Here is a 72,089-nt window from a genome sequence, read left to right as displayed (position 1 = left end):
CAAGGTGTAGAAGTATAATTATTATTTCGATTTGTTCCAAATAATTTCTGAACTAACGTCAATATTTGAATGAAAATTGGTGTCTGAGAGATTTTTTGATATGAGAAATTTAATTTGGACGATTGGGTGTAGAAGTTTCATTTTTATTAAGTTTTTTTCAAATAATTTTGTAAACTAACGTCGATATTTGGGTGACAATTGGTACCAGGATATTTTTTTCATGAGAAATTGGATTTTGATGTTAGTAAGACGCCCACTTGTAGAAGCTAGATAGCCACCTACATGCTTTTTGAAATGTTTTGAAGAGTAGTAACTTTTTGTCCGTCTCTGTATTATACCTACCGAGAGAAAAATATACATTTTCGCCGATTTTTATTCAAAAGAGGTCTCTTAAAAAAGGGTAGGTAAAAGTTGGTCCGAGCAATCGTTCTCAAAATATTTGAAATCGAAATAATTAATATATTTCATCATTGATAAAAAAATAAACATGTACACTAGATAGCTATTAGACCGAAGTAAGAAATTTTGATTTTTTTGTGCCAAAGGTCCAACAGGAACGAGACAATAATTTTCATCCAAATATCGACTTTAGTTCAGAAATTATTTGAAAAAAAAAACGATATAAGAATGATATTTCTACACCCTGTAGCTCCGAAACGAAGCATTTTAGAAAAATTAAGACGTACTTTTTTACTATAATTTATCCGCAGAATATATTGCCGAAGTTTCTCGATTTAAATTTGGATCACACCACCAGCAAACTCCATAAGAGGACGCGTGGTGTCACTGATGACGTGCACCTAAAGTTGTTTTAATTTCCCTATATATTGTTTTATTATGAGTAAAAGTGACACTTTTTGTGGCGAGGCTGTACGTTTGACCTACAGGCGAGGCACAAAAATCATTTTTACTCGGAATAGAATATGCTATTTTTCTTCGAACACCACAAATAATTTTTTAAACAATTTCAAACGTTCCAAATAATATAAAAAGATTTATAAGTCATACCTTATATGTAATAATCATGGTACAAAGAAAACAAGGTATGATCGATAACGGCTCCCATTTCGTTCAGTTCGCGCATACCACCTGTGACGTCACTAGGATAAATAAGAAATAAATAAAAAATAAAGAAAGTTGAGAGGAGATCGAGATCCTTGATCGAGATCTGCATTTTTTAAGGTTATGGTGGTTATGGTTAAGAATTGTTTATTTTTTCTGACTTTTTAGATCGTTTAATTTAATAATTACTAAAACTAGCAGTTCCAAAAATATATTTAAAAATAAAAGACAAAAATCCAAAATATTAATTATCTATCAACATGGATTTGGACGATAATAGGTAAGAATACTAAATTTATTTCTATATTCGCTATAAAATTGTTTATTAGGTTTTTACTTTGCGACGTTTATGGTAAATAATTTTCATGTTCATCGTCTCAGAATTGAAATAAGGATATTTATGGAAAAGTAACCACAAGAGAAATTGTTACATCATTTAAAAAATGTTGGGAAGCTGATTGTTTCCCATCGAAAAGTAAAAAATGCCAATGCAGATGAATGTATTGTAGTTGTAATAGAAATAATTCCAAGGGTGAAGTTTATTATACTTAATTAGTGACCTGTGCTTCTTTTTATATGTAGATGTTTCAGGTTTTGAGAATAAATCGATTGAACAAAACCCAAAATTTAGAGGAAGTATTTGCATACCCAGAATATGCCCATCAAAAATTATAGCTCAAATTTCCTTTAATGGTAGGCAATTATTCAATACAAATTAACTTTTTAAGTGACTGAAATATTAAATAGTTTACAATAGGGTATATCACTGTAAAATATATTACTTTTAGGTATAATTAGGGCCCAATACATTTCAAAAAGTAGAATATTATTTTATATTAAATGAGGTATTCTACCAACAATTAATTTATATTAATACCGGAGATTAAAAAATAACAGAATAAATAGTTCTTTTTTTATACTACTAAAATAAACTATAGAATACAACAGTATTTAAAAAATTAAGTAAAAAAGTTATGCCCCGGCCGAGATGCGAACTCCGGTCTCTCGCTTCCTAGCGTGACTCTTTACGCACTGCTCTACAGTAACTTGCTTAGCGATAGTTTAATGACAGTATATAAACAAAAAAAAACAGGTTCATTACAATATCTTGACGATTTGAATTGGCGCGCGGAGCGTGCTGACCCCAATAGCGCCTGTTATCACCTGTGACGTAGCGACCAACCTGCGCAATATCATACCTTGTTTTCTTTGTACCATGTGTAATAATATATCGAGAAACTATGGTTTCGCTCGTTGGATTTGACACTTTATGTTAGTTTAATAATATATTTTTTCTACAAACGTCAGTAAAAATGTAATTTTTAGCGCATGCTGTCAGTGCCTAAAATGTGACATTATGTCACTGATGGTAAAAGTTATTTACTTTTAGCACTGGCACTGGTGCTAAAAGTAAGTCACGTGATTTACTTTTAAAGCTGAAGCAACTGAAATTACCCTAGCAACCATAAACCTCATAATTAATTTGATTTCAGAATGACATATTATGAATTATTCATTAGCGTAAAAAGGTAATAATACCTTGATATATACGAGCACAAATTTGTTTGTAGAAAAAATAGTGTATGATATGTGTATGTAGTATGTACTATAGTGTAGTATACTATACTACACTATAGCACTTATATCATAAATAACTATTTGTTGTATTTTTGTACTTTTATGCCTAGGCATAAAAGCCTAGGCGTTAAAATTACTTTTTTATAATTATCAATCACGCCGCAAATATTAATACTTTTGTGACCTTTGAAAAAGAAATTGTCGGACAAATAATTTTTCATTCTTTAACAGTGTCAGTTGAAAAATGCACTGTATATATACGTCAATTTGCCTTTACCTATGTTATATTAATAAACTGTAGGTATTTCTAGTTTGATTCTTGCTTAAAATTTGACAGGCCTAATTAAACAGCAGTGGTTCCCAATGGACTAGGGTCCAGTTTGGTTGGTTGTTTCAAAATGTCCATCACAATTGGTTTATTTATTGGGGTATTTTGAAGGAAAATCAATAAATAACGAAATATATTTTATATGTTGCTTTTTCATTGAATTTTTTACTTATTTGTGATGGAAATAAACCGAACAATGAGTTAATTAATATGTAACATACAATTTAATAACAGCCACTTAAATTTAGATAATACTTTACGAAACGGTCTTTATTGGTCGTACTAGGCTAGTGTGATTTAACTCAACTGAAGCATGATTGCTTCTTCTTCTTCTTGTTCCAATTTGAATCTTATCACTGCAAGTACGAAAGAAGTCCACCATTGAAGTTTCTACTTAAAAGTTATAGATAAAAATATTGAACAATATTATACGTTTTCTACCGGATCTTCTCTTTTCACCGATGAATTAATTGCAGTACACTTTAGCGTTCTGAGAATTTCTCATAACCTTTGGGGCTTATTATCTAATTAAGTCAAAAATTAAGTTTATATTTTATAGTATACTAATTCATTTTCATTTCCAAACTTCTCCAAAACTGCTATTTTCTTGTGTAATGAATTATTATTTTATATGAGGTATTTTTTGAAATTTAATGTGGTTTTAGTCTAAATATTCTGGAAATTTAAAGATCTCCCAACACACCCAATACACAACATGGCAAATCAGTAATGTTTTTGAAAGGCATTTTATAATAGTGTGTTATTTACAATTAATTATACTAACACTCTACTTTTCTTTGTATATACAGGGTTAGGTTAGGTTAGGTCAAGACTGTGTCTTTTTTCACTTCTTTACCAATTTTTCAAATGGAGTATTCTATATTATATAAGATTAATGACCCTGGTTTTTATTCACAATTTGATAAGCAATGTTTATATTTAAAATTGATACATTTAAAAATTTTACAGTCTCTGTTATGATGTGGCTTCCATGAGAGTCCAAGTGTTTTTAAAACTCTTGATTATAGCCTGACATATAGGGTAGATACCCTTCAGATAGGGTTACCAGATGAAAACTTGTCCACCCCGGGCAAGCCTTCCCAAAAATCCGGACAAAATCTGGACGTCATAATTTTTTAGCGATATAAGAGCAAAAATAGTATATTGTTTTATTAGGAGTAAAAATGATACTTTTTGTGGCGAGGCTGCGGAGTGGACGTTTAACGTACAGGCGAGGCACAAAAACGCCACAAATAATTTTTTAAACAATTTCAAAGGTTCCAAATAATATAAAAAGATTTAAAAGTAATATCTTGTAAGTAATTATACGTATATCGAGTAACTATGGTTACGCTAGTTGAATTTGACACTATGTCAGTTTTGATATATTTCGTACTTTTGTGCTTAGGCGTAGAAGTGCTTTACTTTTTTGCTTTCTCTGGTGCAATCCTTCGTAGAGCTGTCCGGTTACTAACGCTCCGTTGAGACCTACTCTTAACCTAGTCCCTCTCTAATAGACTAACTCGACTGGTTGAATCAGGCCGGGTAGACGAAATGGTAGCTTGTGTAATTGTGTAGCCTATGTGGTGTGTCTAGAGGTAGACTCCCGACCCTTACCTCTTACTAGAAGAGATGGTAGGTTGTGTGCCAATTGTCCTGTCTGGTCTCGCGCAAGTGTCAGCTAACATTAATTAATAAAAATTTTGATTAATTTTTTATAGAGTGTGTGGTCGTAGGTAAAATATAGTATGAAATTCGAGATGTAAAACTCTATTACGCACTCATGGAATACTGCACTCGTTGATACCACGTATGCAACTTCCCATTCGTGCCTAATATGCTTTTTACAACACTCGTTACATAATATACTATTAATAAGCAGTTTTAATAGTATTTCATAATTTTATTACAGAAAATTGGCACATAAATGTTAATAGCCGTTTACTTTCCTCCAAAATATATTTATTTTATTTTGTAATTGCTTGTTACATATCCATTAGCTCCTTACCAGTACTTTCCTCCGTCACTTAAATAGAAACATACGGATCACTAACCGTCAAGCCACATATTCGGATGAAATAAAATTGTCAACTTTATGGCAATGATTCGGAGCCCAGCTGCTTGGACACTTACTATAATCACTTTATTCGTTTTCCCCTACGTTTCTTTTGTGTCTCTCAGTCGCAGTAATTGTTTTCTGGTGGTGGTGGTTCTTCGATGCAATCCTCCTGATTAAACCTAATTAAGTTAATACGTTTTTCGTTGAATAAGGATAAGAGGCCATTAGACAAATGCGATGCACTGTGGCCGGGATGCCGGGATGCTCACTTTTTCATAACGGTCTCTCGTTTTTAGGGCAAACTTGAAAGTTTATTTGTTTGTAGTTCAATAATTTACTAAACGTATTTCCTTTGGACAGAGCCGTGCCGGCAATTTTAGCTCACTGAATAAAATAAAAAACAAAGAAATCGAGAAATCAAATACTATTTTTATATTCAGACACTAGTCGTCATCTCATTCACTATAAAGCATTTTTGGCAGATTTGTTTCATGTTTCTTTTTTATATACTTGCATTTTTGTGAATTCTTTGTCTTCTTGTTTATATTTTGTATTATTTTTTAATCTCTTATGGGTTTTGCATATATATTGTTTACTCGATGACATATAGTTTTAACTATTCTTAGGCTGGACGCACACTGAATGAGCAAAACTGTTTTAGTCAAAACCGTTTTGTCTTTTATAAAAAATATGTTTGGAAGAGAAGCAAAATGTTCTATTTACAATCAAATATACATTGCAGTAAATACAGATCTATTGTGTATCCCACTTCCTTGAGTTATAATGGAGTTATAATCTCTTCATAATTAAACTCTTAATAAGTCTATAGTCTCGGGGCTTTGACATAAGCTAGTATCTAAGACGGCTTCACAAAGGCTATTTCTTCATCTCCGGTATCAGTCGTACCGAAGTTTATGACACGAATGGTTGTCGTCTTAGCGCACTCAGTTATGAGGTGTTCTGGTGTTTCTTCATTTTCCCCACAGGATCTGCATTTGCCTTTGTTTCTTAGCTTCAATCTACTGAGGTGTTCGTTGAGGAGTCAGTGTCTTGTTAAAAACCCCGTGACAACCCGAAGATAGTTCTTGCTTAAATCAAGGAAAATCTTTCATTTTTTTCTGTCGTAAGTTCTTGATTTTTGTGAAAGTCAGATGTTAAAATGGTTAGCAAAAGATAGGTACCATAATTTTAATTGAAATCGTAATAAGTTAAATTATTTTTAAAAGTTTGATGCCATCTAACGGACAAATGAAGCACTTTTGTATAGAGGTAAATTGTGTCCAATTAACTTATTTTAATTCTAAAAATACGTAGGGTGAATATGCCAGTTTAGAAAAAGCTGAGTTTAAATTGTTGATTAAATTTTCTTTATTGGTGGCATGGAAATGAAATTGTATGAAATAGATAGTGTGATTATTGGGCTTCACGTTAAATATAACAGTTTTTTTCATAAACCTACCATTAATTTTAATTATTTTTTTCTATGATAAAAGTCAGTAGTCGGACAGAGCTTGCCAGTATCCGGCCAATAGTCGGACACTTTGTGATTGGCTGATTCTGCTTCCATATTCTCCGTCCGCCAACTACAGGAAAAAGTAAAGGAACAGCAGAGTAAACTTTATGTTGCATTCATCGACCTAACAAAAGCCTTCGACTCTGTAAATAGAGATGCACCTTGGCCAATTATGCAAAAGTTCGGAGTGCCCAACAAATTTCTTACTGTGTGTAAAAGCCTCCATAACAACAAGTCGAGAGTGTCACATCTTGGATGAGATCCCTTCCTGACAAATACAGGAGTTAGACAGGGATGTGTCCTAGCTCCTCTCCTATTCAACATATTCATGGCAGCGCTCTCTATTATAGTGGACAGAAAACTGCAGGTAATGGGTGTTCGATACAGGTATGACGGCGGTCTGTTCAACATAAAAAGACTCAGGGCAAAAACACGTATAAAATTCATCACAGAACTCCAATACGCTGATGACTGCGCTCTAGTTGCAAATACGTTACAAGAATTACAGGAAATGCTGAATACATATACCTGGGCATACGAGACTTTGGGCCTTAAACTGAACATCGATAAAACAAAAATCATGTGCATTCCCCCGGAAAATCATAACAGTGCTATAAAAATCGGAGAAGAACTATTGGAATATGTATCGGAATTTAATTACCTCGGCAGTTTGATTTCGGAAAAGGCAAATATAGACTTTGAAATTCAGCACAGAATCATTAGCGCCTCAAGAGCATTCTGGAAATTAAAAGACATGATTTTTTACAATAATAACTTGAGCACAAAATCGAAACTTGCAGTGTATCGAGCAGTAATAATCCCCACCAGGCACACGAGCGCATTAAACAAGTTGCAACAGAGATACCTTAGACAACTGTTAAGAATTAAATGGTACCACCATGTCTCAAAGGTCTTTGAAAAAGCAAGCTGCGACAGCGCTGAAATCATGATTACTAAATCTCGCTTAAGATGGGTTGGCCACGTATGCAGGATGCAAGAAAACTGCCTACCGAAATCTCTTCTTTACGGTGAACTTGTAGAGGGTAAGAGGAAACCGGATGGACAACTCAAAAGATACAAGGATGTTTTTCATGAAAACCTAAAGGGGATAAGTATGCAGCATCAGTGGGAGGAAGCAGCGCACAGGAGAACGCAATGGAGGAGAATTGTAAATTCAGTTAATAACGACAACCAAAAAGTAAAGGGGTAACAAAGTAATGAGATTTTTGAATGTCCCGAGTGCGGAGGAGAGATAACATCACGTATCGGTCACAGAAAAGCTCATGACAGGAAACGCCTTGCGTTACCATCTTTTGATGCGTGTCAAATACTGGTCAGCGAGTATTGGCAGTAAGTAAGTAAGGCTGGTTCTGCACAGTACCGTGTTGAATATATGTACAGGGTGTCCCACTAAGAATAGCTCGGCTGTATCTCGAAAAGTATTAGCCGTAGCTATACTTTTGGCTGCGAAAAAAATATTAATAACTAAAGCGACTATGGAAAATTGCTGGAAATTATTTTCAAGTTTGTAGAACGACCGCTAGGGGGCGCAACTTCAACAAAAAATAAGAAAATGGAGTTTTTACACAATTTTGCTTAGATAAGGTGTACTATAGGTAACAGCTTCATAATCTTCAGTAAATTTTGAGTATTTTTTGTTAGATCCATTTTCCCCTATCTACCAAAATAAAGTGGTGGGGGAAGGTTAGATCTGTTTATATTTGAATATTAATAACTCTGGACTGGATGATCGGACTCCAACAAGCGAGGGCTCGTTTAAAAGAGCGTTTCTTACTCTATATTGTGTCATATAAACAATAATAATAAGCTTTTGAACGTAAACGCTCGGGGGCGTTGTCTTACAATTTAACAAACATTGCGCGTTTTTTAAAAAAAAAGAATAAATGCAATAGTATATGTAATTTTAGATGATAGTAAAGAGTACCTAGTAAAAGCTTAAAAAGTCAGCGAAAACCGCACCGTGATATCTTCTTTCAAACCGAAGATATTAGCAAAATTATAATAAATACCAAAAAAATAAGCCCTTAACTACCTTATTTTTACAACACGGTATCAGTAGCCCTCTTGATTATGCCCATTCTAACCTAAAAATAAGACAGAAACAGTTAGTTTATTTTAAAATCGACGAAATACCAGAATACCATAATACCAGATGTATTAATATCTAATAATTAATAAATAGTACTGAAGCTGTGGTTGGTTCCTTGTTAAACATCGTTGGAATATTAGTATTTTAATAAAACACGCTTTTAGATGTATCAAAAAACTTTTAATAAGAGTAACTTTAACTCTACATATATGTTTCGGCTTGTTAGGCCTTTTTCAAGAGTTTTTTAAGAACTAATCGTCTAACTACATTGTAACTATATATATATTTACTATGGGGGTGAGTTCAGAGAGTTTACAATAGGGGTAATAAAAAATGTGTTTAGAAATCCTTGTTGGTCGTTAACATTATTTTCGTTTTTAACAGATTTTAGTATTTCTAACTGTTCAATATAATTTAAGCGTCTACCTTTTGTTTCTGTGTGTAGTAACTTAATTGAGTTTTCATTAATTTTGTGATTATTTACTATACAATGAGTTGCAAGACCAAAACTATGTTGGAGATTATTAATAGACTTTACATGTTCTTTAATCCTTATATCTAAATTTCTACCTGTTTGGCCTATGTACACGGCATCACAATCATTGCAATCCACCCTATATACACCCGACTTATTTTTGACATTAGTTTTGTCTTTATTATTTAATAAAATTTGACCTAAATTTCTTTTATTTACGTTAATAGTTTTACATCCTATTTTATTGAGATTATTTGATATTTTGTTAGTTAAATTAGGAATGTAGTTTAAAAGTCGATAATTGCTATTGTCTTTAGAATTAGCGGAATAAAAATGTTTCATTAATATTTTCTTTAGCATATTATCAATAAGGGAACACTTATATCCATTGTTGATGGCGATTTGTTTAATAATATTTAACTCTTTTTTTAGTTATTTTTAATTATTTCTTTTTAATTATTATTTAATTAATTCTCTGGGCTCAGTGGAAACATTACTTATCTATGAATTAAACTATGAAAGGGTGACATTTTGATTTGCCAGGATTGGTGTGATTGACTATGTATTACAGTGTCTGTGGTAGTGGGTTTTCTGTAAATATCAAATTGTAATCTATTAGACTGTTTTATAATTGTAATGTCAAGAAAATTGATGGTATTAATACCTTTTTCAATAGTAAATTGTATTCTCGGATTAATTGAATTTAATAATGTTAAAAAACTGTTTAAATTTCTCTCGGTGCCTGACCAAATACAAAAAATGTCATCTACATATCTTGCCCAATAATTTATTTTTGATATCAAACTACTCTTATTTTTAAATAGCTTCTCTTCAAAGTCTGCCATAAATATTTCTGCGAATAACGGTGAAATTGGGGAACCCATCGGTAACCCATCTTTCTGTTTAAATATTTCATTGTTATACTGAAAATAGTTTTGTTCTAAACAAGGTTCAATTATTGTTATTAAATCTGATTTTACTATTATATTTAGATTAGATTTATCAATTAGTTCATAAATAATAGAGGACAATTCATGGATTGCGACAGAAGTGAACAGGCTTTTGACATCGAAAGAAACGAGTGTTGCATTATGTGGAACTTCAATATTTTTCAAATTATCTAGCAACTCAAAAGAATTCTTTATGGCAAATTTTGATTGAAAATTGATCATGGAAGGAAGTGTTTTAGCTAGTATTTGACATAGTTTATAAGAGGGAGCATTTATGTACGAGACGACTGGTCTAATAGGATTATTGTCTTTATGTAATTTTAGTAAACCATAGAGTAATGGGGGTGAAGGATTCATTATTTTGGCATAGTATTCATTGTTATTAGGTAATAGATTTGTTATTTTTTAAAATAGAAAGAATTTGTTTTTGAAAATTATTTGTTGGATCAGAAATTTTAGTAAAATCTCCACTATTTAAAATATCAGCTATTTTCTTATCATGTAATTTCAAAAATACAATTAACATTTAAATAAAGATAGATCTAACCTTCCTCTACCACTTTATTTTAGCAGATAGGGGAAAATGATTCTAACAAAAATAATCCAAAATTTACTGAAGATTATGAAGCTATTATTTATAGTACCCACTATCTAGGCAAAATTCTGTAAAAAAATTATTTTCTTATTTTCCATAGCAGTTGCTCCACCTAGAGGCCGTTTTACAAACTTGAAAATAATTTCCAGCAATTTCTCATAGCCCTTTTAGATATAAATATTTTTTCCGTAAGCCCTAAGGCTAATACTTTCCGAGATACAGCCGAGAGCTATTCTTAGTGGGTCACCCGGTATAATACCAAAGCAAGTTTAATCTTGATCATTATATACCATTTTTTGTTGTATATTATCTATATGAAATAAAATAATCATCTTTAAACGATACCAACGCGGTTTATAAAAAAAGTTTTCAATCCAGTTAACTTGGAACCCTGTACTTACTGCATGTTTTACGCGATTTTCCCTCTTCTCGGACAGTTTGGACTGTTTTTTTTATTAAATTTTAACCAAAGCAAAACTCCCTTTTACTTTAGGCTTCATGCTTGAAACTAACCAAAATTTTTTAAATATAATAATACAGTCTATAAAAGAGAGAGACAGAGAGAAAAACAGAGTTATAAGTACTTCATAAATTAGATACAAAATTTTTAATTTATCTGACAAACTATGTCACCTCCATCTTTAATACGCAAAAATTAGGAAGCACAAATTTGTGGTCACTTTCCCGAATTTTTAACGGTTTCAGGGTGACAATTTATGCAAAGAAACTGGTGTGTTGTCCGACTACTGGCATATTCACCCTAATAGTTCTATGTCCACGAAATATTATCGAAAAATATAAGCGAAATATTAGTTCAGCATTTGATTATTTGTAATCTTAAGTCATGTCTAATACATAGACTATTTAGAGTAGGAACTGGTTAATGCATATATTTTGTAACAAATTACTTCCCTTCTTCTCTATTAGCTCTCGTGGCGTAAATTAGATAACACTAATAATATTTTTTATAAACATATACTTTAATAAGGTTATGATATTTTATTTTTTAAACTTAACAATTTTGACAATTTGTGTATTTAAATTCCAATACGACTTTTAATCCCCATTATTGTACGATTTAAACGAGACAATTGTATTGATAAGCCCAAGCAGATTCTCTGCGCACAACCCTTAATCAGCACCTAGCATCCCCTTTCGACACGCGTCGCCCCGAAGGCAAACAATGTGGTCAGAAGGGCGTAACTTCACACCCTTCCACGGTGACCCATCTGTCACTGTTTAAGTTTGAGCTTTTTGCTGCCGAACACCGAAAAAGATTACCGTACCGGGGTACGATTTGAATTGGAGGGTGGTGTTGTTTGTTCATTAGGCTCAATGCTTATATGTCGAACGTATAAATAGAGGCTTAATTTTACGTCAAGAAGAAAAATAAAGCATCTTTTGAAGTAAGTTTGGTTTTATATTATTAACTATTTTCTTAAGTTGGACTGAAACACTTGCATTCATCGTTAATCGGCGTTCACTCTCTAACGTACCATGTTTCTTAGTAGTACCATGTTCTTCTTGAGTATAATCTGGAAGTATAGCTGAAAAAAAAAGAAACGACAGAAACATAGGCTTTTTATCCAAGGATCTAATTCTAAAACCAGCTGCTAATGCTAGCAGGAATAAAGTACGGATTACAACAGGTCTCTTGACAGGACATATGGCCGTCAAGAACTATCTGAACAAGCTCAACCTGTACCAAGGAACTCTTTGCTGCAGATTCTGCGTAATATGACTGTAAGGTTCTGGATTCCAGATGACACTTTCTATTTGGAAAGGAAGGAACCGGAGGAACTAGCACTTCCTTTCCAAATAGAACTATACCATCCCACCAAGGACCTGTACAAGTTGGTGTAAGGTACAGTGATAGGAGATTGGACATAGGTGTGCAGACATAGAAAGGCGACAAATACAATAGGCTTCACAGGTTGGCGCAGTGTTTCCGGCACAGAACGGCCCTTTAATATTGAAAAAAAAAACATCCTAGGAAAAACTACAATCTAGTCATCAAACACATTTTTGCGTCCATTCATTTTCATTCGATATCACACTCGACGTTTTTATTAGATTCAACTAACGATAGATTATCAAACTTCTACGTTTCTAGTAGGCATTCCAATTTCTAAATCCTCATAATGCATTTTTATATTATTAAAACCAAAAAAGCACAAAAAATTACCCCAAATTTACCCTTTTTGAACTATTAAACCACAAATTAAGAGATCTTAATTTATTAAAAAAAATCGTGTATTAAAATTTATTGCCTTGAAATATTGCACACTAATGGCATTTTTGTAGTTGGAGCATTCCGTACTAGTCCTATTACTAGTTTACACAGCTTATTGGGTATAATGCGTCTTAATCACCATCGGCTCAATTTGCTATTTCAATACGCTATGTCACTTAAATTCAAACTATTTATCCCAACGTATAGTTCCTTTTTTCGACCACTTGTTTCTCCAAACATTATACTTGATTCTAGATCCGATAGTCCAGGGCAAACTTTATCCAATTTTTGCAAAGATCACAACATCACTATTCCTGAATGCATGCCACTTCGAAATGTCACCACTCCTCCCTGGGAATTAATTGCCCCAATAATCAATGAATACTACACTGATCAAACTAGACAAAAAAAGCACCCCTCCATCTTTAATAAAAGCATCATTTTACGGTATTATTCTAGATCTATCTCCAGATAATATAATATGCACGGACGGTTCCAAATTCTCCCAGGCAGCAGGATGCGCCGTATTACATAACAAAATGTCTTATAAATATCGCTTACTTCCTATCACCAGCATCCTTTCTGCCGAACTTTTTGCTATTAAGGAATCACTAAGAATAATCTCCAACCTACCTCCTTCCAAATGGGTGATATGTTCAGATTCACTAACTGCCTAAACGAATTATCACCAAAACATCCTCTAGCCGCTAAATCGCTCGACTTGCATCACTCTTCAATGTCTAAAGGTTCAACTGTGGATCTAGTATGGATTCCTAGCCATGTGGGTATAAGAGGTAATGAAGATGCTGATAAGATTGCTAAGACTGTGGCAAATGATGGAGATTTTATACCACTAGCATTTTCTATCTCTGAACTTAAATTTCTACATATGTCCATAATAAAAAGTGGCCAGGCAGAGTGGGAAGTAACAGGAGATTCAAATAAGCTATATGAATGTAAACTATGTGTACTAATTATGTGTACTAACCTAACCTAACCTCAATTCTTTCAAGTTTCTGTAGCTCGGTCACTGTCCAGAAGTGAGGAAGTCATTTGGAATCGGCTCAGGTTGGGCCATTGCCATTTCTCTCATTCTTTCCTTTTAAATGGCGACCCCCCGCCTAACTGCTCTCATTGTAGTAACCAATTAACAGTGTACCACCTTCTAATAGAATGTCTCTCCTTCAATAACTTAAGACAATCATTTGGTCTGAATGGCGATCTGGCTTCCGTTCTTGATGCTAATAACCTACATTCTTTGTTCCAATTTATTAGGGCATCGGGTTTGGGTTCATTAATATAGTTTAATTTAACTTTAATTTGATCAATACCGCTAAATGGCCCTGCAGCTGATGCGGCTTATATAAAATCCTTCTTCTTCTTCTTCTTCTTGTAGTTGGTGAACTAGTGAGTATTTTGCTACTGCAACAGAAATCTAAGAAATAAAAAATATACTGGTAAAACGACACTGGGTCAGAACTTAAACGGAAACCAGCAACCAGCTTCTCAGTAGTTTTTTTACTTCGAAACAAATTTGTCTAACGAGTAAGAAACACTTAATGTTTTAGAGAATATATACTACCTCGTCAAAAGAAGCAACAAACAAAAAGGTTAAAAAGAACTATTAGCACACTTAAAAAGAACTATTAGCAGTTATTACATAAATATAGTAATATTAAATCTGATCCTGTACTTGGTGGGGGGGGGCTATTATAAGGAAACTGCGGGTAGCACAACGCTCCATAAATAAATACCGCTTTATTGTACAAAACATTGTTTGAAAAACAAGCAAAAATACAAAAAATATACAAAAAATAAAAAATATCATACAATTCAAAAAAATACGTCATTAAAATTACAAATAGAACACACGGCGTTACATTGCAGAACACAAAAAACGTATCAATAAAATTTTAGATAGTAATATCCATTTACAATAGGAAAATTGTAAATGGATATAATAATCATTTAAGAGTTATAAAATATTAAATACTATATTTTTAAATACTATTTTTTTTTAAAGTGTGTGAGATAAGGTAGGTGAGAGGTAAGGTATGAGATAGGTGTGCTGGCTCTTTCCAGTAAGTATGATTTCAGAGCTTTGCGAAATGCGGGAAAGAATGAAAGCGACTTGATATCCAAAGGGAGATGACTGTACATTTTTTTGGCATTGTACAGTATTGAGCCTTTAATTAGCTCTGAGCTAGGAATTGGCAGATAAAGATCGTGTTCCGCATTCCTAAGTGGATAGTTGTGAGGTGGCTTTTCGAGAATAGCAGATATGTGCAGATATCCGCAATGGAACGAAATACGCTGGAAATATCGAAGAAAGACCGTAAACGAATAGAGAGGATACGACAAAAGATCCAGATAATAGATGTCAATCAAATCCCTCAAGTGGCAATGGAAAGGAAACCTGGCAAGAAGGACGGACAACAGATGGATCATAAAGATTACAGCATGGTACCCAAGACAAACTAAGAGACATAGAAGACCAAACCTAAGATGGGACCATGATATTAGGAAATTAGCACGGATACCTTGGGCCTGCATAGCCAACAATAGACAACAATGGGCCCAACTACAAAGGGAGTATCTAAATTTGTGAGGGAGGCTACACTATAATTAAAAATGGTTGAATAAGCTGAAGATGATGATGATGACTTGAAAAATACTGTTTATAGATTCATGGTGGTTTGGTATTGTTGTAGTAAGGTGGTGGCCATAGTTAATTAAGGATAAACAATTTAGGGTTAGTTTCCTATATTGCTTAAAATTTATATATTTCATGTTCAAATAATGAATAATTGCATTAAACTATTTAAACTAATAGGTATCCGATTTTTTGAGCCAAAAAACACATTCATATAGGCCAATAAAAAAACTGATTTATGATTTTTTTAATAAGTATTAAATTGCATATTGTGAAAAAATCTAAGATTATAAAATCTGTCAAAGTTCTTTAAGAAACACCTGTATTATTTTGGCAAGTATATTGTGTTATCTATAGCTATTTAAATTTAATAGAATTTATTTAAATAAGGATACAACTAAAAAAAATTTCTACTCTTTAAATTTTCAATAAAATATCTGTCATGTATATTTGAAAAATTGCATATTTTAGTTAATCAAATATGCAGTAGTACTTAACCAATAAAATAACTAGTGCTATTTTTTATTCAAAGCTTCCCCTCTTAAACTGCGTTTACTTCCATCCCCTCTATGACACTTGTTCCAAACATACAATTTATAACCACCCGCCTAAGCCGAACAATGGGGACCTGTTTCTCGAATACAATTCAATTAATGTTTAGCCTGTGCATTTATGCAACTCGTCCTGTCAGTCTGAGGGGTGCCAGTCGACAATATACGGCCCATATAGAAGGGTCGATACAAAATGTGAAACGTTTATTAGAATTTAATATAAAAGAAAACTATTTAAATAGTTATTGATTGTATAAAAACTAAACTAGGAGAGAATTTAGAGAATACACTAACTTAAACACTGTATACTTATATTTATGTGCTCACTGTAGTTTTCCTTCTATTGCAATATAGGTAGTTTAAAAGAATTGAGGTGATTAATTAAAATTAAAATTTTTTTAATAAATAGTGTATTGATCAAATATTATGATCAAAAGTAAAACGCTCTCGGACGGTGGTGAAAATTCGCCTAAGCATCAGGAGTCTGAAAGTGATATTTTCCCACACGCTTTCTTGAATTTTTGATGGTTAATTAATATCTTCATTCATTAGGTCATCACTTACTAACTGTATTTCCTCTCGGTATCATAGATGTGTAGCAAAAGCCTTTAAGTATTTAGTCATGTATTGACAATTAATTTTGGTAAACGTTAAAAGTGTCTAGCTTTGAAATTTGAGAACGTTTTATATTTTTTTGTTCCTACAGTGTTTAAATATGCAAAACTACTAAAAAAAATTCCGGGACACCACCTGAAATGGATGTAATAATTAAGGCAGTGTTATTTTGCTTCCTCTGTAATTTACGTAAATAAAAAACAAAAATATTTTTTTTTATTTAAATATTCCACATATTAGTAATTAATGAAGTAGCTTTGTCTCCAATATTGTCTCTCATTATCAATATTGAATTATAATTAAATCTTAATTATGATGAATAAAACTTAGTTTCTGCTGATAATACTAAAATTGTGAGCAAATCCAGAGTACAGCTTACGCATCTTTTGAAGAGTCTGCGTTTTACCTACTGCGCTAATGGTTACCTACTGCGCTAAGTCTTAATGGAGCTCAAAAAATGTCTTATTATACAGCATAAAATAAAATCAAAGCAAATATCTAAAATATAACAAATTTGTCGGCTGCTACTGAATTGGATGTGTCTTAGGTTTTTATTTTTATTTAAAATAAAGTGTTTCATTAACTTGTGATAGGTTTGTATAGGTTACTGTTCTTAACAAATAATTTTATTCAAAATTAATTCTCACATCATTGTCTCATTATTATCTCATCATTGTCATTGCCAAATTTGGTGCGAGTTGGAAAAAAAAGCACAAACAAAAGAAAAAATTGCGCTAAAATCTGTTTGATTATTTTGGGCCAAAAAACACACTTATGTAGCCTCATTGTTAAAATTACAATTAACATAAGTTCTACTTTAATCTATATCTCCTGATATCAAAATAAAACACTAATTATTCAACACACTTCACATAATTAATGAACACACTTCAACACACATCAACACACTTTACTTTTAATACTATACGCGCGTTTTGCTAACTATGTTAGTATCATCAGCAGAAGATTATAACTGGTTTTAATCGTTCGCTGATGCAGGTGACATGGTTAGCGAAACGCACATCCAGTGTTAAAAGTAAAGTGTTTTGCTGCACTTTGGTGAATTAGTGTTTTATTTAGCTGTTTCAACACCAAAAGTTCCAAAGTTCCAAAATTGTAAAGAAGTTTTCGTACCCAGTAGATTTTGACATGAAACAGATATTTTAATTTTTACATATGTGGATTTGTTTCAGTAGCAAAATAAAATTGAATTAAAGAAAAGTTCAAATTAAATTGAAAAAATATTTATTAGTGGAGTGCCCAGAGACTTTTACCTCGGAATTTAATTACTGTGAATGTATTAATGTGAAACCTTCTGCATTATGTTTTTTTATAAATTAAATACTAAAATGTTTACCCATTTTTTTTCGTTGCTTTTAATTTTTTATTTTAGTAATTTTAGTAAATTCTTAATTATTTCCTTCTTAATTTTTTGATTTTTTTAAATGCTCTTTCTAAGTAAATTTATTGAAATAAATAAATCTAATGCATAAGCTATATATATTCCGCTTATATTCCAATTGAAATTTTGATTGAAATCGAATTATACAGGGTGGCGCGTCATATACGACGCGATTTTTGCAAGGAGAACAAAAGTTTGTATTGAAGTGCAATTTTGTGAGCTTATGTAAGTCAATTTAAAGCATTCTCTAAAATTATGTAGAGTTCTACAGGGTGTCCCCAAAAAAAGTTACACATCAAAGTTATGTTTTTTGTAAGGGATACCCTATATATTATTTGATTTTTGGATTCTAGTAAAAAAAATAAAGGTTTGTTTCATTAGAAAAGTATATGACTAAAATGTATAGTTTTTGAAATACATTCACCGGCAGGAAAAATAGGCACCTTAAAACTTTGATGTATTTTAAAGGTTATTATATTTTGTTTTAACGGGCCGATTTTGATGATTTTTTAAGCAGTGTGTAACCAAATTATTTACTTTTTAGTATCTTTTTCTAAATTAAAAATGAAACTCCCCATCTGTTAATTATACGAGGGAAAATAAAATGTTGATATTTTGGTGAAAGTTTGAAACACCCTGTGGAATATGTTAAAACAGCAAGAAATTTAAAAATCATTTTATCATCTAGATACATCTTTTCTCGATGGTTTGTTTTTTGGTTAATCTCATTAGCTTTATCTTTGTTGGAAATATTCGCGTTTGAAGAAGACACTAACATTTTTTCGTAATTTTTTCATTAAGACCATGCCTTTGCTTTTGAGCCTAGTCAACACATCTAGTAAGTTCTGGTCCCGAAGCAGGCCTTCTTGACATATGATTTGCTTCATTTAATCTTTTTCTTATAGTCCGTTAGTTAATATGCACGTTCCTTAAGTGCAATTCATAATCAATTTGAAAAGGTGGCAATGCTGGCATACGGCGGTTTCTTAGCGATAAACTTACAATAAGTCGATCGTCTCGATTAGAAGTTATCATACGAAGGTTCCTGGACGTCTAGATTGACGTCCTCATGGACGTGGTCATAATTCAAAAACCACTTAGTATACTCTATGGTATTAAGGTATTTTTGGAACCGGAATTTTATAGCAAATTCACTGAACTAAACAAATGTAGATATATATTTGACTCACCCTGTATATCTATAAAAATATTTTTGAAATGTGAACTACTCTTAAACACATATTTTGTAAAACGTTTGGATTGAAAATCTTAAATAGGAATCCTGATATAGAGCTTTTCCGGAATACGGAGCCATCTTGTATGTATGCATTTGTATATGTGTGTTTATTTAAATACTAAAGTGAAAGCAACGAATTTAAATGGGTAAACTTTGTAATATATCTTATTAACAATACAATGCAAAAAGTTTTATAAAAATTCGTTCACAGTAAGTGAATTGCGATGTTTGTATCCCATAAAGGCTTAAAGCACTCCACTATATACCTACTTAAAAATAATATCCTTGTATATGTATTTATTTATAAACAAGGATAATATTTACTTTATGATACTTATATTTATTTTGATTTATAATTTTGTATACGACATTAAAGACACAATGAATAGGATACAACACATTAGCCTGCTGTTCCATAACGTAGGGTGCGCCCTGTTAAATGTTTGGCTTTATTCCTATAACATGTGTTCATGATAAGCCGAAGTAAGTAGGATTTAATTTAGTGTGTGCATTTTTTATTTACTACTCTGACAATTGCCTGTGTTCAGTAAGTGTGAACATGAAGGAAGATTAATTTCTATCCTATAGCTTGCTGGCATATGTTGTATTATCTATAAAATACTTGGTATGACTGTGTTATAATACTGATTTTTCTGGGTTACTTTTTAATGTTAGGTTTAAAATATTTGTACCTTTAGGACTTTTATTTTAGCTATTTCTCAAGTTTATGTATTTTTTTAATAATGATTATAAAGATTAACGACTCTACACTTTAAGATTTAATCATGAATTTTACGGTTAACTGTAAGGTACTAATAATACATATTTTTTTATTTACATTTTAAAACATGTAATTGGGTTTTTCGTTGTATTTAATAAAATAACATATTAAAATGTTTGGTATTTAGTGGGTAAAAATAAAAAAAATTAATAATAATACTATCGAGTTATCAAAAGAAAACATGGGACAAAACATAATTCAGCAAGCCCAAAAAAGAATCATTTTCTGAATATGTCGTGGTACAACTACAACTGAAGTCAAAATCAAAGACAACGAGAGGATACACGAAGTGACAGTTGTTGTCTGGTCAATCTAATACATTTTAAAATTGCATTTTTTGTCAATTTTTGAAATGTAGTATGGGGATAAGTTCTATTGGTCTTATCACCTATTTAAGAGTGACTCTTTAAATGAAGGAAGACTTTTTATACGTGTTATAATATATAGACTGAAATGTTGAAAGCAATTTGGCTGAATTATTTTCAAAATGGCAATACTTCCGTTTATGGTTGTATGCCTGCTACTAGATGTCAATTACGATATTTTAAATGGAACACCCTATACCGGGTGCGTCTCAAAAGTGGCTCACCCCTACAACTTTTTTATTTTTTCGGATAAAAAAACGATATTTGTGATGTTACTTTGTCACTATATGACATAAATTAGATGATTGACTGACGTATTCAATAATAATTGTTTTTGGTCACTTCCTGTTTCACCGGAAATCGCAACTTTTGATTTTTAAATAGCACCCTGGGTATTTTTTCTTACTTTATTCGATAGAAAAGGACACTTCGAATAGAATGACATATCCTATGTTAACTTTTGACATTTTCGCGTATGGTTTATGTTAAATTGAACATGCGGATCATAACGACAATTTGACTTGAAATACCAAGTGTACGGTACCAAATTATTAGTAAAAAAATGCTTTTTCCCAATATGCCTTCCTTGTTCTATTAAAAAAAAATAGATTGCCAACTGGCCAGGATAAGACACGCCAGAACAAGACACGAAAAGACAGGACAGGACAATCAAATCTATTTTCCAAGGCTCCTTGTTTAAAAATTAGTGTTTTTAACACAGCCATGGATTAGTCTAGATTAAGCCACTCTAGATTAAAATTTAAAATACGTTTTTAAGCGAAAATGTCAAATGTTGACATATGATATGTCATCCTATTTAGAGTGTCATTTTCTAATAAAATAAAAATATACCGAGAGTGCCATTTAAAGATCAAAAGTTGTCATCATTTCCAGCAAAACAGGAAGTGACCAGAAACAATAGAATACGTCAATCAATCCTAATTTATGTCATATACTAATATACCAAATTTCGTTTTATTTACCTGAAAAAAAGGGGTGGGCCCATTTTGAGGCGCACCCGGTATATCGTAAATTTTTCTTGATTTAATTAAGAATAATCGGATTGTCGTGGGATTGGAACGGTGAATGCAGATTATGTGTAAAAAATGAGAAAATACCAGAACACCTCATCACTGAGCGCGCCGAGAAAACAACCATGTAGAATGTAGAATGTTTAGGAAGGGGGTTAATCACCGCAACCTTACAGGTCTATTGTGTGTTCTCCTTTATTGAGTTATAACGGGTTATAACTCATCATACACTCTGAGGGCTTTGACAAAAGCCAGCATCTCAGACGGCTCCACAGAGGCCAGCTCTCCATATTCGACATCAGCCGTACCAAAGTTTACGGTTGAAACACGAACGGTTGTCGTCTCGGCGAGCTCAGTTGTAAGGTGTTCTGGTGTTTCCCCATTTTCCCCACAGAATCTGCATTCGCCGTTGTTTCTCGGCTTCAATCTACTGAGGTGTTCATTGAGGAGACGGTGTTCTGTTAGAAACCCCGTGACAATCCGAAGATTGTTCTTACTTAAATCAAGGAAAATCTTTGAGTTTTCTCGGTCGTAAGTTCTAAGGAACAACAACCGTTCGTGCCATGAAGCTTGATACGACTGATATCGGAGATAGAGAACTAACCTTGGTAAAACCGTCTTAAATACTAGCTTTTGTCAAAGTCCTGATTGTATGTGTATGGCAAATTATGTATGATGAATTATAATTCGTTATAACTCAAGAAAGAGGGATACAATAGATCTGTAAGGTAGCAGTGATTAACTCCCCTTCCATACATTCTAAATTCTAGATACAAATAACTACTGATTAAAAATGCTGGCTTAGAAACTACATCTTGCTATTTAATTGTGACCCTGCAATGACTTAAGACCAAAAGTAAATAAATAAAATGCATTAAAATCAGTAAATATCTCCCCATACGTTGTCGCAGTTAATAAAAATATGGTAGGTAAGAAGTATTTTTATATGAAACGAACAAAACGTTTAATCCGAAATTTCAACAAAGGAAACTAACAAAATTAAACAAGTTGGTCACGATCTTCTCCGACCAACCACTGCAAATTAACATAAGTCTCAGTCCTGATTGGTATTTGCCGAGGATCGTCTTTCCGACTTCGACCGCCGACGTTATTCAGTTCGGCTCGGCCCTCTATTGGCAGACAATTAGGCTACGGGGAGTTTTTGTTCTGCCCGTTCGAGATTGGCTCCCTACAGATTGTTGTCAAACAATCGAAACGGTATTTTTGTCATACTAAAATATTAGTTCATAAACAGGGTGTTCCCTGATTAAGCTCGCATTTTAATAATAAAAGATTAACAATAAAAGGTCAGATTAAATTATCGACTTATGGAAGATATAGAGCTTATGGGCTAAAGTAATGGGCTTAAGCGACTGATATTGTCATTAACCATCAGGTTTAATAACGTCAGCAATTTTTATAGACATATCAGTTGAAAAAAACTCAAGTGTTTTTGAGTTGGAGTAGTTAGATATTTTAAATGAAGAGGAACAACTAGGGCTCGTCATATTCTTGACAACTTCTTGATCTTATCTTGATTTCAAGACAAGATCAAGACAAGAAATGATTTTTGGTTTTCAAGACAAGACAAGAAATTACTTCTATTTCTTGACAAGAAATCAAGAAAATCTTGAAATTTCTTGAAAATATAAAATAAAAAAGAAATACTCATTTACTTAGGTATTTGTATATTCTATGAATATCCATTAATTGATGGATAAAAAAAATATTAAGCAAAAAATATTTGTACGAAGCGGCACTTTGCCGGATGTCCAATGTCCTGACATAAGTAGGTACGTCCAAAGTTGGCATACTGTAGGCCAAATTAAATTGGAACCTTTTTTAATGCCTAATATTTTTTTTAATTTTTAAATGTTTTTTTTGGATATGTTATGGCCTACGATATTAGAATAAAAAAAACTTTGCAAAGCGGGTCTACTTTAGTGGCATACAAACTTTTTGAATTAACGTAAAACTTTTAAAATAAAAAAAAAATATATTTTAATGTACGAAACTGAAGTAGAGTAGCTTTTATCATTGTTGTTTTGACTGTTTTTATCTGTAGTAGTATTATCACCATCACTCATTTTAATGTTAGATAATAATAATTAACAAAATTATGTAAATCTGATGATTTTGGCTACTGTAGTTTTACTACTACTACTCACTACTACTCTGTAATTTTTTGAAAATTAGATGCCTGACCCTCGATTTTACGCATACTTCTATCACATTCCCCTTTAATAAACGAATTTTAAATGGGGGTTCCCCTTTTGTCAAGATATCAAGAAATTTCAAGATTTCTTGAATCAAGACAAGAAATCAACTCTCAAGAAATGGTCAAGACAAGATTTTTTTTTAATTCTTGAAAATATTTCAAGACAAGACAAGAAATTGCTTGTCAAGACAAGATTTCTTGTCTTGCCGATCCCTAGGAAGAACATGATAAACGCCATTTTACTAATTTTACAAGAGACCGCTGGACGGCTCGTGGTTATCAGGTTCTTTGCCTGTATGTATATTTTTACTAGGCATATATCGTAGAAAGTAACAGCTTATTGCCCTGCAGATTTTGTACATTTTGTAAGAGGGCCAGTTAGACCTCAGAAGAGAAGAAATTGGCGATTAATATGTTTTTCCGTGGACCCCTCATATGGTTTTGTTCATTGTGTTTTTTTTGCTTTCGACAATGGGAAGCGATATACTTCCAGAAATATTAAGCAAGTTGGTTTTGTTAGTAAACCACCGCTGACAACATTTGGTCTCTGTTAGATTAACGCAGTGGTGTTTACAGAAAATAACTATATTCTTACAGTGCAAGTGGCAAAATACCCATAGGCCATTTTTGAAAAAATAAAAGATCCCTATTAAAAATGTGTTTAATTTATCGCGAAAAAAAGCTCCTGAGACCATTAGAGGCCGTTTCAGCGCAATCGGGCAGGAACGGATGCCCGATTGCTATGGGTCATATTAGAATTAGAGATTATGGGTTACAGTCATACCCTCAGTGATATTATCATTAGCAAATGGACATAGACAGTTACGTCCGTCATTGTCAGTCCCCTAACCTAATCAACTACACAACCAATTATTTTACACTCTTTTTTTGATAAATCGCATTTGTGTCACTGTTAATTTAAGTTCTTCCACAAAAAATTTCGTTCTAGATGCACTACCCCTAAAAAAACAATTGTAGAATTCTTCTTCTTCTTAGGCCGCCGTCTTTCTTCGGAGGTTGGCGATCCAACTGGCAATGATGGTGCGTGAAACCGCACCTCTGAACATTTCAATCGATGTTCTTCCGAACCAACAACTAAATGTTTAAAGTAATGTGTTAGCTAAAACTGATCCACAAGCATCTGATCCATAAGCTTTCCACTGATCTCCTGCCCTCAATTTTGCCTTCGATGACCAGTCTGAGCACCTCGTATCGATCACCCCAAGAACAGTTAACCTAACTCATAACTCAGGACTGCTCATTCAGCCAAAAGTGTCCGCCAGGTGCATGCGAAAACTACTCGCTTTGTGACGTCATTGTAGCCCTTGTCATGGTTATTAGTCCTTATCCGGCAACCAATAATACACGCACGTGCATTATTGGTTACCGAATGCAAAACGTTCATTATTTAGTTTATTTATTTAAACACCTTATATGTATGCAGTATAGAAAATTAACTGTATAATGAGGATGAGCAATCCTATTAGTTTACCGTTCTTGCGATCACCCCTCATGATGTGACCGACGTACTGTAACTTTCTTTCCTTCACTGTTGATAGGAGCTCTTTATCTATGCCCATCAGCCTGAGTATCTCCTCATTTGTCACTTTGTCCATCCAGGATATACGCAGCATACAACGATACAAGTACATCTCAAAAGCGTTAATGCGGTTTTCCCATGTTTGATTGAGTGTCCAACTTTCAGAGCCGTAGAGAAATACTGGAAAGATGTAGCAACGCAGCATACGTGTGCGCAGTTTGAGGCTTAGATCTCGGCTGGAGAAGAGGGGTTTCATGGAACAAATGTACGTCTTGCCTGTTCGATCTTCGCCAAAATTTCAGTTTTGGGGTCGCAAGCGTCGTTAACGAGGGCTCCTAGATACTTTATGGACGAAACTTGTTCTACCACCTTGCTGTTAATTCTGAGGACAGTCTTTCCCGGTGTTTTGGAAAATACAACAAGTTTAGTTTTGATAACATTGATGTGTAATCCGAACAATGCAGTCCATCATGTTCTGAAGGTGTAGAATGTTGCCAGCCAGTACGACCGTGTCATCTGCGAAACGAATATCGTTGATCAGGGCACCATTGATTTTGACCATCCTCAACGCTCTCTAGTGCCTCACGGAATACCGCCTCGGAGTAGATGTTGAAAAGGAGTGTGAAATACACACCCTTGCCTGACGCCCTTCCTAATTGCACTTCATCAGATGTTCCGCCATCCGCCCTGATCTCTGCAGTCTGGTTCCAGTATAACTGGGTGATAATGCGCGGGTTCCCCTCACTCACACCGGTGTTTCTAAAAATCTCGGCAAGTTTTTGGTGCGACACACAGTTAAAGGCCTTTCTATAACCTATAAAGCAGCCATATTTATCGACGTTCATGTCCCTGCAATTGTAGAATATATAACATAAAATAAGATCAGCAACGAACGATTATAAAATACGAGCCACAAGAAACCTTAGATCCGTGAAGAAAAACTGCAATCGTTTCTAGTTCGGCCATCCTCGCACCCTTTTTGATTATCCGCTTCTCGATTGACTACCCTCCCGAACCGGAGGGATGATTTAATATTCATTAGCCTTGTCGATGCGCCACCGTTTTCCCCGCACCGTATTAGACCACTTATGACTTAATCCACCCCCTACGGAAAAATACGCTACGCGCGTCGCCTAACATGTGTAATTCTATTCGGCGTTGCAGTCCCTTTTTATTTTTTTATGAACCTGTTCTCGCTATTCTCGTCCACTCGGCTGTAAACATCGATCGGCTTATTTGATTTATGACAATCGAATTAAACGTGTCATTTACACATTTATACATTTATTTGTATTCTTCGCTAAGGTCTAAATGAACAAAAGGAAGTTTATTATAGTTACCAAATGTGCAAAAAAGTATGCACTCATAAGCACGCCATTTCAAAAATAATAAACTCATAAAAATGAATTGTTTGTCATACGGTTTTTTTTCTTGAAAAAGGTTATATTTTGTAAACATCACTCCGTAGAATTCAAATGGAAACCAGCTTGTCAGTGGCTTTTGACTCGACAGCTTCAGAACCTCGCATTTAGTGGAATAAATTAGTGGTTTCAATTACACTTTATACTTTTTAGTTTTCGATCATTCACAATGTCTATAAAACACAATTAAAATTAATAGAATATCCGTGCAACAGCTTGCGGTAGTCAGTTGTATCCATAGAGAGAGCCTAATATTTAGCTTCTAAAACAATCAACTTTTGATTTTTAACCACAATTTTTCTTGACGGATGATAATCAAAGGCCAAAATGCAAATTTTGCAGTATAATTAGTTGAAAAGTCAAAAGATTGTTAACTTTTTCTACTAATTGAAAAAGACTACCACTAATTTTGACGTTCCGAATGCTTACATTGAAATTAAAGGAACAAACTTATACGGTAATTGAAACCACTAATTGCGAGGTTTTGAATGAAGATGTAAAGCTAATTTGCCTAACCAACAAGAATACTTTTCTAGAAGTATAATTCCTAACGTCATCAGAATCTAGTATTCAATCTGTGGGATTTTTAATGTGTGGTTGTTGGGGTAGTTTTCTTCGTCGACACAGATGTACCTTGGGCTGCCTTGGCACTGCTAACTTCGTGCTTCATATGATTACCAATCGCTACAAGTTTAAAAACAAAAAGAAAAAATTATTCCGAGCCCGACGAGACCATTTTAGTTTTTAGCAGAGACGTTTATTATGAATCGTTGGTGTTCTAAAAATTCGGATTCGTCTCTGCTAAAAATTCGGAATAGTTATATTTAGACATTTTAAAGGGCTCAATTTTTTCCTCTATTTTCTTCGACGAGGAGGCGACTGGAGGAGGTCTACTTTCTGAAACGATAAGCATTTTTTGTCTGTTAAGCAAGTTACAGCACTGACAAGCTGGTTTCTATTTGGAGTCTACGCAGTGATGTTTACAAAAAATATGTATTGGAGATTTCTCTTCCAGTCCTTGTTTTCCGACTCTTTTTAAGAAATGAACTCGCCACAAAACCACCGCTCCGTCCTATTAATAGGAAAGAAATACTCTAAATAAATCAAAATAATTATATTAGATTCTCCTCCTCCTCCTAGATACCTTCTCTGTTGAGGTTGGCGATTAATATGGCATATGACTGTCTCTCCAGAGCTTGGTGAATAAGGGTGTTGCCGTCGGTGTGGGTCCAGTCTCTTATGTTACATAGCCATTATTTCTTTTTCCTTCCTATGCTACGTTTTCCATCGATTTTTCCTTCTATTTTGAGCTGTATTTCTTCATAATTTGAGTGCCGCATTATATATGTCCAAGTAGGAAGTCTTTTTGATTTTAATTGTGCCTGTTAGGTGTGCATGAGTTTTCATTCGGTTTAAAACATCACAGTTATCATATATATCTCACCAATCGTTGTTCTGGAGATCCAACTTTTTCTCAGCATCCGACGATACATCCACATTTCAAACGCATTAAGGCGTTTGATGTCTTCTTGTTTTAGCGTCCATGTTTTGCATCCATATTGAAGTATGGGCCGTATATAACATTTTAATATTTTTAGCCTCGTTGGTATAGCTATTCTCGGATGGCATAAGAACTTCCGCATATTGAGGAAACCAGTCCTAGCTATTTCAATCCTTCTTCTGATTTCGTTAGAGTGGTCTAGCTGGCAGTTTAATTTCCTGCCCAAGTAAATATATCTCTGCCTGGTTTCGAGATGGACGCCGTTTATCATTATGTCGGTGTTTTCATTGTCTTGCGGATGTCTGTTGAAAATCATAGTTTTTGTCTTGACGGTGTTAATGTCTAGACTCATCCTGATACTTTCTTCTGTCAGTTTGTCCATTAGGGTTTGCAGCTGGTATTCGGATTCAGCTAATACCACGGTGTCGTCTGCGTATCTTATATTTTTTATAACTTTTCCATTTATTTTAGCCCCTTCTGGACAATTTTGAAGAGATTTTCTGATTATATATTCGGCATAAACGTTAAACAATAATGGTGTCAGACATCCCTGTCTGACACCTCTTTTGATGACACCTCACATTTTCTAAAATACCTAACAGCTTTTTAGTCTTTTTAAAAATGATAATTATGCGAAAACAAAATAATTCAACCGTCTACCTGACGACAAGGCTGACCGATCAACAACCTCTTTCAATAAACAATAAGCAACATACTCTTTCTATAAATATCCTCTAGAGAGTGGTATGTCACTTTTATTTTATAAAGTGGTCCATTGAATTTGCAATGTCTACGTGTCTTGAAGACAGATATTTCAATCCTGCTTTATTTTTGGAAACCTTATTTGCACTGAAAAGTTTCTTTAGCCCAATGGTCTACCTGACGACAAGGCTGACCGATGGTAAAGCAACATCCTCTTTCTATAAATATCCTCTACAGAGTGGTATGTCACTTTTATTTTATAAAGTGGTCCATTGAATTTGCAATGTCCAAGTGTCTTGAAGACAACTATTTCAATAATATGTTCTTTTTGGAAACCTTATTTGCACTGAGAAGTTTATTTATCCCATTGGAATTACTTGATCCAATTTTTCTTTTAAGAATAGAAATACCTTGCAAACTTGTATTCAAAACAGCAATATTACCTCGTTTTACAGTTTTTGCATTTAATGTATTCGTTCTCTTAAAATCCAACCCAGATGTTATAATAATAGTATAAATAATTTTAAATTAATTATGTAGTATTTGCTACATCTTTAGCTAATATGGATTTTTTTTTGAGTTCTTGATTTACGAATTTTTAGTTTTATAGTCGTTGAGAGTAAAACAATTCTCTCAACTTGCTGCTGATGGTTCCTGAACAAGGATAACGAACCGCGGGTGTATGAATTAAAATAAATTCTTTTAGTGTATTTCGGTAGAAGTTGTATTTCTACGATATACCGGGTGCGTCAATCAAGGAAGATCTTTGATTTTTCTCGGTAGTAAGTTCTGAGAAATTTCTTCGAGCGTCTTAGTTGGAGGCACGATACACATAAACACGGTATGTCCGCGCGCAGGCAGGCTGGCTCGACATCGAATTCGTGACGTCACCTGCGCTGCAAAACGAGTCGCGCTTATGAAGAATCCGCATTAATAACGCGCGCTTCTTTAGAAAATACCGTTTTACATATGCAATTTTGAAGATTTCTAAAATTTGTTATGACTTATTGAGAACATTATTTAAGTGACAAGTAAAACATGATTCAAATAACTTAGCTACTACAAGCATGTCTGTACAATAATAATACAATATAATTATTCAGGTGAATATAATTATAATAAAGGTGTAATCGATTTTCTTTCTACTGATTACAGATAAAATAACAAAATGTTTACAAGTGAATTATTATATTATCATAATACTTTTTTTGACACCGATTGCCTTTATTAGGTGTTTTTTACTAATTAAAATTTAAAATAAATAGGAAATTATAAAAAAATTATTTCAATTATTTTTTTAGAAGTGACATACTTAACACATAAATAGAGTATGAACGATACATGATTGTTTTTTTTATTATATATTGTGAAAATGATACAGTTTATTTTTTAGAGTTTAAAAATTTAGACATTTTCTTATCCAATCGTTTACGACAATTTTCAAAACTAATTCTTCGGTTCAAGTCACGTAGTCGAATGTAAGTTCGTGTCCTTGCTAAGCATAAAATTACTTCTTGTGGTATTGTTGCTTTTAAATCATTGGTTAGTTTTGCAATCGTTCTGTTGCATAAATTTGTAAACAAATGTTTGTCATCTGCCAAGGAAGTGCCATGCATTTCTTTAAACTCACACTCAAGTACAGTAGTCACACGTAACAAATTTTCGTTTGGCTACAGTAGATTCCGCGAGAAATAAAATTCAGCCAACAATGTGATGCTCTATTAACTTCTATATTTTTAGTTGCCACTCCCAAATCGTCGTATTTGCCTCTAAATTTATGAGCTACATATCCCGCAATATATATCAAAGCGTCCTTGTTAACTCTGTCTTGAATTTCATTCCGAAAATATTTAATATCGGATCCTTTTCTGTCATAGTTTTTACATCCGGTCATAGCGCAGTTTACCATTTTTAAATAAAGTCTGGGGTATACTTGTTATTAATAACAACAGCAAAATAAATCCCTAATATTTTACAAACATGCGTCTCTTGAAGATAACACAAAATAATTCGATGCTAAATGCAAATATCGTTTGAACAAGCAACCAGACGCAGCGTTTAAAAAGATTATGTGTCGTATCGGCCATCTGTATCGGCTTGCAGCGCAGATGACGTACGTGCGCGGAGTTGACTAAAATGCGTCCTACTATCGGACATACCGTGTTTACGTGTATCGTGGTTGGAGGATTCCTATTCCATGTTACGGATGGAGCCTTCCAGCTTCTTGAGTTCCGCTTTAAGTTGGTTTCCATTTATGAAGGAGAACGGGTCTGTTCCAGTTAGAGGAGTGTTCGCTTTTTTTCTGATTAAATCGTTTGCTTTTACATTACCTACTATTCCTTGGTAGGAGGACTTTAAGAATATAGTTTGCTAATATGTTTTGCTTCTCTAGGCATTGTTTGACCAACTTCGAATTGGGATAAGACAGAAATTGTTTGTTTCCAATAGTTCCTATCTGAGATAAGTTGTACGCATCTTTCGATAGCGTACATTTTTAGGGGCCACAATAGATCTTTAAGGTCGCAGTGATTAGTATCAGTATCTTGAGTTATAACGAGTTATCAGAGTAATTAACCCCACCCTCTCACTCATTCTATATTCTAGATGTATGGGAGGGGTGGTTAATTACCGTCACCTTACAGATCTGTTTTGCCCTTCTTTCTTGAGTTATAACGAGTTATCAGAGTCTTGTCAGTATCTTGAGTTATCTCATCATACAGTCATCATGGCACGAATGGTTGTTTGGGTGCAGTCATTGATGAGGTGTTCTGGTGTTTCCCAAAAATTTACCCCACAGAATGTGCATTGGTCGTTGTTTCTTAGCTTCAATCTACTGAGGTATTCGTTGAGGAGACAGTGTCCTGTTAAAAACGCTGTGACAATGTAAAGATTGGTGTAGGGTTGCCACCTCTTTGCAAAGTAAAAGAAGGACATTTGACTATGAAAAAGGGGGGGGGGGGGGGGGGGATCCCTTGATTGGGACCCGCTGATTATAAATTATTACTTTAAAATTTTGAAAAGTTCTTTTCAAGATCAAAATGGTTAAAAATAACCTGTTAATATTCGGTGTATAACCTGTTAATAACCGGTTAATAACCTGTTAATATTCGGTGTCTAAATTATCATTTTCAGATTAAACGGCGATTTCTAAATAATATTGCCGATTCTAAACAGTAGTGTTTCATTAGGATTAAAAATGATACTTTTTGTGGCGAAGCTGTTTAACAAATAATTTTTTAAACAATTTATAACGTTTCATCAAAAAGATTTAAAATTAATACCCTGAAAGTAATGATTATATCGAGAAATTATGTTTACACTCGTTATGGTACACTTTATGCCAGTTTTTTTTATATTGCAAATCACATCGCAAAAATGAATACTTTTGTGACGTTTGAAAAATAAACATTTATTTATTAAGTTTTATAACATGTCTAATTAAATTTGGATGAAAGGAATATTGCTGGTTGCTGTTTGTTGTAGATACTTGTAGAAAAAGGACTTTTTAGGTCAAAAAAAGAGTCATCATGAGATGTAAAAATCTTTTGTTCGATCATTAGATGTCAAAATCTCTTTGTTCCAAAAAAAGAGTTGCAACTCTAGATTGTAACTAACTCTGATTGTGTTACTTAAATCTAGGAAAATTTTTGATTTTTCTCGGTCGTAAGTTCCCACAATTTTGTAATGGAAGATGTAGGTTGCAAGACTTATGCGTTATTTTTTACACTTTATATTTTTGATGGAATATGTTCTACAATTTCTAATATTATTTTAATACTATATGTCAGCTCCTTGTAAAAACAATGTTTGTCGAGAATATAGCTTTGCGTGACCCGAGGTCACCAAATAATAAAAGCAAACAAACAGTTTTGGAATATGCCCGAAAACTTGACGGTATTTTCACTGCCTGTGTTGACACAGCAATAAGCATATGAAATAAGAAAACACCGCAAGGCTTGTACCACCAGCTGCCACTGTTATTCTATTTGGATAGAGTTGTTCGGAAAAGTAGAACGAGAGGGCGCCCGGGTATTTGCTCTGCGAATTAGCAGACCAAACGGCACGGCGTAAAACGTCGTGACAAGCTTCAGACAGGACCGCATTTAGGACGAAACGTTGAATATTAAATTAACGCGTTTCGCTTTTAGGACATTGTTTGAACGCATTATACTTTCTATGATAATTTATTCATTTAAATATTGGTTTGGTGTATAGTTTTTTTAGTTTTTCAAAATTTGTTTAAAATATTCTCATTTCTCTTATATTTCCGATATATTTCTTCTAATTTTTTATTTCTCAAATATTTATATGCAGAAATAACTAATAATGTTGGCCAAAAAGTTCGTTGATTTGTGCTTGTAGTTCTTCAAGACTTATATAGTATCTAGTATGTCACCAGCGAATCTTCGATGGTTAAGATATTCTCCATCTATTTTTAATCCTTTATTGGTCCAGTTTATTTGACGGAAGATTTCTTCTAGTGTTGCTGTAAACAGCTTTGGGGATATCGTGCCTTCCTGTCGTACTCCTTTGCCAGTTGGTAACTCAGGAGTTGTTTTATGTAGGTATCACTAGCTGACCCGGCAAACGTTGTTTTGCTATATAAATATTTTTTTTATGGGACAACAGTAATTTTTATTCACGGGGTCAAAAATTATTGAATTACTAATATCGCTATTAAAAAATAGGGGTTTATGGTACATATGCAATTTTGAAGATTTCTAAAATTTATGATGACTTATTGGCGACATTATTTAAGTAACATGATTGAAATAACTTACCTATTACAAGCACGTCTGTACAATAATAATTACAAATAATCAGCTGAATATAATTATGATAAATATATAAATATAAATAAATAAAAATAAATATAATTATAATAAAGGTGTAATAAATTTTCTTTCTACTGATCACAGATAAAATAACATAAAAGTACCTTACAAGGTCTCTTGACATGAACATCGATGAGATTTGCTATATAATAACCTTCTTTTCAGTCCGGTTTTCGCAGAGATTATAGTTGCGCCACAGCTCTGTTAAAGGTGACGGATGACATACTGCAAGCAGCGGATCGTGGTGAACTCACAACACTTGTCTTGCTTGACTATTCTAAGGCCTTCGACAGATTAAACCACCAATTACTTCTGGCTATATTGCAACACCTGGGATTTTAAAACGATGCTTGTAAACTTATCAAAAGTTATCTCACTGGAAGAAGTCAAAAGTCCAAGGACAACAATCTACCTCTAAATGCGTTACAAGTGGTATGCCTCAAGGTTCCATACTTGGGCCATTGCTATTTACTCTATACACGTCTCAGCTCACCTGCAATTTAAAATATGCTTCTATTCATCTATATGCTGATGACACACAATTGTACCCGTCCTTCCCTCCTTCCGAAATTTTAGAAGCAAATGAGAAATTATCCTCTGATTTGGCTCTCCTCTGTGATATTTCTAAGGCGCACTCCATGGAACTAAATCCAAAAAAATGCCAACTTCTACTTTTTGGACGGTTCCAATGCAGAGATAGACATGAAAATTTTGTCAAAATAAGCCTGTAGAGTGAAGTGTTGAAATGTACTCATGTGGCAAAAAACCTACGGTTATTCATGGATGTTCGCTTAAGGTTTACAGAGCATATTGACAATTGTATTAAGAAGGCGTTCATTAATTTAAAATTAATATATCGGAGTAAACACCTGCTGAAGAGTAACATGAAGAAAATGCTTTGTGACAGCCGTGTTCTGTCACATTTCACGTTTTGTGACGTGCTCTACAGTTCATACTTACTGTCACGTGACCAAAAGCGAATACAGTATATTCAAAATTATTGTGTGCGAATGACATCTGGGTTGAGAAAATACGCTACAGGCATTAGCGCAAAACTGAAAGGAATTAAGTGGCTAGATATGAGTGAGAGAAGACGATTACATAGTCTAGTCCTTTATAATAAAATCATCTTTAAAAAACAACCTGAAACTTGTACCAAAAAATAAAATTTAGATTTGAGGCGCACAATCTAGATCTCCGGCATAAATTCTTATTAACACCGCCTAAGCATAAAACGACCCTTTTTGAAAGGTCATTTAGCTATAACATAGCAGCTCTCTACAATGATGTCCCTATCAATTTTAAAAGCGCCCCGCCTGAAAAGTTCAGATTGGAAGCTAAAAGACTGATAATAAGCCACGTTTCTTGATAAGTACATTATATCACATATCTATATTTTATATTATTTTTTTTTGGTTGGTGCTTGTTGGACGTAAGCGGTTTAATTGTAAACTTTAAGATAGACTGTTTTCTTTTTTTTGTAATTGAATTTATTGTAGCTCGTTTTTTTGGAAAAAGTAGCAGGATTTCTTTCTCTATGAATTTATAGGATTGATTATGCAATGTATATTATATGTTTTTTTGTAAATGTATAGGTTAAGATAGGAAGCAATGCTTCAACTTCGCCTTTTGTAATACTTATGGATTACAATAAAGACTATTTATTATTATTATTTACCGATTTTTTGCACTTTCTCAGCCGTAGCTGGAAAACTTTTACCTACCCCTTATCTCTCGTGTATGGGGTTAGGCTCGGACGTATCGAAGGAGAACTTCATCTCATCTCTCTCCGCCCAAAAACTTTCTCACTATATGGCATGTTTGCAATAGTACTGCTTTCTGCATAGTTGTTATGACTGCTGGTGGTATCTGCAGTTTACTTAGGTTGTTTTGAAGGCTCTTTGGAATTATGCCTGTTGCCGAGATGATTATAGGAATAATGCTAACTTCTTTTAATTTCCATACATGTTTTATCTCAATTGCTAGATTCTCATATTTAACTTTTTCAGACTCGGTCTTCTGCAGGTTGTAGCTATTCGGGCAAGCAACATCAATTATCTTTGCTGTTTTGGTATCTTTATTTATCAGCACAATGTCGGGCCTATTATAGTCTACTGTTCTGTCGGTGAGAATTGGTCTGTCCCAGTATAGAACATATTCTGAAGATTCAAGGACTGGTTCAGGGTCATATTTGAAATATGGTGGAAGATTCTTCTTAAGTTTAAGGTTGTTGGCCATCTTTGAGTGAATAATTTTGCTACTTGGTTGTGTCTGCCTAAATATGCATTAGCAGAGAGCGCCGAGCAACCTGTTGTTATATGAGCAATTGTTTCTCCTGGTTTATGGCATTTTCTACACACATCCTCAACTCCATTCTTCAGAATATTTCTCTCGTAGTTTCTAGTTCTTATGACCTCGGCTTGTATTGCTACAATAAAACCCTCGGTCTCTGGATAAAGAAATCCTCTTCTTAGCCATTCCAGAGACCGCTCTTTGTCTACATTCTGCTGCTCTAGGGATGCAGGATATCTTCCATGGAGAACTTTTTCCCGCCACTGTCTGTTCCTTAGTTCTATTAGTTGTTAGTTTTCAAACTGGTCTCGGCAGTCCTTAAGGTTTAACGCAGAGTAATTGCTATCTGCATCCACTATCATCTGGGTAAGCGGGCTGTTGTTTTGTTGGAAATATGTTCTCATTTTGTGCTCTTGATTTTTACACAACTCATACAAATTCAGAAGCCCCTTCCACCTTCTATTCTCTTAAGATACATTCTTTCCACAGCAGACTTAGGGTGGTGCATTCTAAATTTAGTCATTAGTACCCGCGTGAGTCGATCTAGATCACGCAAATCTGTATCAGAATACTTAAGTACGCCAAACGAATATATCAGTACAGGTACAGCCCATGCATTTATTGCTTTTATTAAGTTTCCAGATGATAAATTTGTATTTAATTATTATTATTATTATTATTATTATTATATAATTATACATACAAAATGACAGCGTTCTTCATTTCATAGCCATCGCTGAAGCCGTTTTTTTTCGATTATATTTGTATTATTACAATACATATAAGGTCCGCATTAAATTTACCTAGCTTGCAGACATGTGTTTTTCCAGTAAAATTGAAATAAAAATGAGTTAACCTTTTTTTATCTTCAATATTATGTAATATCAAATTTAATATGAATATTCAGTGCGTTTCAACAGTGGCTCACCCTTATATTTTATCAGATAAAAAAAAGAGATTTGGTATGTTAGTTACGACATAAATTAGGATTGATTGACGTATTCAATTGTTTTCGGCAATTTCCTGTTTCTCCGCAAATGACTAACTTTTGATTTTTAAATGACACCTTCGGTATTTTTTTACTTTATTCGATAGAGATTGACATATCATATGTCAACTTTTGACATTTTTGCTTAAAACAACATTGATTTTTAAACTCCAATCTAGAGTGCCATGGCTGTGTTAAAAACACAATTTTTAATCAAGAAGCCTTGGAAAAATAGATTTGATAGTCTAATGTAATTCGTGTCTTGTCCTGGCGTATTTTTAATCATACCTCAATTTTTTCAAATGGAACGAGGGTGGCTCTTAGCATATTAGCATATGTGGAAAAAGCATTTTTTTACAAATGATTTGGTACCACACACTTGGTATTTCGAGACAAATTGTCGTTATGAATCGCATGTTACAATTTCAAATAAACCATATTCAAAAATATCAAAAGTTGACATATGATATGTCATTCTATTCAGAGTGTCATTTTCTATCGAATAAAGCAATAAGTCATCGAGGGTACCATTTAAAAATCAAAAGTTGTAGTCATTTCCGGTGAAACAGGAAGTGACAGACAACAATTGAATACGTCAATCAATCCTAATTTATGTCATATATTAATATACCAAATCTCTATTTATTATATGAAAAAATAAAAAAGTTATAGGGGGTGAGCCACTTTTGAGACGCACCCGGCATATTATAATTACAAAGCAATAATTATTATATAGTAAAAGTCTATACACATATTTAATTTCTTCTTTTTTTTGTTTATTGTATCATTAACGATCAATATTGTACGTCAGATGCGAATCCTCAGTGATCTATAGCATTAGTAAATTAATTTTTTCAGGTGTTTCTGTTTCCTTTGGGACTGGAACGGGAGTTTTCCTCTTCGGAAAAACTTATAAAAAATGTATTGGACGTAATTGTACGTTTGAAGCCAAGAGACTTTATTAAGTGTCGGATGTTGAATTATAAAGCAAGTTTCTTCTTGTTCAAAAAAAGACGTCACAAAGTGCGTCTGAAAAAGACCATTTTTAGATTGTAAATTAAAATGTTACGGAACGAACGGTTTCCATTAAAATTTTTAATTTATATATTCATTGCTCCTATTTTTTTAAGACTCTTGTAGTCTTGCGATTTTTTTCACGCAACATTACATATAAATGAATTTACAAAACAATTTAATTTATTTTCTATGCAGAAATTGCCTCCGATAAAAATCAATTAAAAATGTAGAAATTGTTACAGTTTGAATAATTACACTGTTTTCTTCATTTACAATTCAATCACACTGTTTAAATTATTTAAACTACTATGCTCATTGTATAGTGAGAACTGTTCTTTAACTCCAAAAGGCAATTCAGTGTACTTTTGTATTGACTAAGAGTGGGTCCCAGGTGGGACCCTCCACTGTGGCCGCGAGGGCCTATTGTGGCTCAGTACAAGCTCTTTAATAGGAAAAGAGCATTAAAGTTCGCCCTCAAGACCCAGCTTTTTAATATAAGCCATTATGTCCGAGGGTGATATGTCTCCTAGGTTTGGTTTGGTATAGCTAGGTAGGTCTAGCGTGGGTTTGCCAAACACTTCAAACCTGGTCCTGCCCCCAGCAGGGCAGGTACACATAACATGCTTCATTGTTTCGTCATCTTCCATACAGAGTCGGCATTCGGCGTCTTTCACAAGTCCCCACTGAATGTGTGATCTCAGCCGGCAGTGGCCCGTGTATACTGCAGTGAGCGTATGCGCTCCGTTTCTAGTCCCGGAATTCCTAGTCCGTTCTGCCATTCCAGTCCCGGAACGTCGCACCCCTAACCCATTCACAGTGCCTGTCTCTTGCGAGATTTTTTGGAACGCTAAGTGTCGGTTCTGGGCCCACGAATGGTGAGCCTGTACTAATTTTTCCGAGGGAGTTTGGGCCAGTGTACTTAAATTATTAAAACAGTTTTATATTTTTAATCATTGTATCGTCGATAACAACAATATATTAACGAATTATTGCTAGTCAAACTTCATTAATATTATTTTGAAAGATATATTACTGAGAAAAAAATAAGAGGATGACCTACAAAAAGACATGAGATCCATTAATGTAAAGAAATAGTCTCGCAAATCAATTCTTCCATGACAAAAAGATGCGAGATCTCATGTAAAATCAAGTCAGTTTATTTCATTTAGTTTTGATGGAAACACCTCTTCAACAATTTACAACCATTTCGATTACTAGAAAATCTAAACAGTGCGCTTAAGAACAAAGTGGTTTAATTAGTAATTAGTAGGATATCATACAGTATATTTGCCACGTCATTATAATTATTATATAGAAACAAAGCTATCTAATATTGAGATTACCAATTTATAACAAAATTGTTCAATAGGTGCTTCAATAGAACTAAAAAAAATAAACTGACTTGGTTTTTATGAGGTCTCACGACTTCTTGTAAGTGGAAGAATTGAGTCGCGAGACATAACATTTTTTTACATTCTATGTTTTTGATGGGATATTGTTTAGTGTTACAATGATTGCTAAATATTTAATTATTTTAAACAAATTATTTTATTTTCATTTGTATCCAATAATATTGGGTAAAAAAAGAAATTAAAATCATTTGCTATTATTGTTTTTTATTGTTGTTCAATGCTTCAAATCAGAATCAGTTATACTCATACACACGCTTTCAGTCAGTCAACCGACTGCTAAACTCGGACGGCGAATTTCAAAACAACTAACGAACTGTTGGCGCTGAGTTAAGCGCGGCGAGCTCCCTTGTAAAAAGCTCGTTAACCGCCCTTTTGGGCCCCAATCAAGCGGGCCCGGCTGCGACGAACCCGAGATTCGAATACCGATGCCGAGGCGATTATTTTGGAGTTTTTGCGATCCGACTGAAAAAAGTATATCGTAAAAATATCGAACATTGGTTAATTCAAATTAGAAGAATTTAAGTTCTATTAGCAACTGCAAACTCACAGAAAACTTAAGTATTTTTTTACTTAAATCATTTTAATTACTTAAGTCATCTGATTTTAAGTCTTTTTTCTAAAGCTGACCTAAAACACGCTCTACAATGAGCGGAGAATAGATCGAAACAGGCCAAGGTCGCGTTTCGTCGCCTAAGTTAGGCACGTTTCGGCTTATTTCGTCTTGTCTTGACCTATTCTTAAAAGCTCCTCAAAACTATACGTGAAATTGCGGAGAAGGGCGTGGAGGGATTTTTTTGGCGTTTCCTGTTGTCTCGTTCGCGTTTCCAATTTCGTTTCGTTTCGAGCTGTTTTCAAAACGTGGCGGTATCTGTACCCGAGGCGAAGGACTTTTTTTCATAAATCTCAGTGAAATAAGTAAACCTAGGCGTCTCTAAAATATCTGTTGTTACGATTATATTTCGTCAATTACATCTCGTTTTATGTTGATATATATTCCACAAGATTAATATTTGAACACGCGTTTATACTATGTAAAGTAGATATTTAAGAACAAAACTTTTCATTTAAACTACAGGAATATAATTACATATTTTTATTATTTAATTTTATTGATAGACGGAATCGAAAAAATTATTTAGCTGTGAATAAATGGCTACATGAATTAACTGTGACAGTTAGACAATATTCAATTATAATTTTATTATTTAGTTTTATTGATAACGTTTTTGTATAATTTGTCTAGATTTTGGCAAATGACAAGCTGACACATTATGCAACCCACTCTCTTGACCTTCAATGCTTAGACGTATCCGTAATTTTTCACGAATTTCGTCTTTATTATAAGCAAACTGTAACTCGTCGATAACATCGCTGACCAGATCGTGTTCTATGCAGAGCGGGCATGGACTTGTTGCGCATATTTTTTCTATCGGATGTATTACCTGTGGCCGTCTGTAATAAAATAACATCTAATTAATAAAAAATATGGTATGTAATCGCAAAACAATTTCCGATGCACGTGATCAACTTTGAGTGAAAAGCAACGACGACAGCGCTGTCAGACTGTGATGGATATATGAGATGAATCTTAATTTAAAATTGACAAACAACATATTTATTATATCATTTTTTAAAGAGTTTTACGTTTTATTTTTAATTTAATAACTAATATTTTAGTGATTAATTGATTTATTTGTTTTATAGCTTATTTTACTTATTACATATTGGCAAAAACTAGTCCATTATGAAGATTATTATAAGAGTTATGATGGGTTATTTATTCATTGATGTACATCTTACAACGCCATAAGTGGTAATAACAAGTAAGAGGGTTTGGTTTTTATTAAAATCAGAGAATTTAGTAAAAACTAACTTTGAAAGTGTACAATGTGCTTATCAATCAAACTTACTTTTCTCACTGCAGTCACGGGTAAATAAAGGACCTTTATAGTCACGTTCTTGTTAAAAATAGTTTCAAAAAACAGGGAAGCTACAAGCTCTTTGCTTCGGCTGTTTAAATGCTTCGGTATATTTTCAACACACAAATTCCAAGAAATGCAATACAAAAACTCGAAAATTTAGTTCCTAAAAGAACTGTTTGTGCTTAAAAGCGCAATTAAAAAAACTATGAAAATAGGCAAAAAACGAAAATTACTCACAAAGATTCAACAACAGCACGATATTATACAAAATAATGACTGACACTAGGATAATTGTCAAATAATAAAGGACCACATTGCTGAACACGGCGTAATGTGACCAATATAGCGATAATAAAATTCGGTTTAAACTAATTTTTGCAGCTTTCATCTAAATAAAATATCTGTTATATTCATTTGCTCTATAAAATAAAATGAAGAGCTCCTCGGTATCTTAAATTATACAACAAATTTAAACATTTTTGCCAAAACTTAATTTAGTCAGGTTTATAGACTTTAGTGTCAATGTCGATATGATTGATGACGTGCATCGGAAACTGTTTTGCAATTACAATATATCAAAATCTTTTTAAATAATTGCCGAATCTCAGAAATAAGTCGTTAACACAGTTCGTAAAATTACACACAATTTTTCTATTTATGATACGCATTGTTTTATACAGGATGTCCCAATATTCCAAGGACATAGAGCTAATACATATTTTTGGAATCAAAATAAGTTCATCGGACACAGTTTTATTTATCTCTACAAAAGTGCTTTGTTTGTCCGTTACAGGGCATCAAACTTTAAAAAAATAAACACATTTTTTCAGATATTTTAACTGTTATTCCGATTTGAATGAAATTTTAGATGTGTATGTTTTGCTAAGTGTATTAACATTTGGCTTTCACAAAAATTAAGAAAAAGTACGAGAAGGGTGAAAAATACCCCCGCCCCTACATAAATTTTAGTATAAATATTTTCCAAAAATCCACCGACAACAGATTTTCTTTTTCTAAAATGGCCTCTCTAGTATTTACTACAGTTATTGTCTCTTGTAAAAAAACGCCAAATCGCATAGTTTTTGACAAAAAAATTTTTTGGAAAATTTATTTTTCCAAATCAGACCTATAAAGTATACGAGGAGTTCCAATATTCCGTGGACATAGAATAACTACGTATTTTCTGAATTAAAATAAGTAAATCGCAGACAATTTACCTTTCTTCAAAAGTGCTTCGTTTGTCCGTTAGAGGGCATCAATCAAAAATAAACCAGACCATAAATTAATTTATTTTTTTAACCTTCTTATGAAGATTTATGTCAAATGTAATTTATGATACTAACATATAAAATTACATATTTTCGCTAAATAAGTTATTAGAACATAATAGATTTTATGCGCCTCCATAGATTGATATGACAAAAAACATTTTTTTAAATATTATTTTTTCTCAAAAAAGTATGCATGGTGGCGTTTTTTTACAACAGACAAAAAATGTAGTAAATACTTGATGGATCATTTTCCGAAAAAGAAAATCGGTCGTCGGTAGAGTTGGAAAAAATTTATACTAATATTTATGTACGGGTGGGGGAGTTTTTTTATGTGGCTGGCCGTAGCTCCAGCGTTAGTGTGTCGATCTGCGGAGCGGAAGGTACTGGGTTCGATCCCCAGCCAGTACGCTCGCTTTATTTATTTAAATAAAAATATTTATTTATCTAAATAGAGCGACCAACGAGCCGCCACCTCAAGGAAGGCAATGGCAAACCATCTTGAGTATATTTGCTTTGTGCAGCCTCTCAAATATGCCGTTCGGATTCGGTAATAAACTGTAGGTCCCGTGTACTTGTGAAACACTGATGACATACATCACAAGTACATGCGAGAGGTAGCCGACGCTCTATATAGAGTATGGCACTGTAAGAAGAAGAAGAAGGGGGAGTTTTCATCCTTCCCGTACTTCTTGATTTTTGTGAAAGTTACATGTTAAAGTACTTGGCAAAACATAGACACCCATACATACATTACTTGTTGACGAGTATTTGACATGCATCAGAAGATGGTCACATAAGGCGTTTTCTCTCATGAGCTTTTCTGTGACTGAAAAGCCCGATACGTGATGCTATCTGTCTACCGCACTCCGGACATTCAAAAAATTTCTTTGCTTTGTTGCCTCTTTACTTTTTGGTTGTCGCTTAACAACTCGTAACTGAGTTTTCAATTCTATATTCCATTCTATTGTGAGCTGCTTCTTCCCACTCATTCTGTATTCCCCTTTAAGTTTTCGTTTAAAATATCCTTGTACCTTCTGAGTTGTCCACTCGGGCTCCCCTTACCGTCTACAAGCTCACCGTAAAGCTGAGATTTTGGTCTGCAACTTGTTTAATGCATGCATATATCCGGCACCCAGGTTTTGTTTCCATATGGTGGGAATTATTATTGCTCGATACACTGCAAGTTTTGTTTTTGTACTCAAGTTATGACTGTAGAAAACCCTGTCTTTTAATTTCCAGAATGCTCTTGAGGTGCTGCTAATCCTGTGCTGAATTTCGATATTGGCCTTTTCCGAAATCAAACTGCCGAGGTAATTGAATTCCGCTACATATTCCAATAGTTATTTTCCTATTTTTATAGCATTGTTGTGCTCTTCCAGGGATTGCACATGATTTTAGTTTTATCGAGGTTCAGCTTAAGTGCCAAAGCCTAGTATGCCCAGGTATATGTGTTCAACATTTCTTGCAATAGTTGTAACGTATTTGCAACTAGAGCACAGTCATCAGCGTATTGAAGTTCTGTGATGAATTTTGTACAAGCTTGATGCTCTGACGGATAAATGAAGCACTTTAGTATAGATATAAATTGTGTCCAATACATTTACTTTGATTCCAAAAATACGTAATAGTTCTATGTCCACGGAATATTGGGACACCCTGTATGAAAGCCTATATTAGGTAAAGCTAACAACCTTCTCTAGGTAATTTAAAGCTGAAGTGCCTCTATAATGAAAAGAATGATCAATATACAGTATGTCCTCGGATTGTTTTTAAAAGAGAAAAAACTTTTTTTATATTGACATTTTGAGAAACTTGACATTTTGAGAAACATGCATTCTTCATAAAAAAAATTGCTATTGTTCTAAAATTATTAATCCTTAATTAATTTATAAACTTTCATACCGTTTAGTTTTCATGCTCTGATGTCCGCAATCTGGATCTATTGCCAAAAGAACGTTCAAGGGAAACCAAAAAACAGTAAACTTAATGCTCAGTATGTTACTGATAACTATTTTGGTTTTTCTTTATTATTGATAATAATTATTAAAGAATTCTGGAGGGCGAAATTTACAGGAGTCTATTCAAAGGGTAGCTTTAGTTGTTTGATTTTTAATTATTCGTAACAACTAATATGTAAAATTTCAATATAAAAGACAATACAGTTCTGCTAATTTAACAAAATCGATGATTTTCATCATTGATGGTTTGTCATTTTATTTTATAAGTCAATCGTTTTTTTTACTTTTTTGTAATTTTTGGATGTCTTCTGTCGAACTGGTTCTTTATTTCATTGGACAGACTTCACATTACTAAGATGATACTTACCTATCTTGCCGCACAACTTGAGTGTCAGATTTAGTTCCTTTCTTTTGTTCTAATTGGTGAACAGATACAAGAGCTTCCTGTATATTACTTTCAAGAATTTGGAGATACAACAAGGCATTATATTTATGGATTGTTTGATTGTGACCTAAAATAATGTATAAAGTTTTTTTTTAACTTTATAATAGTTATTTGTGTACCAAGGCCGTAAAGTTTCAAGTACCAAGGCCGTTAAAAATCAATGCCAAGCCAAGCAAATTTCAGGTGAGGACAAAAAAAATCATACGGCCGAGGTGCACACAAAATTTTTTGAAGCCAGTGTCTTTTGAAATAGGTAACATTTTTTTTACAATTTTGTTTCTAAATAAAGACGAAACTGGAAGATTAGATTCAATTTTTTATTAACCAAATGAAAAGTTTTTATTAACCAAAAAATGAAGTTTTAGGAATCTATTATAGCGCTTTCAGATGGAGCGGAGCGTCGGCGACGGAGCGTCCGCAATTTCACGTGGGCGCGTGCTCCGTCCGACAGGGTTCGTCCGACGGCTATCTTCAATTGAAAATATCGTGGACCGATAGGATAACTAATGAAGAAGTACTCAATATGATGCAGAAGGAGAGAGAACTATTAAATATAATTAAAAAACGGAAGACCTCCTACTTAGGACACATAGTTTGAAATGAAAAATACAACATTCTACAGCTCATACTTGAAGGAAAAATAGAAGGCAAGAGGGGAATAGGTAGAAAACAGCTTTCATGGGCGAGAAACATCAGACAGTGGACCGATCTGAAGACTATAGGAGAGCTCATAAACACCGCAAGAGATAGAGACAGGTTTCAACATGTGGTCGCTAATATCCAGTGAATGGATAGGCATCTGAAGAAGAAGAAATGAAAAGTGTATTATTAAGTAACAAAGATGTGTACAGAATTACTTACAGTATTATAAACAGAAGTTGGGTTATAAAGAAGTTAATAAATTAGGGCATTATTTGCTATTAATTGTTATGTTAAATCTACGTTTATTACATTTTGAAAAAGTAATACCACTTTTAAACATGACATTGTTAATAAACATTTCATTTTCTTGATTTTCAGTGACAATGATTTTTGTTGGAAAGTTGCTGACTGAAGTCCCATTTAATTCAATTTCTTTGGAATTATTTTGATCAGAAAAACGTATACCTGAAGTATCTTCTCCTCCTGCAAGAATTCTATTTGAAATTTCATTCTTTCTTGAAATGGAATCTTCAATGTAGCCTTCTGCTACATAGTTAGATTTCCAACATTCGTGGCTTTTTAACATTAAAATATTAGCCCCTGTTTCAACCAAGAGAGAGGCTAAACTTCTTCTAAAAGAATGATTCGTATACTCATTAGTATTTGGTAATTGTAGATACTGTGCAATAAGTGATGGGATTTTTCCAAAGGTACGAACACCAACAACTTGTGTAGAATACTGTCCTTGGCGATAATTTATAAAAAACGTTTGATGACGTACATTGAAAGGTCGTAAATTTAGGTATTGCCGAATAAGCTGTAGGGCACTTATATTTTTAATTATTTCATTAGTTATAGTAAATACTCGTTTTTTACCAGTTTTTTTCTCCGGGATTGTGATTATTAACACGTTTCCTTTGTCTTGAATATCATTTATAGACAACTGCCTTAGTTCATTTCGTCTACAAGCACCAATAAATCCAATTATTAAGCAAACCTGAAAATATCACAATATAGTTATAAGAAGAATGAACTTTAAAAATATTATGTTTTATTACCTTCCACATTAAGTAGTTCTTATCTGGAGCTTCTGTAAAGAATTTATTGATATCCTCTCTTGTAAAAACTGCCGATTTTTCGCTTTGTAACCTACATTTTGCTTTTTCAATAAAGCATTCAGTTTTGAAAACTTGTTGATATCAATGTCATTTTTATTTTTGACTATAATTGTTGATTTTAACATCGAGTATATGGACCATAATGTTGATGATTTTGAAACCTTGGTCTTTTCCAGAAAAAATGCGAGAAGTACTTCTTCTTTTAATTTTTTAATATTATGTATGTTGCACCATTAGATTGGAAAGTGCCCATAAGGACAATGTAAACACTATTTGGCGCTATTCTTGCAATTTTGAAAACCTAACGCTTTTGAAAATTTCGAAGCGGTTCCGTTTTTTCCGGAATTATATTGCCAAATAATGTTTATTCAAATTTATTATTATTTTCTATTAATTTTATAAATAAAATACAGTGTGTTGCATACAAGAAACTTTATTTTATATAAGGACATGGTATGAAATACCTATGAAACATTGAAAACCGACATTATGCCACGGTCCACGATGATTTTTGCAGTTCACATTTCACAGCACAGCTTTTTAAGTTTATAATGCCACTTTTTCACAATTATCACGGGTTTGAGCAAATAAAACTTAAATTAAACTCACAAGATAGCAATAATTACTTTGAAAATGGACGCTTTAAACACTTTTTGGAATTTTTCCAATGAGAGCGGTTTAGATGTTGAAAGATTTTATAATTTTTGAAGAATCTGACCTTGACAAGAGATATGGACAAGAGAAACTTATTTCTGTTTTTGTTTGCGGTTGTTCTTAGCAACCGCTATAGTAGCGCCAGATCGCGTACAACGGTCGCGAACCAAAACAATTTCGCGACCTAAAATTTTGACGGACATTCCAATCAAAATTTATTTTCTTTATCTATGTGTTGCACCATTTCATAAAAATGTTATACTGTTTTAAGTAAATTTGCCTGGATTTTTCAGGTAATAAATTTACAGTGGCTGCATTGGCGGCTTCATAAATTTCAGCTGGATTGTCGCTATCACTGTCATTCATATTTCCTTTTTAACTGTTTTTATCACAGTATATACCGTGTAATGTGGTTTTTATTTTTTCTTTGTTATTTATTTTAAATTTCATTTCACTGATAGAAACGGAAAGCTTGTAAATAAATAGCCTAGCAACGGAACCTTTTCTTTTGTTTTATGGGTAAATAATCCAAACATGCAAATTAAGTGTGTCTAGTAGGCCGCCTTTATAATTTGATAATCTTAATATCGGACGTGGAAATAGGTAACTCAAATAAGTAAATTAAATATGTCTAGTAGGCTGCCTTCATAATGACTTTGTTTGCAAAATCGGCCGTAAAGTAAAAAAGCGGACAAAAAAGATTCACTTAACAGCGCTTTCAGATGGAGCGGACCGTCCGTCGTGTTTTTTCAAGACAGCCGTCGGACGAACTCTGTCGGACGGACCATAAGCGCCCACGTGAAATTGTTCATATAAACTACTGGTACTTGCTCGAAATTGCGGACGCTCCGCTTCATTTGAAAGCGCTGTAATAGATTCCTAAAACTTAATTTTTTGTGACACTCGCTTAAAAAAATGTTTTATGCGATTCTATCGACTCATACTTTTTCATTCTTTATATAATAATTTTAAGTTATAATTTTAATTGTAAATAAGTAATCGTTTCTGATTTAAGTTTATCGAAAATTGTAATTTAAGAAAAATACAGTTGTCAAATAACAATATACAAAGTTGTTCACGTTATTCGATATGGAGTATTGTAACCAAATGATTAGATTTTTGAAAATTTTGACTGATGGGATCGTTGGAGGATTACTAAAGCTACAATATAAAATTATTTGCCAAAGGTACACAGTGTCCCAAATAAATAAAAATATCAAAGTTGTATTTTTTGATCGAAACACCCTGTATATTATTACATTTTTAGTTTCTACAATTAAAATAGAGGTAAATTTGATGAAAGTTTCCATGGCTACATCGATTAATATCGATTAATAAATTTTGAATTGAAAGAGAGAGCTGAAAATGGCATAATAAAATTTGTTACACAATTACATTGTGCATCTGATTACGTGAAATATACAGGGTGTTCCATTTAAATTAAACAAGTTATTGTCGTTTAAAGCTAGTCATTATTTAGAATATTTATTTTACACTCTGTATAAGATAGCATTAGTTTTATTATTGCAACACAATATTTAGTAAATAGAAAAACTTCAGTACAATATTTGGTTTTAAAAATACGCCTAGAGAAATAAAGCATAATTATTGTTTTCATAGAATCGTAAATATTTCAAAAATGGTAAGATTAAAGTGCTGTAAACTTTAATCATTTTTTTTTAATCGTAGCAACTAAAAATTTAATAATATATAAAGTGTTCCATATAAAAAAATACAAGTTTGATGTTTTTTTTATTTTGAGACTAGCTGTACCTTTTGAAAATATAATAATTTTAAATTGTAGCTTTAGTAGTTCTCCAATGATCCCATAACTCACAATTTCAAAATCTAATCTTTTGGCTACAATACTCCGCGTCGAATAGCGTGAACTTTCCTGTATATATTTTTGAAAAATTTAAATTAAAAATTATCTGGACTGCGTGTATTGACCAGTTTAGTCGCAATTGCTTAGTTAGTTGCATTTTCTTGATAAAAAGAACCTCAACTCAATGTATTATGCAAGGAAATACATATTTATGTACATTTTTGCTTTACCATTTTAAACTGTAGTTTATTACCTAGCATTAATATCAAAGGATCATTGTTACATCTAAAGAGTTTAAATAAAGTTCCTATGCCAGTCAGGATAACGTTTAATTTCTGGTCAAGTGTTTTTAACTCTTCCTCTTTATTTTGAACGGATTTTCGTTTTTCTTCTACTTTTTCCTAAAATGCATTTAGATCATAATAATATATTGTGGATTTAGTATAAAAATCCAAGGACGAACTTTTCTAACAAATTAGCGCTACTGGATAGACCAAAGACATCTAAATAAAGGGAGACAAAACAATTTACATTTTATCGCGATCACGCAAAATCGTGTTCCGCAAAAATCGATGATGACAGATTTACGCGGTATGTGATAGAATACGGTTCGAATTCCAAATGTTATTATTGTTATTAATGTTTTTTGGGTATCTATAGAAACGTTAAACTAAATATTTGTATACGTATATAACTTTAATTAATAAAAATTGATTGTGTCAGGATTATACCTTTGAAATTATTTTTAGTTTTCTAATTAAATTATATTAGGGAAATTACAATTATAACTAACAGCATCACTGTGGATTCATCTTTACTACGAAATTGTCGAAATCTGTAGGAATTACGCTGACATTTGACGTTTTCATTTGTTTTCATTCAACTTATATTTGACAACGCGCGGTTGTTCTGCGGTAGTTGAAAGTTTTTGTAGCTTTTGAACAACTTTCTAATGATTATTAGTATTTATTGCAAAGAAAACTATTTAAAGTAGTTTTTAACTATCTACGATGGTTCGCCAGTGTTTGTAAAGTTTATAAACCATGTAAGTTTGTAAAAAGGTGGACTATTCTAACCAGGAATTGATATTTAGACGGTAAGTGTCATTGCGTTCTTTTTACCTTTAGCCATACTTACAGTAGCGTATTTAGATACTTATAAATAGATTATTACGAAAATACGTATATTTTCTTATTTGTTGGCGCTTTCGATTGTGAAATTAGAGTTACCCTCAGTTAGACCTCAGGCAAAATTAGTTATAATGGAAAATTGGTCTGAGGCAATCTCAATCAATTTTTGATAAAATTCATCAATTTTTGATAAAAAAAAAAACGTCACACCACCGTTACGCCACTGATAGAGCCAAATAACAGAAAGATAGACGAAACTTAACCGTGTTGTCATATTTATGTACCCATCTCATTTTAACTCTCATAAAAGTGTCAAACCATGTATGATTATAAAAAATTGAGTTTTATGTCTACCCATTTAGATGTCTTTAGGATAGAAACCCTCAGATCTTTTAAATAAATACAGGTTGTCCCAATATTTCGTGGACATAGAACTACTACGTGTTTTTGGCATTATTTGCCACTATACTAAAGTGATTTGTTTGTCCGCTAGAGGGCATCAAACTTTTTTTATGTCCCAATATTCCAAGGACATAGATCTAATACATATTTTTGGAATCAAAATAAGTTCATCGGACACAGTTTTATTTATCTCTACAAAAGTGCTTTGTTTGTCCGTTACAGGGCATCAAACTTTAAAAAAATAAACACATTTTTTCAGATATTTTAAGAACCGTTATTCCGATTTAAATGAGATTTTGGGTGTCTATATTTTTCTAAGTGCTCTCATATTTGACTTTCACAAAACTCAAGAAAAAGTACGGGAAGGGTCAAAACTACTCCCACCACTAAATAAATTTTAGTATAAATATTTCCAGACTCCACCGAAAGCCGATTTTCTTTTCGTAAAATTGCCCCACTGGTATTTACTAGATGGACCATTTTCCGAAAAGAAGAAGTTTTACTTAATAATTAATTAACTACATTTTTTTTCTCTTGTAAAAAACCGCCACGATGCATACATTTTGAGAAACAGAATATTTTCCCAAAGCTGATATAAAAAATGTTTTTTGTCACATCTAGTTGGCAGAAATATGGAAATTTATGTTGGTATCACAAATTATATTTGACAATAAGCTTCATACACAGCTTAGAAAATTAATAATTTTTAAATTAATTAAAGTTTGGGTTTATTTTTGATTGATGCCCTCTAACGGACACAGGAAGCACTTTTTATAAAGGGAAATTATGCGCAATTAACTTATTTTGATCCAAAAAATACGTAGTTGTTCTATGTCCAGGAAATATTAGAACTCCCTGTATATTTTGTAGGTCTGCTTTGGAAAAATAAATTCTCCAAAATTTTTTTTCGATCTGTCGTCGGTGGAGTTGAAAAAGATTTACTCTAAAATTTCTGTAAGGCTGGGGGTAGTTTGCACCCTTCCCGTACTTTTTTTTATTTTTGTCGAATGAATTGATTGAAAGTCAAATGTTAAAGCACTTTTTCTTGATTTTTGTCAAATTAATTTGATTGAAAGTCAAATGTTAAAGTACTTAGCCAAACATAGTCACTCAAAATCTCATTCAAATCGCAATAACGGTCTTTAAAATATCTGAAACACATTTGTGAAACATTATTGTGAAACACAAAGTTAAGCATTTTTTGTCCGTTAGGCAAATTTGTTTATTAGTAAACCACGGCTGACAATTAGTCTTCGTCGGATTAACGCAGCAGTGGTTACAAAAATAACTATTTTTTTGTAGATTTTCTTACAGTGACGAAATATCCATAGGACTTTTTTTAATTAATAATTAAAAAATAATTAAACTTAATTTTTTTAAATGCTGACCTGCATTTTATATTTCATGTTTTGAAAAAACTCGTTTAACACAATTTATTTCAACACAATTTATTTAAACTAATTTCAAGATCGGCTCTGTTTTTTTAAATATTTAATCTATTCATAGGTATCGTTACAATATTGATTAGCTTTCAAACTTAACAACGACGTGGGGTAAAACACTGAATACTGAAAATCAAATGCAATAAAATAATACAGATAATATAAAATAAATAATATAAATATAATATAAACAATGAAATAATTTCCCCGGAAGATGAATTGGAAATGGTGGAGCACTATAGTAGTAGCCAGCGAGGTTTCTGAACCTTTCGCCATATTATATGACGTCGTTTGTAAAAGTGAAATCAATACATCTAAACATTTACAATAAAGAGTACAAAATGTATTCGGAAGTATAATCGGAAGATGAAGATCTATTCAAAGAGCTATAAACAAAATTGACCAAAAACTAAATTTGTGCAATAGGGAGGGTGGTAACCCTTTAGAACATGTAGAGCATTAGAAACTAGTTTGTAGAAGTTGATTTATTTATAATAACTACGATTAATATGATGGATATTATTAGATCGTACACTGAGATTTTAAGTTCACAATAAAAAAAATAAAAATATTATCTTTAAATTGTTGACCTGGATATTATTTATTTAATTCGATTTGTCTTAGTCAATGTTGATTAGCGCTGGTCAATATTGTTGCGATGAATATAATCACATTAAATAATTTAAAAAACCAGAGCCGGACTTGAAATTATTTTAAATAATAATTAGATAGTGTTGTTGTTAGGTACCCAAAACAAAAAAAAACTGTTTCTCAAAACCTGAAATAAAAAATGTAATTGTAATTAGTTTTTTGATTTTCAAAAAAGTAACGACAGGAAAAAATAACATTGATTTTCAAAAAAATCTGTTTTTTGAAAATCAAAAAACTCAGCAATCCTTCAAATTTTAAAAACTTTTTTGATTGCATCTTGGTGAACACCTCAAGGCGCAACTTTGCCTAAATTTAACCATCTTCGTACCTATTACGGTTTCCGAGATACCAATGCTCGTACCTCGAATTTGTAGCACCCTTGTATCTCAACTAATAATGTCGTTTAGAAGAAAATAAGTATTTAATAGCAACAATTGATCAACACAGTAACTAGTGTTTAATTTAAGTCTTTTTAAAGTTATGCGAAAACAAAAAATGTACAAAAAAATATAAATGATGTCAAAAATAAAAGAGGCTTTTTAATACAATCTAATAAAAATAAATCTATTGCTCATGTTAGTAATGTATGGCAATCGCTTCTTTGATTTTAAAGAACATAACATAAATAAACATAACATACGTAAAGATTAAAAACAAATAATCATATAGAAAGTTTGAAGCTATTTGGTTTTGCCTTATTAAGTAAATGTTATCAGGTAGTAATTGCTAATTTTGGAGTTTTTTTGAACTTGATATGTAATTTTAACAGAACGTCAACGGTTTTTATAGACGTATCTGTTTAAAAAAAACAATAGTTGTATTTAGATATTTTAAGTAGTTTATTTATTCTTCGTTCTTTGTGATTTTTGCTTCTGATGACGGGAAGAGATATACATCCCGAAACGTTAAGCATTGTTTGTCCGTCAGGTAAATTTGTTTATTAGTAAACCATTGCTGACAATTCTTGGTTGGCTTAACGAGAGCAGTGTTTATATAATATAACATTAATAAGAAAATCTACAAAAAAATAACTATTTTTTTGTACACAGAAAGCGTTTTTTTGCGTTTTTAGCGTGAAGCGTCTTTAGCGACTAAATCAAAATAACAGGCTTATATAGGAGTGGTTCCACCAAAAGCGTGTAGCGTTCGGCGTGTGGCGCAAAAAAAACGCAAATGAAAACAAATCAGTTTGTTTTCTGTAGCGTGTTTAGCGATTTCTAAGATGAGATCCCGTCATAGGCGGACGTTATATTTAATAATACAATAAAAATAAATTAAATGCATACCTTTTTTCATTTGAAGAAACCCACCTGATGAAGGGTAGGCCCAGAAACCGGTTGTGGGAGTGGAGCTTGGTTCCCCCCTTTACGACAAGCAAAACAATTTTCTTTTTACTTTTGATTTTTTTTTCTCTACTTTCGATTTTTCGAAATTAGAAAAAATACACAGCTAAAGGCAAGAAAATATTATTTATTAATATACACTAAAGCTGTAAGAATTTTGTTCATTTCATATATATTTGAGTGGGCCGAAAAACGCTCTTTACCATCTTTTGACGGGAGATGCACTAATATCTCACCGACACTTTACGACATCGTCGTAAGAAAGGCACGTTTGCGTAAGAAAGGTTTTTTACCAGAAACAATAAGTTTTTGACGCGTAAAAAATAGCTTTTTACGTGTAACAAATAGTTTCTTACAACTAAAAAAATATTTTTTTTGGAAAAAAAACTTTTTTTACCAGAAACAATAAGTTTTTGACGAGTAAAAATTAGCAAAATAAAAACACTAAATCACCACAATACACCAAAACACTTTTACTTTTACACTGGACGCGCGTTTCGCTAACCATGTTAGCATCATCAGCAGATGATTATAAACTCAGATGATTATAAACTCAGTTTATAATCATCTGCTGATGATGCTAACATGGTTAGCGAAACGCGCGTCCAGTGTAAAAGTAAAAGTGTTTTGGTGTATTGTGGTGATTTAGTGTTTTTATTTTGCTGTTTAACACCAAAGGTTCCAACCCTCAACTGTAAGAGTAAAAATTAGTTTCTTACGTGTAACATATAGTTTTTACCCGTAAAAAATATTTTTTTTGCGTAAGAAAGTTTTTTTACCAGAAACAATAAGTTTTTACGTGTAACAAATAGATTTTTACACGTAACAAATCGTTTTATACGCGTAAAAAACAGTTTTCTACCAATAAGAAATAGTTTTATTCGCGTAAAATAATAAAAATAGCTTTTTACATGTAACAAATGGTTTTTTACACGTAATAATTTGATTCACTTTTACAAAATTTGTATTAAAATATCAATATTTTTGATAAACACGTGGACTGCTCACAAATACACGTCGAGTCACTACGTATTTCTAAGCCGTTAACACGTTTCGTTACAACTAGCTCGTGTGTCAGGGCCGTCTCGCTAGCTCGTATGTCACAGCCTTGAATTTTTACTCCCAGCGCGCGTAAAGAAGTTTCACTCCAAAAAGTTTCATAAATCATATTCTAAAATTTCGTTAGCAACTAGTAATATTTACTATTCTATTATATAATTATAATTATTTATTATATTATATTATAATTATAACAAGTAACGACAACACTACAACATAAAAAACTATACATATATAAACTAAAATTCGTAAAATAAATGGCAAATAATAATTATTACTTTTGCACAAGCACTAGCAGTAGATTGTGTTTGTCGCTGAATATATGCCTCGGTCCGTCCACAATTCAATCCCAGCATCTTTTATCTTCGTCTCTTCAACACTAACCGCGCCGATCTCGCCTATCTCTTTCTCACAGGATTGATTGTTGAGCGGGCCGGGAATCCACGAGCTTGCGACGTTACTAATTGACATCTTGATAGAAACTGCAGACTTGCCACGTTCTTTGCGTGTTTTTAATGGATACAAATAGACAAAAAAACGCTTAAAATTGTAAAATCGCGAAAAGCGCTTGAGACCCAAAAAAACGCAAAAAACTAAAAACGCTTTCTGTGTGGCCGTGCGCTTGATAATAAATAGCATTTTGTTAATTGCACTTTGTTAATTCAATTTCGTTATCTTTATTACCTCCAACGCTTTCAAAGTATCTTCCTGTTGAATTGTCCTGCCCTCGTGTAGAACACGCTGTCCATCAATTACATTATGTAACTCTGTTAGATTGTCGCTGGTGTCTTCTAATTGCTTATTAAGATCATTTATATATTTAAATTTTGCAAAGTTCTCTTCCTCTTGACGTAGAAAATCTTTAGCAATATCCTAGAAATAATTGTAAACTAACATTGTTTTGTATAGGTAATGCCAAATTATTATTCATACTGGGATTTTGCTTTGATTTGCAAATTCTTTAATTTTCATTAACATTTCGAGATAACTTTCCAGTTTGTTCTGTATAAGCATTTTGTTCTTTTCCCTTTTTTTCAAATTCATTGCTTCAAGGTCTTTCATGAACCTTCTTTGACCTTTTGTAGCAAAGAATTCTTGAAGTTTTAAATCGTTATCTCTTTTTCTTTGAAAATTTCTCATTTCTTGAACGTGGAGCAGTAAATCATTATGTGCTTTCGTTCTGGAAAACATTAAAATAAATATAAGTAAATAATTACTTGTTTAGTAAAACGCAGAAAATAAGCCATAAGTTATAAATTTACCTTCAAAAGTAGCAACAATATTCAATTTTAACCAGTTAGATATAATATTTGTCTTGGGAATCTATGGAAATAGTAGAAGAATATATACAGGGTCCCTGATATGTATGGGAACAGTCGATTATTAGGTAAAATATAAGAGGTACCGCAAAAAGTTAAATATAAAACTTATAGGGTTTTTAAATATCTATAGCTATCTATAGCATTTAAGTATACACGGTCGGCCATAAAGTCGTGGCACATCAAAGTTCCATTTTTTTAAATGGAACCCCCTGTATATTACTGCATATTCCTAAGAAAAAACCAGTGGCTCACCTTGTTTCGCGAAACAGTTTCATACAAAAGTTTTGAGGAACGGTTTTGCAAAGCTGTGTAACAGCTTTATACCGATTGCCGTTGCATACACAATTAATATCATCTATCCATAGGTCGCAAATAATAGCCCCGGAATCAACAAAATATAAACCAAAAACACATTCACTCTCCAGGAGTGCACCAAAAGCGAAGAAATGGGTACTTTCGAACATGCGTCGGTTAAGTAGCATCGTAGAGACTAAAATATTCACACAAAGTAACTGAGAAATTAATTCAACTGTAACTGTATTGTTTTTGCGGTCAGGTTTCCCGGACACAACAAATCCGGACTGGACCGCCCCGGATGCATATTTGTAAACGACGTCCATGATCGCGATTCGGTTCTGGTTTGGTTTGATTTGGTTTGGTTGTACCACGTAAATACCGTGTAAACAGATAAGATATCGCAAATCCGTCTGGGAAATAGCATCCGTGATTCCAAATTTTAACTGCATTAACACTTCTTATAATCACCGGATGATGTCCCGAAATTTATTAATGGGTTGCTCATAATCAGCATTCAGAATCGCAAATTTTATTTGTCAACACAAATTAAACGAGCTTAACATAAAAAAGGGTTTCAAGCGGCAACAATTTCCAATAACAACCACACATATTGCTGCTTAACTTTTGTGATCGTACGAAAAAATGCACGTTGACGTGCTTTTGATTCATAAAAATTTCGATTATTATAGAGACCTATAAAGTAAAACCTAAAATCGCGTCGAGAAATCAACAGAAAACAGATTCCCAGATGACACTATTTTATGTTCATCCAACTTACATACGTATGCAAATTACTTAAAACAAAATAGAGATATAATACGAGGCTGGGCTGAAAAATAATCGGCCTAGGTAAGAAAACATAACTTTTTTTGGCAAAACTCAATTTATTTCTCAACGTAGTCCCCGTTAAGCTCTATACACTTTGTCCAACGATTCTCCAATTTTTCGATGCCCTTCGAATAATACGATTTTTCGAAGTCCTTAAAATAGGCCTCTCTCACAGCGATGACCTCTCCATTCGACTCAAATATCTTACCACCGAGCCATTTTTTCAAGTTTGGAAACAGATAATAGTCGCTGGGCGCCAAATCTGGGGAGTATGGCGGATGAGGAACCAATTCGTAACACAATTCATACAGTTTTGCCATTGCGACTGCACATTTATGCGCCGGTGCGTTGTCCTGGTGAAGAGCACTTTCTTCTTCGCTAAATGTGGTCGTTTTTGCTTCAAATCGGCGTCGAATCGGTCCATCAACTTTGAGTAATATTCGCCGGTGGTCGTTTTGCCCTTTTCAAGGTAATCGATATGAATAATACCGTGCGCATCCCAAAAAACAGTGGCCATGACCTTGTTGGCAGACAGGCTTTCTTTGGCTTTGACTCGCCCTGAGAAACCCATTGATTTGACTGTTCCTTCGTCTCTGGCGCATTGTGATGGATCCAATTGCATTTGTTCCTAGCGCCACCAACTCTTGCCGAGGCCGATTATTTCTCAGCCCAGCCTCGTATATTTTCCACAGAACTGAATATAAATTTCTAATACCTAACTTTTCTTAAAAAAAAGATCTGTCCTTAACTATAAAAAATATTCAAGAAGGAACTAAGTTACAATCTTCTTGATCTTCTTGTAATAGAAAAAGTTAAATTTTACCTGCAAAAAAACTACTCAAAGTGCAGTTTTTATTTTAAAGTTTCGAAGTAAAGCTGGTCATTCTCTAAGCATTGGGTAAAATGCCCTGGAAATTTAAAACATTCTGTAACTTTATTCATTTCAGCCATTTTTTGGTTTCGATTTATAATCTGTTTTTCTTTTAAAGTTAATTTGTTTTGAGTAATTACTCTTGTTAATTTCTGTAACTTACCTATTAACTTATCTTTCTTGCCTTTTAACAAAACGTGTTCTAATAATTTCTTTATCTATTAACTTATATTTTCATGGTTTGGGGCAAATTAATTTTTTTTGCAAAATATTATTAAGTACTATATTTTTTGGTAGACATCTTGCATTGCGAATTTTGCGATCTTGAATGCTGATTACGAGCAACTAATCAACAAATTTCGCGATATCGTCTGCTGTGTATAAGAGGAGTTAAGGCAGTTAAAATTTTTAATCACGGATGTTATTTACTAGACGGATTTGCGATATCGTATGCTGTTTATGCGGCATCGTTCGGCCTAGAACCGAGTCGCGATCATGGACGTTGTTTACAAATATGCTCTAAATGAACAGGACACCTGGCAAGAAGAACTGACAACAGATGAACCACATAAATTACAGCATGGTACCCACGCAGAATTAAGAGACCTAGAAGAAGACAAAACCTAGATCATGGTCCCATGGTATTAGAAAATTAGCCGGGATAAATTGGACCAACATGGCAAAAATAGACAACAATTCCAATTACAAAGAGATTATCTAAATATGTGAGAGAGCCTACACTATAATTGGAAATGGTTGAATAAGCTGGAAATTATTAATGATGTATGTGATTATGCTACAGGATATTGCTATATTTTTAAAACTAACCTTAGAAACTGCAGTTTTGATACCCATTCCTCTCTTTGATCGTAAGCAATGGTTGCTTGTTCAATTAGATCGATCATAAATTTCTTTCCAATGCACAAATTTTTTATTAGATTGTCCCATGTTTTATTAAACTCTGTTCTCTCATTGAGCAGATGTTGAAGCTCGTAGCGAAGATTTCGATTTTCAGCACAAATTGAACAAAACTTCTTCACTTGTACTTCCAGCTTATTTTCTAAGGTTTGGACGGTTTTCTCACCCTGCATATAATAGTGACAATTTAAAGCCATAACCATAATTTTTTAATAGGAACAATCATTATTTTGAAGCCGGCAATTTTCGTATTCCAATATTGATGATACTTATTTGTTTGTTTATAAATATTTACATTTATATTTATTTTACATTTTATAATATATTTATACAGGGTGCTACAAATTCGGAGTACGGGCATTGGTATCTCGGTAACCGTAATAGATACGAACATGGTTAAATTGGGCCAAAGTTACGCTTTGGGTTGGTCACCAAGATGCCATTAAAAAAGTTTTAAAAATTTCAAGTATACCTGAGTTTTTTGGAAAAAACTTTTTTTGAAAATTATTTTTATTTTTTCCTGTCGTTACTTTTTAAAAAATTAAAAAACTAATTGCACATTCTCATAGCCACTTTATTAGGGCTATCTGATAGTATTTTCAAATTAGCTGATAACTTGTGAGACACAGAGGCCATACTATGTGATCAAAAGCGAAAATTGATTCAGGCAATTCGACAAAAGAAGTGAGTAAACAAAGTGCCCATTACATAATAAATGTAATGAAATAGGCATATACTAAGAGGATGAAATATAATTTAATTAGCATTATTAGTGTACTAGTATGTACTTCTTTCATTTTTATGGATGGTGTTCTAAAATTAATTATGTACAATTAAAATATTTTGTTACAGTTCAGATAGCCCCTACTTATACCCCAACTAGCAAAACCGGTGCATAAAACTATGATCGCTACCGTAGTTGAAGCAGTCGGTGTGTTATTACTAATCTATAAAGTTATATTAGCTTGAGTAATAAATTATAATATACGTTAGACCTTCTGAAAATATCAAAATATTTACATTTTTTTAGAATTTTTACAAATTGCACTCGCTAATACTTTTCAAATATTATAATAACAACATTTTTCGTCTTTTATTTTCGTATTTAAACCCATGTATTTGATTAGTCGGCTGTTTAATCTCCGATGGTTGTAACATCGGTGGAGAATGCACCAAGCCTATACGGAAATAGATGCATAATTCTACAGGACCTCTGACATACACAGTGCTTTACGTTGGCTTCTAATACAAAGTCAGCAAAATAAAAAAAATATATTTTCTGTAAACTGGAATGTCAATTAACGAAATATCGTAAGGCATGACAGTCTCATTTAGTATTATTATTCAATAGTAATTACAGCACGGTACCCACGAGGAATTAAGACACCTAGAAGAAGACCGAACCTGAGATGGGATCATGATATTAGGAAATTAGTACGAAAATTTTGGGCCTGCATAGCCAACAAAAGACAACTATGAGTCCAACTACAACTAGAGTATATGAGGGAGTCTACATCATAATTGGGAATGGTTGAATAAGCTGAAAATGATAATGATGATGATGATGATGATGACAAATTCAATCTGCCAATCTGTGTAACAGGAGAATAAATATACAGGGTGGTCCGAATTGTATTCCGGAAACTTCGGCAGTATATTCTGCAGATAAAAATAGGTAAAAAAGTTCGTATAAATGTATGTCCTAAAATGCTTAGTTTTGGAGATACAGAGAGGGTGTAGAAATTTCATTTTTATTTCGATTTTTTCCAAATAATTTCTGAAGTAACGTCAACATTTAGATGAAAATTGGGGTTTGGGAGCTTTTGACATGAGAAATTTGATTTTGATGTCAATATGACTCCTACTGGTAGAGGGCGCCACCTACATGTGTTTTAACTGTTTTGAAGCGTAATAACTTTTTGTCCGTACCTGTATAAAACTACCGAGGGAAAAAATATACATCTCTGTGATTTTTTGCGTAAAAAATATCTCTTTGTAAAAATCGCTACAAGTAACAGTTCTCAAGATATTTAGAATGGAAATAGTCAATACATGCCATTATTAATGAAAAATAAACACGTTGAGTAAATAGTTATTTCAATGAAATAATAAATTTGGGAACTTTGTTTTAAATTAATCATATTTATTCTGCAAAAAAAAATAATGATAAAACAGTTTTTGTTGAACTTTTGGTACTAAGACATTTCAGATTTATGATCTCAGTCCAATAACTATTTAGTCAACATGTTTAGTTTATGGCAGTGATGACAGGTATTGATAATTTCGATTTGAAATATCTCGAAAACTATTACTAGTAGCGATTTTTACCAAGAGACCTTTTTTACGTAAAAAGCGTCGTAAATGTATACTTCTTACTCAGTAGTTTTATACAGGTACGGAGGAAAAGTTATTACTCTTCAAACCAGTTAAAAAATTTGTAGGTGGCGCCCTCTACTAGTAGGAGTCATATTGACATCAAAATCAAATTTCTCATGTCAAAAAACTCCCAGACACGAATTTTAATCCAAATATTGACGTTACTGCAGAAATTATTTGAAAAAAATCGAAATAAAAATGAAACTTCTACACCCTGTATCTCCGAAACTAAGCATTTTTGGATATACATCTATACGAACATTTTTACTTAATTTTATCTGCAGAATATACTGCCGAAGTTTCCGGAATGCAGTTCGGACCACCCTGTATATTATCATAAGATCCTAATTAATGCAGTTACTGCAGCACTATGGGTTCAGCGAACATCTCTCGAATGGTTTAAGTCGTATCTGAGCAACAGAAGTCAACTTGTGAGGGTGGATACCACGTTGTCTTCTAGCAAGTCAATATAATGTGGAGTACCTCAAGGCTCAGTACTAGGCCCTATTTTGTTTCTTCTTTTTATTGATGACATTGCTAACATAAATATCAGAGGTAAAATATGTCTTTTTGCGGACGACACTAGCTTCACTTGGAGCAACAAGGACGTCACGGCACTTCATAGGATTAGAGATCTAGAAGAGAGCTGTTCGATATTCACTGGGACTAAACAGCAGAACTCATTGCCAGGACTTTTTGAAAAAAAAATAAAATATTAACCCTTCCTTCCTTATTTATATTTGAATCCGTTTGCCTAATACGTAAGCATATGTCAGCTTCTCAAGAAAGGCCATCTCACACTTATTCATTCAGGAACGCGGAGCAAGATCTTTATCTACCTACCCCACGCTCTTCTTCTTGTAGTACCATCTTCTAATGAAGGTTGGCAACAATCGCGGCGAAACACTGTCTGTCCTGTGCAGCTCAGAACAGTTCGTGTAAGCCTTGTATATGAAGAATATATAAACAAGGGTGTAAGTTAATACACTAGTAGTACCCCACGCTCAGAGTTAGTTAAAAGTTCAATGTTATACAACTCGAAAAAAATGCACAATCACCTGCCATTTGAAATCAAATCTATAACATTATTTTCTTCATTTCGCAAGCATTGAAATTTTATTTACTAGAGAAGGCTTTCTACGCCGTAAATGACATATTTTGATAATCGAATTTGATCATGTAAACACTGGTCTAATATTTGCCATTACTATATTTACTATAAACTTTCAAAATATTTTTGAATCTTATTTTTATTTTTTGTATTCTTTGACATTGTAAACATTTATAAATATATTTTTTTTAATTCATAATGTATAAATGTTTATTTTAAACAATAAGACTGACAATGTAATTTGTATACTTGTTTTGTATTCTCTTTTGTTTGTTTGTTTGTTTACTTTACCTTTGTCTTCAAATTGTAAATTTTTTTGACAATAAAGGCATTTATTTATTTATTTTAACAGAATGCATAGAAAAAATGGCAGAAAAAACTACTTTGTATTAAAATGACGCGTTGTAGCTGTCTCTTAATATTTTTTATTGGTCAAATCATAGATAACAATGGCAGTGAAGCGTCTTTAATGGCGTTTAGTTGTGGGATAGTAACATATTTTTATTGCATTAATAAAATTATGTAAAAATACTTAAATTCGTTCTATAAATAAACGAACCACATATTTACCTTGATTATTCTTTCTTGATATTTGTTTTCTGAAATTTGTTCAGCAGCTTGCTCTAGCGCTTTCTTTTTCATTATTTGGATTTGATATTCTATTTCACTCGTGTAAGCTTTTTCCATTTTAATATCAGCATCAAACTCGTCATACTCGATTAACAATTTGTTCAACTTTTTTGATAATTTTTCATCTTGTTTTATCTTTGCCTCTGCCGAAGCAACCTGTTGGATTATGATAAAACTTAAATCCTCAGCAATATTAGAAATATAATCGAAAATATGCATTTCAATAACAATAAACCTTACCGCGAGATCAGTTAGGATGTTTCTTTGTTCTCTTTTAAAAATATCCAAAACTTTTTTATGTTTAGCAAGTTTACCACATGCTCCTCCAGTATGGAGGAACTCGGCTCGGTTTCTGTCTAAAATGATATACGTTCTAGCATAGCGTGCTAGTTCTTGCTCGGTTTGTAGAGCCAACTCGAATTTTTCTTCATCGGTTAGAGGAACTTCTTCTTTAGACATAATGAAAATATTTCAATAAACCGGTTGAAATACGAACTGATTGACATATATGACAACGACGTCTATCTATAGACATCTATATTGCTGTCAGATATTTTGAAATAGATTCAGGCAAGATCGAATATATCGACTTTCGTTATAACACAAATTTTAACTTTAAAAATGTTTATGATATCCATGTTTTTGTCAATTTTACACATATTTTATTTTTTATCTCAAAAACTCTAAAAGTTAGATGGAGCAGGCGCCTTTAAGTAAAAATCCAAAATTTTGTTAGTTTAGCCTCGTTTGGTTATATATTAACAAGGGCGTTCCTCAAGGCTCTATATTTACAAATGATGTACAAATGTGTTTTAATGGTACAGGATATTCTCTTTTATATGACTGATGAGACAAATACACTAGTAAGTGATATAGATTTATATAAAATGATTGATAAATGTAATAAGATTTCTAATACTTTTAATAAATATTGCACTAATAACGGCCTTATATTAAATTCACAAAAGACAGCTCTTATATGATTTCTTCCAAAAAATGTTAGTGTGGACTACAGCCTATATGTAGCAGTTGAAGGACAGTCAATAAGAAATAATAGCGTATTGAAATTTCTGGGTCTTAATTTGGACCAAAAACTAACATGGTATACTTACATAGATATTTTATGTACAAAACTTAGCAGTGTTTGCTTCTTAATTAGAACGCTACGTACAAATGTTAGTATGGATATACTGAGACTTGTTTATTCTGGCCTAGTACAGTCGATTCTACAGTATGGTCTGATATCCTGGGGATCCTCCTCTCACTTTCAAAAAGCTTTCAACATGCAAAAAAAAAAGATTTTAAGGTATATGCTTAATGTATCACCTGACACAGATGTGTCAGGTGATACATTGCAAGATTGCAGACCACTATTTAGAATGCATAACATAATGTCACTTCCCAACATGTACATTTATCAATTAATTTTGAATATATATAATAATAGAAATAAATTTCAATTAAACAGTGATTATCATTCTCATGAGACTAGATTTGCCAGTGATCTACACCTACCATACTCAAGGCTGAGTGTGAGTCAGAATGCATCGTCATACTTAGGCATAAAATGTTTTAATAAGATTTCTAAAATTGTGCCCAATTTGGATCAGGATAATTACAAAAATAAACTGCGGAGATTCTTATTGAATAATGTATTCTATTCGGTAAAGGAATTTTTAGATTTTTAGGTGTAATTTAAGTACTTTTTCTTTTTTTCTACTTTTTCTTTGACTAGTCTTATGAGTTGCAGAAGTATATATTTATATTTATATCTTGTTTGTATACCCGAACGATGAATAAAAATTTGTTTTATTTATTTAGTTATCGTCAGACTGATCGGCGTCGAACTAGAGATGAGTAGATCCGGTATTTTAAAAGGGTCGGATCCGGTTAGGTTATGAGTTAAAGTTTCAAAAAAAGTCCTACTATATCTACAAATTTATTTACCCACTAGTAGATATAAAAAGTATTTCTGGTAAACTCTGTCTCAAATAGTTTCTGAAAAATAAAATTAATTTTTTAAAAGGTCCGATTAAATGTATATCTTCGAAACTAAAGTTTCAAAAAAAGTCCTACTATACCTAAAATTCATTTGCCCTCTAGTAGATATAAAAAACACTTTTGGTAAACTCTGTCTCAAATAGTTTCTGAAAAATAACATTAATTTTATTAAAAGGTCCGATTATGATCAAGCTTCGTGGACCTGCATCCAGGTTCAAGTTGTTTGTTTAATTTATCTAAATTTTGTTTTGCATGAAGCAATCCGCGTTCAAAAGTTTTGTAGTCGGTTAGGGAAATCTGATGTTAGCATTTTTCCAAATCCTTACTACCTATTTAGCTGTTCACTTTATTTAATAGATGTACCTTAGGGTAAACATTTATAACTATGAGACAAAGCATTACGAACTTTACATACTAATAAAAGATAGTCGAGACTGCCGCATAGGGATTGCTTCATGCTAGAAGCAAAAGGATCGGCATTTAAAAGATAATATTTTTAAGAAATAAAATGGCATTTTTTTACAAAAAATACTAAAACTAAATTTGAACGTAGTCCTCGTCTGCTGGTTGATTTGACGAACCCTGTATGATCATAATATATTCTAGAATTTCTTGAATTTGCCAATAGAGTAACAACTTAAAAAACAGTAAACACAACTGCAGTTACATTTCCTTCTTTATTTCAATACTCTCCAATAATTATTTAGTTCGCTGCATCGTTATGTATGCGTTATCTGCCGACGTTAATGCAGTTCCGCGGATAGGGATCGATATTAAGTAGGATCTGCATCCAATCAGTACTGGCACCGGAGAGAGGTCCGTGGATGCATATCCATCCGGACCTACCCATCTCTACGTCGAACGCTGGATGGTTGTTTTATGATAAAACATCTTTAGTTGCGATCCATTCCGTATCTACTTCCCTGCATATTTGATTGTAAATAAAATATTTTGATTTTCTTTGAAACATAATGTTTTCATAAGACAAAAACGTCATTGCCCGACAGAAAAACGTTTTTGACCAAAACAGTTTTGCTGTTTCTTTGTGCATCGAGCCTAAGCATTACTTTTTATGCAAAAAACACAACCTGTACCAAGAGAAGGCTTGAAAAATTATGGACACTCTGCACTATCAATACTGAGTTCTGTTGTGGTTGTACCATCACAAGTAACGCCGAAGTCGACAAAAAAGTCGTCACTACAGAAATCGTGGGTAAAATCAAAAGTTAATTGACTGCGTAAACTGCCTCGTATCATTCACTCATTTTTCCATTTATAACGAATATGAATAGACTCTACCCACTCAAAATACTTTCGATTGTAGTCATCAACTGATTAAGATTTATTACTAAATTGTTTTTTAGTGTATCACTGAAATGTCTTGGAACGTTGTATATAGACAAACTTTCTTATTTTGACCCGAACTATTAATATACTGTAACAAACTGTTGGTAGTATCAGCCATAAGTCTATTTTTATAAGTATAAAATTTATTACTTTCATTACAACACATTAAAACTTTAGAAAAATAAATTTTATGATTCTAAAAAGATATAAACATTTAGTGACTAATCCTAGGACAGTGTTAAAACTTTCATATTATTTTAAAAATATCTTATAACATTGGAAATGAACTTCAATGACCTAAATTTTTCAGACATGTTGCAATTACACATACCGTAGAGATTTCTAATTTTAAAAGTTTATAAATGACATATTTTCTGAAATCAGGTATTACTTTATGGCAAAGAATTACTCAGTATCTGTGAATACACCATTAAAATTTCACTAAAACAAGTTCAAAAATATATATTAAAATTAATAGTATAACAAAATTTAGTAAATTTTTTAATTATTGTATTACTATATATAATTTTTGTTTAATGTCGTAGATGGCTATAGAAGAAGTGAAATACATAAAAAAATTGTAATAAACCCCACAATTGTAGAAAACACTGCTGCATTTTGCGTTTAAAATACTACCTAACCAAGTTGTAGCTTTTATTTCTATCAATTTTTACATCTCCAAAATAGTTGAAAATGCTTGAATTTATACGAAAATAGCAAACACGTGTGGTGGTAATTCTAACAATTTGTATCAGAGAATATTCAGATTGTACTCGTTGAAATTTATATGAAAATTATTATTATTACAAATTCTGGCACTACTAACTACACTTATAGTTGCACAAAAAACGCAACATTGCGTCGTCAAATTAAACGTATAATATCTTTCTTTTAGGCTTATTTTTATGATTTTTTAGCAAACTGTATATAAATATGTGTATTTTAATTTATAAAGCCAGTTTTTTTTATAAAATTTAGTCTTTGTCTTATTATATCTAGAGTGTTAAACGAAGGGCTGTTTTTTACCTTAACTTTAAAACACAGTGTGCCATAAGTTAGTGAGCAAAATTTATTAAAACATTTTTTTGGGTATCTCGGAAACTACTGGAGATAGAGAGTCGGTTAAATGGGGAAAGAATTGCAGTATTGTGGGGTCATAAACAACTCCCTTTCAGATTTTTGAAAAAGTTCATGGCTTACTAGATATTTCGAAAAAAACAAATTTCGGCTATTTTAAAAATTGTCCCTAATCCATTATAAGCTATTTTAGACAGAAAGTTTTCAGATAAAAGTTGTAGATAATCACATTCTTAATGAGATTATGTCCTCTGTCTTTTTCTAAAGCCTGTCATTTTTGACTTATGATACAAATATATGTTTTTTTTAAATGGAAACCATAGTTGGCCATGACTTCATAAAAAGCGCCATTTTTTAAGCTTTTTAGCGATATAAGCTATAATATGTTTTCTTCGAAAAATTACTGAGTTACAGCCAATTCCTATCATTTTTAAACAATTTCACTTAGTTAGCCATGGAAACAAGTTCAATCGCCGTTGCTCTCAGAAATGTGAAGCTGTCACATCCAAACTTTGTAAATTAAAATAAACAAAAATTATTGTAAATATGAATTTTTCAAATGTGGTTCCAACATGACTTTCATTATGCCCCCCCCCCATAATGAAAGAAATGTTAAAATTATTATATCACAATTATGCAAACTCAGGGATAGGAAGAGGTCGACCAATTGCATGGGGCTCCTCGATCACCTAACCTATCCATTTTAAATTTTTTTATACGGTATGGTCAACAATAAGGTTTGCAAAATGAATTAATAAGGTACAATAAATGAATTAAGAGAGGTACTCGAAGTGGCGGTACGAGAGAAATTTAATTAAGTCGACCGGTCCTTCTGTGAGAATAGGTAGTAGTTCAGTTTAAAAAGATGCAACTCAAAACAATGGCGGATTTTTTGAAGATTTTCTAAAATAACTTAAAGTGTATGTAGTGAGATTATCTTTTTAAGTTTAATTTGTGTAATGTAAATTTAAAGAACCGTTTAGTAATATATTCTGACTTTTTATAAGTTATAAATCATAACAGAATAAGAATACCATGCAATCTAAGTGAAATTAGTCAAGAAAAATAAGAATTGGCTATCACTAAATTTAACTTTTCTAACATGTCTTGAAAACCGTTCTCTAAAAAATGTGACATTCACTGGTCAACGTATCCCCGAAAATGTATGGTCAAGAAAAGTTGAACCAATAATCCTACACGCTTTTCTTCATTTGAAAAATTCATATTTACAATTTTTGATTATTATTAATTTAAGTTTGGATGTGACAGTTTCACATTTCTGAGAGCAACGACGATTGAACTTGTTCTCATGGTCAACTAAGTGAAATTGTTAAAAATTATAAGAATTGGCTATAACATTTTTCGAAGAAAACATATTATAGCTTATATCGCTGAAAAGCTTAAAAAATGGTGCTTAATTAGGCTTTAGAAAGAAAAACGGAGGACACAATCTCATTAAGAATGTGATTATCTACAACTTTTATCTGAAAACTTTTAGTCTAAAATAGCTTATAATGGAATTAGGGCCAATTAAATAAAATAAAGCCGAATTTGTTTTTTTCGAAATATCTAGTAAGCCATGAATTTTTTCAAAAATCTGAAAGGCGGTTGTTTATGACCCACAATACTGCAATTCTTTCCCCATTTAACCAACTCTCTATCTCTAGTAGCTTCTGAGATACCCATAGAGAACATCGTAGGAAACTCACCCTGTATATGTACATTTTCTTAGTAGTTTTTTTTGCCATTTTTGGTAGTTTTACGGCAGTCGTCTATAATAATCACATGGCAGTCATTGGCACTCACTTGGTAGTAAAATGATATTTTGACAGTACATGTACATTTTTTACCCAAGTGGGGCACCCTTTAACTCAGGTCCACACATGCCTAGGTTAATTTTTAAGAGTGAAATGAACTTGCCACCAGCAGTTTACAATTTTTTCAATTATCATTACGTTTTGATGTTATTTTTTGATATGAAGAGGTGGCTTAGGTGACTATTGTCGTAATGTCATATTGACAACTACATTTTGTATACCTACGATTGAATATGGTCCTTAGTGTCGAAGATTGTGCAAAAGTCGTTGTTCTTCTTGAAGATGGACGAAATTATGAATATGTCGCTAGTGCTTTTTTTTAACTGAATATTAAATACTTATTTTTTGTGGTTTTGCTAAAAACATAATCTTTTTCTATGTCCCGATATAAATTGAGAACGCTCACTGTACGGCGTAGTATTAAGCGAAGACAGGCGTTTAAAAATAGCACTTAAGTAAGCTTGGACCAAGTGCCAAAATATATTCGCAACGTCACACGCTGCGTTTTTAATTTGACTTGAATCGTATGCCTATTTAAGGTATTTTTGATCGATAATAATTAATAATGACAAACTGCCATACTTATAATAAAATGTTATAATAATCGATAATTGGCCTGTTTATTAATTTTAAATAAGGGTTGTGATTGCTAATAATAAAACAAAAACTTTTTTTATTCACAATTTTTTTTGTTTACAAAGAATAGATTATTAATATTAATGACCTATTCTTATTTTTAACGCGTTTATGCAGGGTATGGCAATATACCGGGTGTTTTCCAAAAATGGTTCACCTCTATAACTTTTTTATTTTTTAAGATATCAAAAAAAACGAAATTTGGTGTGTTAGTAATATGACCTATTCAATTACTTGCGGTCACTTTCTGTTTCACCGGAAATAACTATAACTTTTGATTTTTAAGTGGTATTTTCGTTTTTGGCCGACCATACCAATAGGTATGGTAGGCTGTTAAGATCGGCAAAAAAAGTTTTTTTAATTTTACTCAAAATGAGTTATTTGGGTCATAAATGACCTAAATACAAAATATTTTCAAGGTGTCTGTCTGTCTGTCTGTCGGTCTGTCTGTCGGTCTGTCTGACCGTTTGTAACACGATAACTCAAAAACCGCTAAACCGATTTTAACCAAATTTGGTAGAAAAATACTGTGGCACCCGAGAATCTGGCCATTAGTTTTTGGTGGGGGTGGGGGGTTGGTGAGGGGGTATGGGAGGGGGTTAAAAATTTTAAAAAATCGTAACTCGAAAACTATAGTAGCTAGCGAAACGCGGTTTTCAATTTAAGATTAGGAATAATATTTCCAACAAAATTTTTAATAACATCAAAATCAGTCAAAGTCGCAGTTTTTGAGATAAAAAAATAGGAAAAATTCCTTTACTTTGAAACTAAAAGAACTGCCTATCTACTTTTTATTAACATATTTTAGTATGGGCGGCTATACGTGCCTCCCGGTGCCAATTTTTTTACGTTATATGAGAAAATAACATTCTGAATATAATCACATATCAAAAGAGTATTTTAAATTTCAGCCTAGAGTGCCCTGGATGTGTAATTATAACACAATTTTTTCAAATGGAAGGAGGGTGGTTCTTTAGCATATTTGGAAAAAAAATTTTTTTACGAATAATTTGGTACCATATATACTTAGTGTTTTGAGTCAAACTGTCATCACATTTATGGCTATGTGACTTTAGATTGAAATTTAAAAGGCAATTTATGGGTAGTTTCATATCTTCATTTTTATGCAGAGTTTGTTTTACTAAAACTCTATACAGTTTTTTTTTACATTTAAGAGTCTTAAATCAACTAGGTAAGTCTAATCATAATAATTTTAATCTTCCCCAGAAGAAAATTTCAAAACCTATTTTAACTTCCAACGGTTTCTATATTTAATTAAGAAAATCTTAATTAAATATGGGGCTCTCCCCGGTAAGTTGATTAAAATTTTCCTTGGTTTTGTCCTGTTTTTCTGTATCATTTTCTTCCAGAGAAGGCGAGACGGGATGTGTTCGGCGCTGCGCCCTAATTTATAACACTTTTCATTCTTTGGATTTGTAGCCTTACTTATCGAGATTAACTAATGAAATGGTACGATTTGCGATTTTTTATGATTATATTTTTAACAGTTTCTTTATTGTTTAAACAAAATA

At 32.7% G+C, this 72,089-nt stretch overlaps 1 protein-coding gene across 2 annotated transcripts; it reads right to left on the bottom strand.

Annotated features, from left to right (window-relative positions):
• Positions 1–40,654: 40,654 nt before the first annotated feature.
• LOC115875336 (coiled-coil domain-containing protein 63-like) lies at positions 40,655–64,942 on the bottom strand. Of its 2 annotated transcripts, XM_030890760.1 has the most exons (9): positions 64,792–64,942; positions 63,920–64,128; positions 63,620–63,835; positions 59,473–59,729; positions 56,260–56,506; positions 56,011–56,199; positions 49,553–49,700; positions 44,983–45,127; positions 40,655–40,916 (listed from the first exon to the last, which is right to left on the bottom strand). In XM_030890760.1, the coding sequence occupies exons 3-9, from the start codon at positions 63,734–63,736 to the stop codon at positions 40,676–40,678; spliced, it is 1,344 nt and encodes a 447-aa protein (XP_030746620.1). In that variant the 5' UTR covers positions 63,737–63,835; positions 63,920–64,128; positions 64,792–64,942; the 3' UTR covers positions 40,655–40,675. The 2 variants fall into 2 exon arrangements, with proteins under 2 accessions (XP_030746620.1, XP_030746619.1); XM_030890759.1 differs by lacking the exon at positions 64,792–64,942 and having other exon boundaries at positions 63,920–64,202.
• Between the last annotated feature and the right edge of the window lie 7,147 nt (positions 64,943–72,089).

The sequence above is a fragment of the Sitophilus oryzae genome, unplaced genomic scaffold, assembly GCF_002938485.1.
Source record: "Sitophilus oryzae breed Bouriz unplaced genomic scaffold, Soryzae_2.0 scaffold_1373_pilon_pilon, whole genome shotgun sequence".
Classification (NCBI taxonomy): domain Eukaryota; kingdom Metazoa; phylum Arthropoda; class Insecta; order Coleoptera; family Curculionidae; genus Sitophilus; species Sitophilus oryzae.
This window is presented reverse-complemented; position numbering and strand designations above follow the sequence as displayed.

Coding starts and splice junctions, on each gene's coding strand:
- LOC115875336 (XM_030890759.1), bottom strand. CDS start 64,138: ATGTCTAAAGAAGAAGTTCCTCTAACCGATGAAGAAAAATTCGAGTTG. Junction 56,200..56,259: donor CAAATCAAAGCAAAATCCCA/GTATGAATAATA, acceptor AATTATTTCTAG/GATATTGCTAAAGATTTTCT. Junction 45,128..49,552: donor TCCTTTGATATTAATGCTAG/GTAATAAACTAC, acceptor ACATTATTTTAG/GTCACAATCAAACAATCCAT.